Here is a 70858-nt window from a genome sequence, read left to right as displayed (position 1 = left end):
CCTGGAGCCACTTGACTCCTCACCCCCCTTCCTTAGCCACTCCAGGAAGACGTAGCTGTCACTGCTACGGGTCCGTAATGTTTACAGCTTGCAGATTAAAACGTCCCCAAGTCAAGGGCCGCCTCCCTGCGGTGCTGCCAGCGTGGCCGCCCGCTCAGACTGAGGAGCATGTTTGGGCTCCTGGCACCCCATGGGGCCACGTGCCCCGGCTCCACTTTGCTCACTGCAGCTGCTGTCATGTAGAAGTGCAACGTTGCAAAACCAGCTGCAAGGAGCCTGTTGCATGAGCAGGTCTTACCAAAAAAGCCACCAGCAGCGAGAGAAATGAAAGCGGCAAATTCGTTTGCTGTCTTGGATCCCTCTGCAGTGATAATAGAGAGAAACGTGGTCCAGTTGTCCAAGGAGATGTTATTTTGGGCTTGGGGTGATGCCACAGCATTGCACCAGTTATGGGCAAAAGTGGGATGAGAACTCACCCATGGACAAGCAGCCAAATGGAATCGCTGTGCTCCCCTCCTGCCTCCTTTGGTGTTGGGGAATACAGTCTGTGCAGCATGACTGTTAAAGTGAGCTCTCACACAACTGTGTGTTTTTTCTCCAAACCTTTCCATGGCCCTTTTAAAACTTTGCTCCTGTGAGTTTTCCTTCATTGCAAAAGTTTTGTATTATAACCACTCGACTAAAAGTGTGCAATTCTCTTTTCTGAAGATAATTAGCATATAGCTGGCTCCGACATGATGGCTAGGGCATTGATTGATGTTGATAGTGTTGTTTTTGCTTTGGAAAAGGTGAATAAAGGGAATACCGGTCTGTAATTTTATCTAGCAGCCTGAACAGAGGTTATAACCTGGATGCATGAGTTAATTCTCTTCTGCTGCCTCTTCAGCAGGTCTTTGGCAAAGCTTTAACCATAAAAGACCTTTTTTTTTTTTTTTTTTTTTTGGGGGGGGGGGGTTTATATAAGGCCATTTCCTACTAATTAGCACTTTTCACTGCCCAGGTGAAGCTGGGAGCTCTCATGCTGCTCTTAGCTGTGCAACAACGGTTGCTCTCCCCTACGTTGCACTTGTTCACCAAACTTAACATTTTCTGCTTTGGGCGGAGGCATCTGAACAGTGGACATACAGATTTAGGACAACTGATTTTTTTTCCCAATTCAAGACCTTTGGAAAGTTTTTTTTTTTTTCCCTCCTCTTTTATACGACTGCAAAAGTGTAAAGTTCCCAACTGTGTTATAGAAATGAATTATGGAAGTTGGCAGATTTTCAACTGTTCCATTCATAAAATGCTGGAAAGAAGTAATTGAGCCTTGGATCTGTTTTGTTTACAGGAGACTGGGTTTAGGTTTATTTTAGGGGGGTTGTTTATTCTGGGGTCTGGGAGTAGTGGAGCCATTCTTCAAATGAGCTGGTAAGTCTTTTTTTTCTTTTTTTTTTTTTTTTTTTTTTGCTTAGTTTCACAAATCTACTCCTATTTTGTAACCTGGAAGCTGTCTTTGCTTAGCAGCTTATTCAAATCTACCCACAGTTGGTGGCAAATGCGTGAGGTCAGTAGGAATTCAGGCCTTCATGGAAATATTTGCTGCAAGCATGCAGGTTTGCACAGCCGCATAAAGCTCTGCGAATGTTTTAGAGGGAGAAAAGCCTGGGATTTGACCTCTAGCTTGTTTGCATCTTCTCTTAGCCCTGGCAAAAAGAGTATCCATTGTTGGGAAACGCAGGTGCTCTGGAAAATCCATGCACTTCCTTCCCATCCCATAGCAGCATGAGCATCCTCTGGCAGCAGGACGGGCTCTGCTCCCAAGGAAGGCAGAGGGTTTGCAATGCGGCTCTGAAAGATAGTGAGAACTGCAGGGATTGCGCTGCTTTCCAGGTTTGCATTCCCTAAATTCAAAAGCACATAAATGGTTTTATGTATTTATCCAAGTAGATGGTTTGTGTACGTATTGGGATTGCGATGCTCCAGCATCCAGGCACTAGAACTGTTTTATGCCAGCAGCTTTCTTCCCTTTTTTTAAAATTTTATTTTATTCATTTTTTTTGCTTGGATACCATGCCTGGGGTTATTCCTCTAAAAGGCCTCTCTATATTTCTAAAGATTTTTTGTTGTCTCAGACTAGTCCTGAAGTGAATGAAAGTTGCTTTATATTTTTTTATTTTTTGTTAGAACTTCATCTACACATTGCACCTTCCTGTTCAAACCTAAGGTGTGTATCAGTCTCTAGGCTTTTGTGTGTGTGTGTGTGTGTGTGTGGCAAAGCAACTACTGTTATATTTTCTGCACTGTTGCCAACAGCCATGTCGTGCTCCTGTTGCAAAACCTGCTCTGTCCAGAAAGTCATGGTTCTCACAGCAATTCCATCGATTCTCGCAAGTGTAATCCATGGATGGGTTCCTTGTGCTAGAAATCTTCTTGTATACTTGGGACGATAGCCCTGCGACACATAGGAGGAGGTCAGCAATGCTTCATGAGCAATTCCATCTCTTCAGAAGCTTTTCTCCTTGTTTTGGACCCGATATCCCTGAAGTTGAGCAGGGGTCACACTGTTTTCTCAAACTAACCGTTTTAGGGATTTTTTTGGTGGATCAGCAGACGTTCAGGTGGTATCAATCAGGATGGTTCAGCTGGAGTTTCTGAAGAAGCTTCTGAGCAAGGCTGCAATTTCTTTAGTACCCTGCCCAGGAACAGCCCAGGAGGATGCAGGACAGCCTGAACATGGCAGCTGGCACCTCCTAAGCATCTCGGAGCCCTGTCCCTGTGTGGGACACTGTGAGTATGGTCTGTAGGTGACCATGTGTCTCTCCCAAGCCCTCCTGGCCTTCTACAGTGCCACCCAAGTCAACCACGGGTGAAGGTCACCCTCACTTTGAGCCTCCTTCTATAGGAAGGAAGAAGTCATAGAATCATAGAATGCTTAGGGTTGGAAGGGACCTCTAGAGATCATCTAGTCCAACCCCCCTGCACACACAGGGTCACCTAGAGCACGTGGCACAGGATTGCGTCCAAGCAGGGTTTGAAGATCTCCAGAGAAGGAGGCTCCACAACCTCTCTGGGCAGCCTGTTCCAGGGCTCTGTCACCCTCACTGTTAAAAAATTTTTCCTTAAGTTCCTGTGGAACTTTTGGTGCTTCAGTTTGTGGCCATTACCTCTAGTTCTGTCAGTGGCCACCACTGAAAAGAGACCAGCACCATCCTCCTCACTCCCTCCCTTGGGGTACTTGTAGACACTGATTAGATCCCCTCTCAGCCTTCTCTTCTCCAGGCTGAACAGGCCCAGCTCCCTCAGCCTTTCCTCGTAGGGCAGATGTTCCAGGCCTCTGATCATCCTCGTAGCCCTGCGCCGGACTCTCTCCAGCAGCTCCACATCCCTCTTATACTGTGGGGCCCAGAACTGGACACAATACTCCAGATGCGGCCTCACCAGGGCTGAGTAGAGGGGCAGGATCACCTCTCTCGACCTGCTGGAGACGCTCTTCTTAATGCACCCCAGGATCCCATTGGCCTTCTTGGCCCCGAGGGCACACTGCTGCCCCATGGTCAACTTCTCGTCCACCATGACGCCCAGGTCCCTCTCTGCAGAGCTGCTCTCCAGAAGGTCGGTCCCCAGCCTGTACTGGTGTCTGGGGTTATTCCTCCCCAGGTGCAGGACCTTGCACTTGGCCTTGTTGAATTTCATGAGGTTTTTCACTGCCCAGTTGTCCAGTCTGTCCAGGTCCCTCTGGATGACAGCGCAGCCCTCTGGGGTATCAGCTACTCCTCCCAGTTTGGTATCATCAGCAAACTTGCTGAGGGAGCACTCTGTGCCTTCATCCAGGTCATTGAGGAATAAATTGAACAGGACTGGACCAAGGACTGACCCCTGGGGGACACCGCTACCCACAGGCCTCCAACTAGACTCTGCACCACTGATCACCACCCTCTGAGCTCTGCCATCCAGCCAGTTCCTAATCCACCTCACTGTCCACTCATCTATCCCATACTTCCCGAGCTTGCCCAGGAGGATGTTGTGAGGGACGGTGTCAAAAGCCTTGGTGACGTCGAGATAGACGACATCCACCGCTCTCCCCTCATCTACCCAGCCGGTCATTCCATCATAGAAGGCTATCCGGTTAGTCAAGCAAGATTTCCCCTTGGTGAATCCATGCTGACTACTCTTGAGCACCTTCTTGTCCTCCATGTGCCTGGAAACAATGGCCAGTATGAGCCGTTCCATCACTTTTCTGGGGACGGAGGTGAGGCTCACTGGCCTGTAGTTGCCCGGGTCCTCCTTCTTGCCTTTTCTGAAGACTGGCGTGACATTGGCCTTCTTCCAGTCTTCCGGCACCTCCCCCGTTCTCCAGGATCTTTCAAAGATGATGGAGAGCGGCTTAGCTATGGCATCTGCCAGCTCCCGCAGCACTCTGGGGTGCATCCCATCAGGCCCCATGGATTTGTGGGTATCGAGGTTCCTTAGGTGCTCTCTGACCCAATCTTCCTCTACCCAGGGCAAGTCTTCCTCTCTCCAGGCTTCTTCTCTTGTCCCTAGGACCTGGGGCTCTAAAGGGCTGCCCTTGGTAAACGCCGAAGCAAAGAAGGCATTCAGCAACTCTGCTTTTTCTGTGTTATTCGTAACCAGGGTACCCACCCCATTCACCAGCGGACCCACGTTTTCCCTGATCTTCCTTTTGCTGTTCATATATTTGAAGAAGTTTTTCTTGTTATTTTTAACATCCCTTGCCAGATTGCCTTCCAGACGTGCCTTAGCTTTCCTTGTCACATCTCTGCATTCCCTGACAACGTTCCTGTATTTCTCCCAGGGGGCCTGTCCTTTTTTCCACATTCTGTATACCGCCGCCTTCTGCTTGAGCATTGCCACAAGCTCCTTGCTCATCCACGCAGGTCTCCTGCCCCCTCTGCCTGACTTCTTACACACAGGGATGCACTGTTGCTGGGCGTGGAGGAAGTGCCACTTGAAAACTAACCAGCTCTCTTGGGCCCCCCTACCTTCTAGAGCTCTATCCCATGGGATTCTTCTGAGGAGGTCTCTGAAGAGGCCAAATTTGGCCCTCCTGAAGTCCATCGTTGCAAGGCTACTTACAGCCCTGCCTCCTCCTCATTGGATCCTGAACTCCACCAACTCATGGTCACTGCACCTGAGGCTACCCCCCACCTTCACGTCACCAACGAGTCCCTCTCTATTTGTTAGTACAAAGTTTTCATTCTTTTCCATACCAACCATCCCATTTCTTTGATTAGGTAAAATATCTAGATCACTGAAAAGCGAAAACACAGATGACCTCAGAAATGTCTCTCTAAGCTGCTCCATCCCCATTGCTTATGTGTTATCATGGACTGGAGACCATCCATTGACATGACATTGCAGCCTCACAGCAGCTCTAATGTTTAATTTGTGATGGAAGGGTTCATGTTTTTCTCAATGTACAGATAAAGCAGTTGAGCTTTAATGCCACCGGACTGCCTGGAGTTGTGCCAGGTGCTGCTGGCTGGTCGTGATGCAATCTCCCTAATCATTAACTGAAACAAGAAGAAAAAAACGATGTTGTTGAACTCTTGTGGTGGTAGTTATTGCAGTTCAGCTCTACATCTGTTCATCAGACTTCCTGTGGTTTTTCATTGAACCATATGATTGACAGTTCAGTCTGCAAAGGTTTTGGTCTGTCTAGTTTTCTACCTCTGTCCAAACCACTAAATCTGAATCTTTGTCTGGCAGAAGAAAACAAGGTAGGTTGTTGTGGTAGGGGATTCACCGGAGCTGATAAGCGTCATCTATTTAAAGTCTGCCGTTCAATCCTAGCGCTACGTTGGGCTCTGAAGCATCAAGCAAGCATAGGTCTTGGGGAGATTTGTTGGAAACTAGCTGGAGGTAGCTCTGCTCAGGCCATGGCTGGGTCCAAATGCAAAGAATGGCTCCACTGGAGCCCTTTACTGCTGCTTTGACTTGCAATTTGGGGAATTTTGTTAGCTGTGGTATTTAGTGGGGAAAAAAAAGGAAAGGAAAAAAGAAAACCCAAACCAAAAGCATGAACATGTCCCTGGTGCTGTCCCCTGTGTTTTCCAGGAGTGCTCTGAGGGTCCTGTGACCTGGTTGTTTCACAGCTCTGCTGAAACATTGATGCAGTGTAACTTCCTGCACATCTGCAGCACAGGCAAGCACTTCAGTTTGCTCGTTTGGAAGCAGCACATGCCAAAGGGAAATGGCACAGAGCTGTGTTTCAACTTGCCTTGACCTACCATATGTCAAAAATATTAAAGCTTCATGTCATTGGTGAAACTTTTCGCATGGTGCTTAATGCTTGCTGGTCTAAAGTGTTTTAAAGTCAGTCCAGTAAGTCAGAAACATTTTGAGGTGGTTTGAATGTGACAATTTTAAGATTATTCTTTGTCATTCATCTTCCTCTTATCTCTCTCCTTAAAATCTTGTTATCCTTTGTATGTTCCCAACCTGCAACACAATCAAGACAAACACTGACTGGGATTAAGTCTAAGGTGATTGCAGTGATTGACTATCGTTAATTGGACATTGATTATTAAATCACTACAGTGTGATTACGAGAGATGGCAACATTGATCAGTCTGAAGAAAAGCATAATAATAAAATCAATACATGACAATTATTGCCTGAACATACTGAAGCTATCATCTAGCTTATTTTATGCAACCCTTCAGGCAGAGAGACGATGGCATGGTAAGAGCTGAGCACCTCTGATGTAGCTACTGGAATTTCTAATAAAACAATTTTACTTACTGCTTTAAAGCTAAAGATGATATTTATTAAGCTGCATAAAAGTCCAAAGTGGTCTCGGACTGGAGGCACGAGTGTTTGCAAAACCAGTAGTAATAAGCTATGGCTGTGAAGGTAAAAAAAAAAAGTTATCAGTGCCTAATTCCTCTGCAATTAGCATCTTTAATCACTTTTTTTCCCTTCAATCTCTGAAGAGAGCAGCTCCATGCTGCAGTACTGGCGTGCAGCCGCCTTTAGGGTGAAGAATGACAGCTGTGTAAGGGCTTTTCTCTGCTAGGAAATGTTACAGTGGTTTAATTGTGAGGTTTAACCATTCATTCTGCTGATGCAAGGCTGAACTGAACACGTTTCTGTCTACGCTGACCACAAGTCAGGAAGCATTTAGGAGGGAAGTGGGGAGAATTACATTACGGATAAGCGAGGTAGGATATCAGTTTAAAGAAAAATAATACATATATGTATTTATATATATATATATATTTATAGAATATCTATATATAACACACAAGGTCTGGATTGGGGTGAGGCTGAACTTGCCAAAGTAATCCCAGTGCCCTGAGAGGAGGGCTGGAGTGGCAGGGGGCTAAGGCAGAATGGCTTGGAAATTGGAAAGCCAAAAGGGAAAGGAACAGAGAATATCAGTAAAGAGGAGGATCTCACAAGTCAGAAAAGTCCTAGCAGGAGCCTCGGGATGGGATGATGAGGAGAGCTGAAGTAAGTGGCAAAATACTTTTAGGGATCTTCAAGGTGCTTTCCCCAGGAGGATCACCCGAGAAGAAACCCAGCAAGGGCAATGAGGTTGGGGATGTGATGGGTAAAAGAGAGGGTGCTTAATGAAAAGAAAGGTGAAATGGGAGGGGAAGAATTTTGCATGTAGGAGTGAGGAAAAAGAAAATGTGGGTGAGTGCAAAATAGAAGATGTGATAAAGAGAGACCATGGAGCTGGGGAAGGGAGTAGACTAGGAGAGGGGAAATTGGAATTGAGGGTGTTTGGTGGGGAACTAAGACTGAGGAAGCAAATGGTGTGGAAGATTGAACAGGATGGTCAGAACAGACAGCGGGAGAGAGGTCATAGAGGAGAATGGCTTGGGGACACACAAGAGTCATGGGAGAACTTCTGTGCCACAGACTCAGTGTGTCACACTGAGGAAGCGAAACTCAGTGATGCACCCACGAATACAAATAGGCTGGGTGTGCAAAAGTTAAAGGAGTTACCCATAAAGCCAAGTGGCCCCAAAATGCCCCTTAGAAGGGTTTTGTACCCCGGCCCAGGGAAAAGGAGCACAGTGAATGCGGGAAGGTGATAGGGTTTCCCTCCATTATTAATGGGCAGAGAGGCTTCTCAGCCAGTGCCGCGCTTGTTCTGATCATGTCACACCGGCAAGTTTATTCTTAGTCTTAGCCACAGCCTTATAAATAATAAAATGGGCCATGTTTTATCTTACCCTGGTGATCATTGTAATGCAGCTTTTCTCTGAGGCTCTGCCAAGCTCTTGACACAGGCAACATTTAGAAGCAGGCGATATGATTGAATAGCTCGATGTAAAAATAGGTTCAGCTCTGCCCCAAAACACGGACCCAAGCTGCGGAGGAACCTGTAAGCAAAGCTGCAAATAGCATCTCCCAGAACCCACCCACAAGTCTGGCCACGCTTCCATCTTGCTTCCTGAGAAAAGAGCCCTTCTGTCCTGGAAACGTCTATATTGAGAAAGTCAAGGAGAAATAAGAGAAAAAAAAAGAAAAAAAAAAGAGTTTGCTGTTACATTGTGCTTTCTTGAAAACACGTTGCAAACTGTGTATGTGTTCAGGACCTTTCCAAAGGAGTCTCCTCCTGGGGAGCTGAGTGCAATTCACCGCAGAATCCTTTTTAAAGAGGACTGAAATAAGCAGGTCTGTATGTGCACAAGCAAGAAAGCTGTAGCAGGGCTGCTGTAAATAAGTTTTCCTTAAGACCTTTGTAAAGGATTCATGTTTTCAGTCTGCACTGACAGACAAATCGAGGGCGAATCCAGGGGTAAGAAGTGTGACCAACAGCCAAAGGGCAAAACGCAATGTGCTAGTGTAGCATCCGGCTCAAAGGTGGAATTATAAATAATCCCTTTATCCTTCATGGTCAATGTTTTCTTGCAAGTCTAATAGTTCAGTTCCTTGCATTATTTTTTTTTCTCCAGCATCTGTGTGGGCTGCGTGTTTGCAAACCTCCCCTCAATGGGCTCTTGTTTCTCGTTGCAGAAATTTCCTGAGCTGAAGTTCAAGTACGTGGAAGAGGAGCAGCCGGAGGAGTTCTTCGTCCCCTACGTCTGGTCCTTGGTTTACAACTCGGCCGTGGCCCTGTACTGGAACCCCCGCGACATCCAGCTCTTCACCGTGGACTCAGGCTGAAGGGGCGGCCACTGCGGCCTGGCCAGCTCAGCTCCATCCAGCTAGAGAAATCCCAGCCCAGTCCCACATAATACCTGGTCCCTCCAGCCCCAGAGCTTACGGGGAGCCAAGCTCACTGCTCGCGGACAGTGCAGCTCCGGCGCCTCGGCCACCAGGACCTGGCCTTGTAGGCCACATTTGTATTTATAGTCCCCTAACCTCGAGTTTGTTTGATGAAGATGAGGCCTTATACATGGGGTGTGATGTTACTACCCGCCACAGTGCCGACTGTTCCTTCAGCTTCGCCCAGGTGGATGAGGAAGGAGACGGGGGGAGCTGTGATTTGGAAGTAGCGTTTGTCTTTTCCTTTCTTTAAAGCGAGGCAGCTTCTTTGGGTCAAGCTCTGCTGGCTCCTGTGGTGGGTGGCTCCTGCCCCAGGACCACTCTTGCTTTGGGTGGCACCGTCCTGGCTGCGGTCTCCAAATTGGTGTCCCCCTTGTCATGCCAGCAAGCTAGCAAACAGTTTATTAACCAAATTAGTTCTGCAGACACATGCAAAACACCCCATTTTGATGCCATGAAGTTGGCAGGAGAGTTTTCAATAGCGAGTCTTTCTCGGTTTGGCAAATACTCTTTAGAGAACTAGAAACCCTCATGCTCAGAGCGAAGCCCCTTGCTTTGCTCCACCTTGGGAAGTTGAGCACATGCACGAATGTCCAAAGAAAATAGTTATCAGATTGTAAAATAGGCCAACGTCCTCTAAAAACATGTGTCATGGTGGCAGTGTGTGGTGGGGATCCCCAGGCAAAATGCCGTGTTGCAAGTTCCCTGTTTGCTCTTGCAGGGTTTACGGCAGAAGTGTAAATTTCTCTGAATGTAGAAAACTGTTGTTTTTTTTGGAAGTGTCCTTTTCTGACATACCTGGCTTAAAGCAAATAATCCCCAAACAGTCTCTGCAGTTGGAAAAGCAAAAGAAATGGACTGACCTGATTTTGAGAGAACATCTCATTTTTCAAAATAGCATTTTTAAATTTATTTTTAGTCCCTGGAGAGGCTCCTGGCCATACTCACTTGCATGGGGATGCAGGCACTGTTGTCATCCCAGTGCTGCTGAGTGCAGGCCTGTCACCAGCATGTTGCATGCTAAAGCATAGAGATTGGGAAGACCGTTCCTAAACATATATGATGAATCCCTATATTCATTGCCTGCCCTAGCATGTCCTGCTTACAGAGCTGAAGCTCAGGGTGCACTTGCTTTCAGACAGTCCTGAGTGGTTTTAAATAGAATTATATGCACTCTTTTTTCCTGAAGGTTATGCTAGACTTGTACTGTTATCTGCTAATTTAAAGGTGGAAATCCATGGAAATGCTAGCTTAGAAGAAGTAAAAAAAAAAAAGCTTTTCCATATTTATTTAAATATGACTGCAAAGAGGCATGCACAGCACCAGAGCATTTAGGACTTGGAAATGGCACAAGCTTTGGAGATGGGGTAATAGCAAGAGTGGAGCTGCTGGTTTTTCTTAGTAAAACACAAGAAATGATTGAACCGTGCCCGAGCTGCACATATGTTTGTTCTATCTTTAGCATTTTTTTTTCCTTTTTTTTTGGCTCCAAACAAACGTCAAAGGGGAACAACTTGTCTTGGTAACTGCGGTGATCTGTAATTTTCTCTCTTCCTGAAAGCCAAGGAGCTTAGGAGTCAGCAGAGCTGTGTAGTCTCTGGAAAGATCAGTCTAAAGATGCACTTTTGCACCCCATAATGCCACCCACCGCCTTCAGGAGAAGCTTCCCAAAAAAGGACTCAGATGGAGCGGGTGTTTAGCCCCAGGGTGCCAAACCGGAGCGAACCCAACTTTCCTTGAAAGGGCTTTTTCTATAGAAAAGGGTTACACAAAGCAGCAATCTGATAAGATAGGTCAAACTGGCTGCTGGATCCATGCAGGAAACACATTGCAAATTATTTCTCACCATCCCCTCGTTCCTGTGATATTGAAGAGCAAAAGGAACAGGTTTGTTGTGCTAGCCTAAAACAGAAGAGCATGTGAGACAAACTACAGGAATGACACACACTGTTGTCAACGGGTCTGCTATATTGTTGATCTACAAATTAAACAGGAAAGGAAGAAGCAAACATCCCCCCACTCTGCCTGACTATCTGGAAGCTCTGATGTTTTGGGTACAAGCTCTTCTGCTGAGAGGTTGAGGTTATTCTTGCCCATGTTGTATGATTTGGCTGTCTAAGGGATTAGGCTTGGTCATGCTGGAGTCAACCCTGTGATCAACTGTCTCCTGATCAACTGGTCTCCACTGGCAAAAACCCTGCCAATATGCTTGAAGACCAGGCATTTTTCATGATTTCACTTCGTTAGTTGCCTGGCCACTGTAAATCCTTTCCAGTCCTAATCCAATAGGTCCTCAGTTGCTTTAGCCAGCTAGCTTTAACAATTTGTACCACTGGTACCCAAGTATCTCAAGTGATCTTGCATAAATGCCTAATGCTGTAAATAGTGGGGGGTCAAAGCCCCATTATTTTGTGTGCTTGACTTGCTGTTCTGTTGGACTAGGGTGTGTTGATTTTTCAGTAGACTCTACAAACGTTTCCATCTTGGTCCATAAGATAACAGCTGTGCAACTGATAACTACATGCAACTGCCTTGGTTGAATTATCAGATTCAGAGAATAGAAATGTTGACTCAGTACGTTACTTTTTACAGTTGTGGTCTCTTCCCCTCCTCTCTAAATCCATATCATGCTAAAGTCTAGATTGGGGTGCGAATCTTCCTAGAACTGTTCCGTTGGGGGAGCTTTCAGCAGCACTAGGGGTTGCATCAAGGCTCTTTATTTCGGAGGGTTCTCAGGCTAACGTTGTGGTAGATGCTCTATCAAATGTACCCACGCCCTCAGACTCTAAGAGCACTCTTTCCCCTTTGACCATAAAACAGATAATCCATAAAATTGTCTTCAGCAGCATGATAAGGGAACCAATTCATTTTTAACATTTCTGTCAGTAAACCGTCATTTGACATTTGAAGGGGAGGAATATGTTTATCTCCTCCTTGTGCAAGTTGCAGTCAAGTGGTTAGACAGGGCTGTAGGTTCTGCTCATCTCTGCCAGACATCCCTGTGGATCCGAGTGTTTTGAGCTAATTGTCGTTGTGCTTCATGTGAGCAAGGAAGTAGGTGGAAGGAGAGTCTCTGTTCACTGTTCAGTCTTGACCATGAAGAGTTGACTAAAGGGCAGCCAGTAGGGCTTATTGTCAAAGAATTCTTAATAGTTTGCTCCGGCTGTGGCTCCTACCAGATGTCCTGGCCATCTTCTAGCAGCACCCATGTGGCCCTGGCCTCTCAGCACCTTGCAGACATCCCTTGGGACTAAACTCTGTGGGGAAGAGCATCCTAGCTCCACAAGGTTGATTGAGTGGGTTATTCTGGATGAGGCTGGCAATTAATTTGAGCTTAGCTCGGAGAGGCTTTGCAACCTTCACTTAGGCTGTGGGCATGTATCTGCAGAGCTGTACTTCCATCTTTGCTTTCAGGTGCAACAGTCCTCCAGGAGCGTGCGGTAACAGGACAACGTGGTGCTATGGGATGCGAAGGCAATGCTGAAATAACCCTCTGCTGACCCACTCCTAAGTGGTGAGAACATAAACTGGAGCATCAGGAGCAGCCACATGCCCACTATGTGTGTCATTATCTGCAGGACTTGGCATCCCTTGTCTGTGCTCCCTTGGTGAGCTCCTACGACTGGAAAGACTTGCAACTGCTCAGGAGTGACACTGTTATAAGTATGTTGCTCTTTGAGAGCAGTTACCCTGAATTTCAAGGCTCCAGCTGAGCTTACAGCATGAGAAGCCTGTAAGCATTTACTCATAGATGCTATGTTTTTGCTGGATGGATGCTTTTCATATGTTAGGTCTATATAGCCTCACTGCAAATGAATTATTTCAAGTAGCCATGTTTTAATATCGCAGGCTCTTCTACCACCCACAGATTGTGCCAGCACTTCCATGTACTTAGATAAATGAAAATGTCACTATCGGTGAATCCCTCCAAATTGCAAATCAACTACACCCCTGAGCTGCCAAACTGGGACAATCTGAATGAGAGATTTAAAAAAGAGTGATTTTTTTTAATGCTGCTGAAGCACACCGCATAATCCTTCATTATCACTTTAAAAACTGTCTTAAAATTAATCTAAAATGAATATGTCTTGGCAGACATGATGAAACGCTCAGCTGTACATCACTTTCGCCACCTGTCTTGGCAAAGTAAATGGCAGACTTCAGTCTTCCTTGTATCCGTTTTGTGCTGCTGAATGCACAAAATCTGATGGCGCTGCAGAAAAAGCAGGTCTTCGAGTATCCAGAGAGCAACTAAGGTGGGAACGGAGATTCCCCAAGACTGCTTGCAAACTGGAGTTGTCCCGGTGCTAGTGGTACTTCCCAACCGGCCCTGGAAAAAACCACCACTAGCTGCAAGTGGTGGTGCCAGCTCAGAAACTTTTCAACTTCTGCATTACATGGTGCAACAATTGCACGAGTTGAGGATGACTATGGAGTGGGCTGGTTTGGGGAAGACTCTGCTCATTTTATGCCCCACCAAACACGAGCAGGTAGTCAAAGGCTAAGAGGGTCATGGAGTGATGATCTCTCTCGTCTGTGGGGTTTTCCCAAGAGACCAGCACAGGGAAGGAGTGGAGAGAACAGGGAGCCTCCGTGTGCCTCCTTTTTAGCTGGTTTTCCTTATGGGGAAAGAAAATGGGAATTGCCAGGGCATAACACATGCCTGGGTGGGTAAAAACCCAGGGAGAAAACCCTCCTCCCTGCTTAGAGAAGAGGAAAAAAGCATCTTTGGCATCTGCAATTTTGCAACTTTCTCCCAGCCAAAATAGGAAGTGAAAATTAAATTGAAATTATTCCCTTTTTCCTAAATCAAATCTTGCAGGTGCCAATTGCCCTTTAAAAGGTCAACCTTTTAGCCCACAAAATATGGAATCGATACCTAAACAACAGCCATTAACTCTGCTCTGCCTTTACCCCCTATCTTCACTTCATCTCCCTAAAAAACCTTGGCTATTGAGGTAAAGAACAGCTGTTTTCATGCAATATTTTACTGCTGGCTGCCTCTGTATAGCCAAATCAAAGTCTGATTTCCAGGGCAGCAGTGTTGGACTGTTCAGTTAAAAAATCAGAGATCACTGGAGCAATCCAAGGCGCTTGGGACAACATCATGAAAGGGCCAAGACCAGACAGGTACCTTATATGCTTTACTCTAAATATTGACATATGTGTGTGTATATATGCATAAATATATATTTATATTTATGCCAAAAACAAACATAGAATTATTTATTCTTTTAACTGATCTATAAAATGATGATGCTTTGTGCTATGTTTGTGCAGCTGCCCAGGGCGCTGCGTCCATTTGCCGTGCTGCTGTGTGCCCTTTGCAGGGCACTGTGTGCACTTGTGCTGCAGAATTGCACTTGCCTTTTTGCTACATGACCTTGGAGGGCTGACCGTGGTCTTCTGGTCAGAAAAAATGAGGAACCAGGCCCGGAAAGCTGATATTTCCCCTCCCTCATATACCTGCCATCAGCTGCCACGGCAACTCCCAGCCCGCCGTCTCTCTCAGGACAAGGGCCACCAGCCTGGGGACCTTCTCCAGAACCTCCCACTGGCACCTGCCCTGGACTCATCAATGTCCACTGAAGACCTAGGACTTGCAAAATCAGGAAAAGCAGACAGCGAGTCCTTGTCCCCCTTTCCAGGCAATGTCCCACCATCCCATGGATCAATTTGGGCCATAACAACTAGAATTTGCCCAGCAAATGCTTGCGATGTGGGCGTCAGAGGTTTTCATGCCCTGAGCTCCCAATATAAGGCTAGAGGAATATCAGCTTTTTACTTCCAAGTTTCAGAAGTTTCCTCGCTTATTAGCACTCTCCTACCTCAAGAATAACCTTTAGGGGTGAGTGTGGGAGATGATGAAAGATGGGCCCATGAAGAAACTCATACCAGACATACTGTTGGTTCCTGGCCTGAGAAGCTGGGCCAGGATCATTTTCGCTGAGAGGATCCATGGATGATGACAGCCAGGTATTTTTTTGATGCAATATGGTGTATTAAGCAGGAAAGTCCAATCTTGCTGCACTGGTTTGGGGTCTGCACCTTTGAGCACCACTACGACCTCATGGATTAGATGCTCTGCAAGGGGCATCCTTCCTTTGGGGCCTTTCCCGCAGTCCTATGCTGTCTCATCCAGTTGGCCAACAGGATGTCTACCCACAATCCCTCAGAGACTGCAACTCTGGCCCAGGGTAGAAAGGAAGCACCAACAAAAAGCTAAATATGGAGCCTCTGTCCTGCTGAGAGCTTCTGTACCCTGGCCCCATCTCATTATATATGCTGTATATACATGTGTTTTGGGGGCAAGTTGCTCCCCTCCAGATCATCCGTTGTTCAAAGTGAAAGCTTGCTGCACAACATCGGAAAAACAGAGAGGGAAGGAGAAAGCCTCTTACTATGTCTTGGAAACTTTACCAACCAAGTAGGAAACTTGCCTACTTTACGGGAAGCGCATTTTCTCTTGGCAGCACTCTGAGCAGGAGCTACTCTATTCAACACACGCTCCCCTGCCCCGAGCAGTACTGGCTCCAAGGGGACCAGCATCCTGCAGCACCGGGATGCACCACGTGGCTCCAAACCGCATCCGCCAGAGCTGGAAGGGAACAAGGTGGCTCTGGATGCTGGTGGCTTTATGGCAGGAAGAGGCGGAGGAAGGACGAGGCTGCGGTTAAGCGGCAGGATGGAGCACCCTGATCTTCTGAGTCAGTTCCCGGTGTTGCCCCCAGACTTCCCGTGTCATACCAGGTGTGTTGCTCAAGCTGTGGCGTGGCCAGCCTGCGAAGCCAGTCTGCGGTTGGCCTTGCAGCAACACAAAGTTGCACTATTATTTAGGGAAACTGCTCGTGCTCTTCTTTGTCTTTTCCTTTTTTTTGCCAAAAAACACACAGAGCCTAAAAGTTCAAGTCCTTAAACCACAGGTCACCGAAGGAGGAGGCTGCTTTGCAAGGCTGCAGAGCCCCTTCCCAGAGATGCTGGTAGGTGAAAACATTTTGGGGAGGAACATCCCATTTTTCCTGGCAACTATTGAAATGTACCAAATGAAGGCTATTAACAGGGTTGCAGTGAGCGATCTGCTGGCTATAGGGGCCTGGATGGGGGAACGGGCTCTCAGACCTTGAGGTGGATCCTATAACCTGAAACTAGACGATTCCTATGAACAAAAAGCATCCATGAGATCCCGGGAGAGGTTCTTCCACCAAGTGCTGTTTGGGAGTGGATCTGCTCCAGTGGCATCTGAGCTTTTTATATCACTCCTGTGTAGTGTGGAAGGGTTTTTATCTACATTTTCTGCAGATGGGGAGCTGTGATTTCAAGGATTTATGGGAATTTTCAGGGTGAACTTCCTCTGGCAGAGTCTACCATGATGCTGAACCAGTTATCCTGCTTGGAAACTGTTTAAATATGCAATGTGAATGCCTACTGACCCCTTCCTGACAGGGACATGGGCCTCAACAGGATTTTCAGATGTGAGGAGGTGGGAAAGGGCTGCATCTACTTCTGCTCTGTGTATTCTCATAAACCTGGTGTGAAATGCTCGTTATAGTTCATAACTGCAATGGAGAACACGCAAACCATGCTACCAGCCCTTTTAAATTCATTAAAAATCCTTTAATGTTCTTAATTGATTCAGTCCCACCTAATAGCTGCAGGGGAGATGATAGAGCAAAATATGATGTTTAATGCCTCGTTAATGCCTGAAAGGCATCTTGAAAATAGAAACTGCCACAGAAACGCTGAATAATCTTATTTTTGTCGTCAACACTTCCCTTGAGCAATGCCCTTAAGCGTGACTAATGCTCACTGCAAGTGAAGCGAGTGTCTGATTCTATTCAAACGGTCAGATCTTACACTTCAGTGTATAAAAAGCCCACGGTGTTGCTGTCTGCTTAGCCGGAGGCAGCATTTTCAGTGACTGGACCCAAGACGCAAGGAAGACTTCAAGTTGCCAAAAATTTCTCAGAGCAAAGCTCAAATTTCTGTTTGCTCTTAAATCATGGTCTGCAAGCAGACACTGCAGTGAGAGACTTGTGCAAAGAGGATTTTATCTCCAACGCTTGGGTTTTGCCTCCAACCTTTGGCAGAAAGACGAATGATGGGTTTACAGTTGGATTTGATGATCTTGAAGGTCTTTTCCAACCATAATGATTCTACAACAGGGTCTTCCACCAAGGTCTTGGGTGGTGATTCCCAGGACTGGTCTCCACGTGGTGGCTGGAGCAGAGCTACTTCCTTTTGCTGTGTCTCAACCTTGAACCCTGAGAAATGGTCAGCAAACAACATTCTGAATTCAAAGACTTGATGAAATGCCACCCCTGTGTTGGGGCCTTAGTAAGAATATATAAGAAAGTGGAGTTTGTGGGGAACTGGACCGACGCCTAGCAACCGAACACCTGGAGGAGAACCAATCAGTTGGGAGCCTGTAGCCAATGAGTGCTGCTCCTCAGCGCATGCCCACCTGCATGGGTATAAAGCCCTGCTACAGACAACAGCAGGGGGGAGTTGACCTCACTTTGTGTGGAGGTGTTGTTTGCTCTGGCTTGTGGGGAGGGCTCTGGCACTTGGTGCGAGAGTGACCCTCGACATCTGGTGACCCCGACGTGATCGTGCGAGAACGCAAGGGATCTTACTGGAAGCGGATTGTGATCACGACCTGGTGAGTCAGAATGGGAATTGGCGCATCTAGAGTGAAAGTTGCTGCAACAGCAATGGAACATGATACTGTTGAACGCTTCGTAAGGCTTGCTCAAAAAACTAAGATTGAGGTCTCGAAAACCGAGCTAACTGATTTATTACTATTTTGTAAGAAGAGAAAAATCATAGAAGAAGCTTCCCAAGCATATAAATTTGAATCATGGGAGCGAGTAGGAAGAGAACTATGGGCTGGTGTACAATTAGGCTCGGAGGAAGCGTGGCGCCTCACAAAGACATTTCGTCTAATATGGCCTATGTTTGAGCGGTTAGTTGCTATTGCGTTTTGGGAAGTGCTCCATGGAGAAGAAAAGGAAAATGGGTCTGAAAGTTCTGAATGTACCAACAATACTGAGCCAATTCAGTGTAAGAAAATAGATAATAAGAGAAAGGTAACCTCACCTAAACAGGCATGTCCGGTAACTTTGGCCGAACAAGAAGTATGGGGGGGAGTGGATGAGTATCTCCCCCCGTGGGAGGGGGAGGAGCGACCACCCCCCACAGCACCCGAATGGGAGAAGCGACCACCTCCCACAGCGCCCGAATGGGAGGGGGAAAAGCGACCAACCCCCACAGCGCCCGAAATGGAAGTGGACCCAGTTAAAGTACCGATCCCAGATGGATCGGACGATGATAATGCCGTGGTTCAAAAAATGCGACAAGAACTTCGGGGACAGGCAGAGAGAATGACAGAATTATTAGAACAAATGCGGCGACTAGACAGTGGGTCCAAGGCCAGAGATGTGAAGGCAGCCTATAAGGCTGCCCATAGGGCTATAGTCGAAGGGTTGGAAAATGTAGACAAACAATTAGAGCAGTGGGAGGCACGAAAAGATGCTCCTAAGATTCAAAAGAAAGCAGCTGGAAGAAGTGATCCAGCTGAAGAAGGATTGTTGCCGGAGCTCCCAGCCACTTCTACTGCAGGTGGAAGTAATGATGAGGAAATGCCACCTGTTAATCCAACATTTAATGCGGGAGCACGGTATAAAGGGCTCATAGAGAATGCTCAGTTACAAGGAGAATTTGTATTAACACCACTAGCAGCTCCTGTAGTAACGGGGGCCCAGGGCCCCAGGTGGGAACCTCTCGATTGGAAATTTGTTCAAGGCATACAAAAAACAGTAATGCAGTATGGGCACGACAATAAGTTGGTGAGAAATCAGGTCTCCGCCCTGTTTAAATATTCCCATATGGTACCTGCGGATAGCAGAGCGATAATGGAGCTCCTGCTTTCCTCTACCGCTTACATGCTTTGGTTAGCAAAATGGCAGGAAAGATTAGAGGAAAAACAATTGGAGAATCTAAATCGCAGTATGGACGATCCATTAAGGGTTGCCACCCTTGATCAACTGATGGGCAATGGGCGTTACCGGGCAACCGAGGCCCAGGCAGCGCTCCACCCCAGGATACTACAGCAATCGAAAAATGCAGCGCTAGCCACTTTTCTTGCACTACCACAAATAGGAACGCCACAGTTGCCATACACCAAAATAACGCAAAAGCCGAATGAGTCTTTTTTCAACTTTGTTGATCGACTGAAGGAAGCCTTGGATATGGCACCTAATGTGCCTGCGGAAATGAAAGCAATATTGGCAAAGGATCTTGCAGTTCAAAACGCAAACCAAACTTGCAAGCAACTGTTAGCTACTTTGCCACCAGGAGCTTCAATTGTCCAAATGATAGAGACCTGTGCCCGAGCGCCATTGATGGAGGAAGAACAAAAAGCAAAAATACATGGTGCGGCTTTGGCCGCAGCAATTAAAGGAGAAAGAATGTCTAGAAAGGAAGACAAGAGATTCCATGGGACATGTTTCCTATGTGGTCGATTAGGACACATGAGGAGGAAGTGTCCTAACAGATTCAGGATGGAGGATATGGGCCCGAGAGGATTCAATGGGACCTGTGCCAGATGCCAGAGGTTCGGGCATAAGGCAGCGGAGTGCCGATCACGGTTCCGCAAGAATGGCATGCCGATACAGGGAAACGGGAGTCGCCGCGTTGTGAGGGACGCGGCGAACAAGTATCCCCAGACAATGGCTGCCTCCACGAACTCTCCGCCGCAACCCGAGGAAGTGCAGGAGTCGACCTCTATGTGGCAAAATTCACAGTGATTAGAGACTGACGTGCACATATTAGAATTGATGTGCACTGGTCCCCTGGGGAGGAAATGAGAGCCAGCGACCCCCCCCCCCCCCCCCCCCAACCGCCTGTCCCAGCCCCTGTCTCTCGGCGCCCCCTCGATGCTCTTAACTGAGTGTCCCGCGGGGCCCGAAGTGTTTACTTTGAAAAAATTAGAGTGTTCAAAGCAGGCTGGTCGCCGGAATACTCCAGCTAGGAATAATGGAATAGGACTCCGGCCCTGTAATTGGAATGAGTACACTTTAAATCCTTTAACGAGGATCCATTGGAGGGCAAGTCTGGTGCCAGCAGCCGCGGTAATTCCAGCTCCAATAGCGTATATTAAAGTTGCTGCAGTTAAAAAGCTCATAGTTGGATCTTGGGATCGAGCTGGCGGTCCGCCGCGAGGCAAGCTTATAATCTGGGACAGCTATGTCTCCTCCTAGCTGGTTATGATGACTTCAATTGCAATGTCTGGGATGCACTGAAAGCCGATAGAGCAGGTGTCCTTGCCGGTCATGATAACCGTGTCAGTTGCTTAGGTGTGACTGATGATGGAATGGCAGTGACAACAGGATCGTGGGACAGCTTCCTCAAGGTCTGGAACTGAAAAGAGCGGCAGACTCCGTGACTGGAAGAACTTTCCAGTGGTTGAAAACTAAAAATGATAGCATATCCAGTCTGGCCATACTAACTTGGACCCCCATCCTCCCCAGCTCCAAAGGGCAAGATTTTTTCCTTCCCCTGTTGCTGAAATGAAGAGCACAATTACCTTTCCAAGAAGAATTTCTGTGGTTGTAAGCAAAATGAAATTGTGTATTCCTTTGGGACCATTTTCTTTTGTCTTGGGAATTTAAAAATGAAACATTATCATAAAAGTGTGACCAGAATGATCATGCTTGTGTTTGCAACTATGTTTTTATTTGTAATATTTGATGCATGATATTGCCAATTTTTGTTTTTTGTAAAAAGAGGGGAAAATGCTGAGGTTTACAGCTATGTTACTTTGTTTTTTGTAAATGCTGTAATGTTTATTGCTAATTTTTGTTTTTTGGAAAAAAGAGGGGGAGATGTTGGGGCCTTAGTAAGAATATATAAGAAAGTGGAGTTTGTGGGGAACTGGACCGACGCCTAGCAACCGAACACCTGGAGGAGAACCAATCAGTTGGGAGCCTGTAGCCAATGAGTGCTGCTCCTCAGCGCATGCCCACCTGCATGGGTATAAAGCCCTGCTACAGACAACAGCAGGGGGGAGTTGACCTCACTTTGTGTGGAGGTGTTGTTTGCTCTGGCTTGTGGGGAGGGCCCTGGCACTTGGTGCGAGAGTGACCCTCGACACCCCTGGAACAGCAAATATTTCTTAAAGTACTTTTTCCTGCATTATTTTGCTCATTAAGGAGGGACAACCCCTGTTCTCTCCCCTCAGAAGACATCCCATTTGCATTTCATTTGCATTTGATGCTGCAGCTGCATCCCTGCTTGCCTCCTCAGATGGCCCCACGTGCGCTTGCAGGAGCCGAGGACGAGCAGAGCCGCGGGGCTGCCCTCCCGTGCACCCCCCACTACATCAATCGGGCCGCAATCCCTCAGGCTGCGTCAGGCACCCTGCGCATTAATCTTCTCCCGTTAGCTGTAATTCGATAACATCCGTGCTTGGAGCCCGGCTTGATGGAGCTCATGGACGGCTTCCCACTTGTGCTCACATCCTGCTCCTTCTCATGGCACCATGACGCAGGGCAGGACTCCCTAATGCATGTGGTTTGGGGGAAGCCTCTTAAGAGGAGTTATGCACTCAGGAAGCTGCCTGCGGAAAAAAAGCTTGGAGGCAACAACACGGGAAGGTCTCTCTGTTTTCCTTTGGCATGGCCGGGTCAGAGTGACTACTGCCCATCACGGCCACTTCCAGCATCTGGGGTCCTGGTTAACCGAGGCAAGTCGTGGAGCTGAGAGGGACGATAATAATCCGGATGAGCCCAAATGCTGAGGGCCTCCAAGTGGGCACTGCTTGCTGCCTCTGGGAATGCTGCTCAGGGTTGACCACTTCTGAATTAGGTGCAGACACGTAGGCACATTGCAGAAAGGAGAAGAAGCCCCCATGATGATCACATTCCTTCCCAACTCCTGCCCTCCAGGTTATTCAGAAACTTGGACACAATAAGCTCAGAGTTGCTCTGATGCTGTGATTGCCACCTCAGGGAACGGCAGTGTCTCCAATGTGTGTGCTTGGCTCTTTCAGGGTTGCTGCGCTGCTTGACTGTAGAGAAAGTGTGGGCTACTATTTGAGTCTGGTTGTTTAATGTTCGGACAGCTAAAATTAGGTGAGCTGAATCCCAACTGAAGTGCCCAACTTTTGGCCCTGTACATTAAAGAGTAGCACATCACTGTTGGATGCCACCACAGCATCCTGAGAGACCTGTCCATGGTGGCTGTTGAAGTGTCCACCTTTGCTGGGCATAGCCCCCTTCATCACTTTCAGTGACCACAGGGGAGAGCAAGTCAGTGTGGTCAGCAGAGTCTGGACTTCTTCTGATCCTATAGCAGATGCCTATGTTTGGTCAGATGATCCATCCATCTGTCCGTCCATCCATCCATCCCTTCAGATGACCTGGGTGATCTTTAATGTATTGCCAAGGTCCGGAGTGATGGAGGACTGGGAGAAGGGCTAGGGCTCTTCATTGATGCTGCAGCAGGAACCAAACACAATATTGTGACTATAGTGATGATTCTCCTAAACCAGTGGGTCATACTAAAGAAGATTTCTGGCTGTAATCCCAACTACACTATGCCCGGAGAGAAGACTGAAGAAGTAATACAGAAGGAAGCTCAATAGTTCATGTCTGTTTTATGTGTTTGATGAAAATCTGAATGAAAGGAAAAAGTAGTTCTTTTCCATAATACAGAAATGTTATCCTAGTAAATAATATCTCTTTCTGAAATAAATCTTGGGAAAAGACATTACATTTCAGCCTGGCTGTCAGCTGCAGGATTTGCCAGACAAATGTAAGCAGAGGCAAAAATAAAATAGAAAGATTTAAAATTATTCTAGGTTCCAGCTCTCTATCAGACATCATTTAAAATGATCTACATTTCCCTGACTGCAGACAAAACAAGGTGTAACATATATCCCTTCAGAAGCACTTGGGATGATTAAGAGAAACAGCTGTTTGCACTTGGCTTGCAAGGAAATATTTTGCTGCTAGTGATGTCCCTTGGCCTGGAAATTCCTGCTGGTGCCGAGCATCCTACTTGTGTCACGCTTTCCTAGGGATGCAAGTTTAGGTTTTAACCAAAGCACCCTAATGGAAATTAAACAAGTCCACCAGCAGCTGCTGGTGGGGACTAGGTAAAGTTATCAACTCAGATTGAACTGGGGAAGTTTGACTAATGCACTTGAACAACAGAGGTGCACAGATGGCACCCAAAATGATTAGGGAACTTCTTAAGAGAAATCCAGCTGAGCCTTAGAAACAAATGTCCTCTGTAAAACCAGTATCTAAGGAGAGAGTGAGGGAGAATCTGAACTACTTTAATTAATTTTTTTATTTTGCCATCCAGGACCTGCCTGAAGCCTGAGCTGTTTAAATTGTTGGTGCTGTTGCACTAGCCGCATGGCTGCATGGAGGGGAAGGGCAAACCAGGCTCTGCACATAGCCCATCAGTGCTTGATAAGGAAATGGCAAGTCTGTTATTTTTCTAGAAGAGAGGGAGAGAAAAAACAGCTTTGTTCAATTCTTGCCCAGTCATTTGTGTGGGGCGGGGATGTTTCTGGACGCAGCACCTTGCATCCTTTCACGAGTGCCTCTGAAGCTGCTTGAGCGCACCCTGACTTCAGGATGAAAACCTAAAGAGAAGGTTGCCTTGCCCAACATATTTTGCTGGCCTTGTCTACCTGCCAACTTCCTCTTGCACAGCCATTTATATATAAGCAACAATAGGGAGAGTGGGGATTGAGTGATCCCATGCTTAAAGGGTCTGTAAGTCTGCTTCAGCGCTGGAGAAGCCATTCCTCTGCAGGAGGTCATTAGCAGATGACAGGCTCCTTGTATTTTGTTGGAGAATCAAGCAGGCTCTATCATGGCTTGCATGTGATGTACATGGTCTCATGGGACGCTGAGTGCATGAACCATGAGTAAAATGCTGTAGCTGGGGTAGATGCCTGCATGGACAGCTCCCACTGACTGCAACAGCCTGTCCAGGTGGCTTCTGAATATCTCCAAGGGTGGAGACCCCATCTGGCAGCATCTGCAAATGCATCTCAGTGGTTTTCCAAATATTTCCGGATCCTGTTTAGCAAATTTTGCGCTTGATCTGTGTGGGAAGATGAGTTCATCCTACATGCCTAAAATGCAGCACTTCAGTATAGCTGTGGCCCTGATCTGCAAATATATTTGATGTATTTTGCACTTCCACAGGTCCTATTAGGTAGGTCTAAATCCTCTTATGACCTGGGCATGAGATATTCATTTTTTGGCACTTGATGGACGGATGGGAATGGGAGAGGTATATTCTACCTACAGCCACAAGGAGAGGTTGCTGGTTCCATATATAACTGGACTCAACATTTCCAACATGGGGTTGTTTTTTTGGTTGTGTATGGCCGCCATTAGATTTGTTCTGCTCCTTTATCTACTGAGCTGATCAAGAAGGTTGAACTAACTCATGTGGTACATTGAGCCACACTGACAACAGCAGCCTGTTGTCTTTTGGGACATCCAATATGAATTGAGCATTGAGCTCTGCTCTTCATCTTAAATCACAACTGTGTAACTTGGAAAAGGTGGTGAGATTGACTTTATCTTCTTACTCATCATACTTGTGTCCTTAGAAAAAGTTGTCCTTAGAAAAGAATAAATTGGATATAATTTATTGGTGTCTAATTATAACATCCATTTTAGTACTGTCTGCTGTTCTTGTGTGCTAATGACCACTTTTTAATCGATGTTAAAAAATGTCTAGCCTTTACCATTTAATATTTGGTAAAGCAGAGGGGTGTACTGATTTAGACGCTTTGAATGGCCAAGAAGTCCTTAAGTAGCACCCTCAGGGCATTGGTTTCTATTTTCTCCTCATTTCTGGTCCAGGTCCACAGAGCAGTGGACATACTGCATGTTGCTCTTTCCTGAAATCCTCAGAAAACATTCAGCTTTTCTCTCTGAAAGAGGATTGTAAGCATATCAGTATCTTGAAACTTTATTTTTGCAGGATCTTTATGTCCCAAGTGTTGGTGGCTGTTGTTCTGCCAGGGTTATCTCAGGGTAGGGTTTCCACCTTTGGATAAAGTGCTTGGGTGACGGCAGGGGTCCTTGCCCTTTTGGGCTACATGACCACGCAATTCCCAGCTCTTGGCTGCTCTCAGCCTGTGATCATCAAAAGATATTCAAGAGACTTGAGGCACCTAGGATAGGTTTTAAAGAAGACGGCTGAGCCCTGGAGATGCAAAGCTGGAAATAATTATCTAGTTTGGGATTTGGCTAGTTGACAAGTGCTTATGCCCGGAAATAGGGTTGAGTCATCACGGGCTGAGAGCCGCCCAGTAGAGAGCCGCGACTGCCGTTTTTCTGAGAGATTGGGATTTGTTTGTTCCGGTTGCTTTCCACAGTCATTCCAAGTCCTCAGAGATCAAGGAAACACTTGAGATCCTCAGTCGATCCTATCCAAATCTTTTTTAAGGCATGCCTCGATGAAATGACTTGCAGTTTCATGCAGGAAGGCAGTTAAAATTGCTGGCACTAGAACAACGCTGGGCAGACAGCGCTGGGGCCACCGGGCACCTGGAGCAGTCAAGGAACAAAAGTGATTTCCTGACATCCTCGAACTGGTCCTCAAAGGAAAAGGATGGAAAGTCTTGGAGGTGCAACATGAGCTGATTAAATAATAATAAAAAAAGGAAAGAAACAACCCACTAATTAACTGTGCTATTAGAGGTCCATCCACTTTACTGTAAAAAAAAAAAAAAAAAAAGAGCAACAACTTCTAGGATGGATGCTTACTGATAAATCAGGAGGGCTTTGTTCGTGTGCCAGCTCCTCCACAGGCTAGCTGGGTGATCTTGCTGCTAGTCAAAGCTCTCTAACCTCAGTTTCTCTATCTGCAAGACGGGGAAGAAAACTATGTATTCCCTCTCCTCTTTTATGAAGATTGAGATCCAAATTAGAAAAGTTCTATAGACATCTGATGTGTCACTGCTACTTGTTATATAGAAAAAGACAAAGATCCTGGGGGAAGAGGACTTTTTTTTCCCCTTGTTATCACTGAAACGTTTGAAATAGAAGGGGCCCAAGACAGGAGATATGTCAGCTGTTTCACTAAGCAGGGAGACATGTGAAAATGCAGAATTCTGCATGGGACCCCTTCCAACTTGGAAGCAATTGGGCAAAGGCTTCTATGAGCAGACTAATCATCCGCTTTGCTGTCAAGCATGTTCGCTGGCAGAAACTGCCCCAAAATCATCTGATAGCACCTTGGATCTGGCTTCACACAGGCATGTCACAACCCCCTTCCCCAAAAAAATGGGCATCTGACAGTCTGTGACGTTCACCATGTCAAAGAGCCCCCACTCAAAGACGAAGGCATCCAGGGTGAACTGGATGAGTTTTCAAGGTAGCCGGTCTAGTTACATCTATCTTTATTCTTCTGCTCTCTTCTTACAGTCCTTTGGGGAAAAGTGGGAGATTGCATTTCATTATTTTCTATCATCGGTTCCATGATTTTCTAAAGCAAACTGCAAGGTGTTAGCAAACAGTGGTAACAGTAAAAATAATACTCACTTAACTGCTGTTGTGAAAGCGTAGGCATAACACTATTTACTGAATTACAGAAAATTGCTTTCCTCCTAAAGAGGAGTGTTGGCAAAATTGGTCACTTAATTCTGAAAGATGGAGAGAAAGGTAACGACAATTACCTCAACGTCATGGCAATACATGCCAGAACGGTGAGGAGCTCCATGTCTCCTCGATCAGAAAAATCACATTTTCTGCAGCAGCTCAGCATGGAGATTTGATAGGAAAACTGCTCTGGAGAGCCACCTCCATCTGGATCCCAGCAGCCCCTTCCCGTGCTTCCTGGAGCAGGTGGCTCATCCTCTTCCTCCTTCCATTCAGCCATGGGTGTTGTCTCCAGGAGCTTTGCTCAGGCCATCTCAAACTTACATTGGCACCTCCTTGAGCACCATTAGAGCCTTCTCTATGACTTGCCCAAGGCTTTCTGGCAAGGCAACAGGACTTTGTGCCATCTTGTCCCATCCTTTCAGCCAGAGCCCGATGTGCCATCTGGGTGGATTTTGGGTGGATTCCTGATGACCTCATGGAAGAATTTTGCTTACACTGCGAATTCCTGGGTCTTATCCAGAGCTAATTTCACTCTCTGTTTATTCTTATCAGGACCTCTATGGCCAACAACTAATTAGCCATCCTACGTTAGCGCTAAGGGTCCTACACTAGTTCATGGCAAGGCACATACATAGAGCTAAGCAGATCTAAACAGCTTAAACACTTTTTAAAAAAAAAAAGAATTATTGCTAACCACTATTATGACTAAAATGTCAGCTAGTTACAGCAATGAAAATAAACACCTAAGTGGGCAATGTTTTGCTGTATAAAGGAAGCAGTGGCAGCCACTAGGAAGAAGCTGGTTCAATAAAAATGCTTTTGTGCAATTGCTTGCTGAGTTGTTCTACTGAACTCCACCACGTCTGGCACTGTTCTCACCCGAGACAACAGGCCAGGCTAGATAGCCTCTTGCTGCATTGCCACGAGCCTGGATTTTTGCTTTCGTGTTTATTTTATTTTATTTTATTTTATTTTATTTTATTTTATTTTATTTTATTTTATTTTATTTTTAATAAGGATAAAATGCATCTTAAACACAGCAATACTCTATCATGAAGCATTAATTCGGTTACTTGGAGTTAGACACACAGAGGGTTATTTGCTTCCTCTCTCAGCTAAAATAAATAAATCGCGTGTAGATTAATTAAGTGCGGTGCAATGAGCACAGCATTGCACGCAATATTCCCCCACAGAGGCTTGCATTTCCTAGATAAGATATGTGGCGGTGAAGGCTGATGAACTACAGACTTTTGCATGAAACTGTTAGTAACTACTATCACTACTAAAAATACCACCTAGCTATACTTGTTAAAATAAACATGTATATGCACAGATAATCCCCAAACTTGAATGTATAAACCATATAAACCCAACTGGGGATAACAGTCAACTGACCCAGTAAGTAATGCTGTTGCTGTCTGCCTGTTACATGCTCTTTTCTTGCCTCATGTCCAAACTATCGACAGTAGTTGGGACACGTAGGCAAATGGAAGCAAATCCAAACAAGATGTCCCCAAATTTAAAAAAATGAAAAAAAAAAGGAGAGTCCAGAGATGTCATTTCTTTTTTTTTTTCCTTCATTTTAATGAGCAGAAAATCATTAGCAAATATTTTCATGTCATAATTTTCATGCCGATGATAGCATCAAACAAAATAACGAGAGTCTCATTTCCTCTTAGGAAACAAAATGAAAAATGAGGCTTGGAAAGAAGCTCATGAGGCCACCTAAGCTGTCCCACTGCTCCAGGAGAGCAAAAGGGGCTTCAGGAGCCTCACAGTATGTGCACAGGAGCTCTCCAAATACTCCACTTCTAGGGTATAAGCCCCCATCCCAGCATCTTTTCATCTCCTAGTGTTTCTCCTCCAGAAAAAGTCCTTAATCAATGTGTGCTAAGGATACATTCTTGTCCAGAAACAAGTATGAGACCTCTAGGAGGCATTTATTTGTTCTTCTGCTGGTGGGAAGGCGCATCTTTCAGTAGTCGTTTGCCAGATGCAATCAGCTCCAGGATGGGAAAGATCCTACAATGGGAGCCCCAAAGCCAAGCCACAAACTCAGTCAATTGTTTGACAAATTCATTCAATTGAGGTTTCTGATGGGTGAGGATCCAACTATGGCTTAAGCTGGATATTTTGTAAGTGTGTACAGGAAAAAAAAAAAAGGATGTTACGTTACTAGAGCTACCTTCACCACACTGATCTTGCTGTATTTATTTTTTGGGGGGTAGGGGGAATGGGATGGATTGAATTTAGCCATTACTGTAATCACAAATTCTAGGATCAGGAAAGATGATCTGAAACACCTTGGAGGTATCAGTTAAGTGTCAAACTAAATACTTTGCTGTTGATACTCAAAGACGCAAGCATTTTGTGCAAGAGGGAGCCAGATATGTTGCTATATTTGCTCTTTTGGAACAACCGTATCAACAGCAACCTGTTATTTTGGGCAAATCAGATCAAATGCAGCTATCAGTTCACTTAAACTACTTTTGACCCTGTACTTCTGCCTATTTTTGCATGCCTGCATGTTAGGGAGCACCATGGCCTTGAAATAAAACAGCGAAGATCAACAAGCACAAAAGAAATAGCTATCAATCAGTCTTACACAGTAATAGTTGGTCAGGTAACTTTGAGCCCAAAAAATAGAGGTAGATACATGCCAACATAATGCACTGTAGCTGGGTACATACTAACTCAGAATAAGATAAGGCAGCCTAACCATTTGGATGCATGTGTCATACAACAATCTGTGCAATTTGGGTTTTTTGCTCCTAAATCTTCCCATCCTAAAAAATAAAAATAAATTAACTTTAAACATTTTTTGCAACCATCTAAATTGGATGCTCCAAAAAGGGAAGGGAAGGGAAGGGGAAAATCAGACAACTAAATTCCACCACAGAAGTCAATGCAGACAGGCCTGTTCCCCTTCTCAATGCTAGCTGCTTGTTTTAATCTATTTCAGTAGGTGTGTGGAAGAAAATAGCTCTAATTTTGCTTTTGACAATGTGACTTCTAAGAAGCAGTTTTGCTGAGCCAAGAAAGATCAGTCAAATCACTACTGGCAGTACCTAGCACTCCCACAACCTGTTAATTTCTTTACCTGCAGAGAGTGGCTCTTGAATAGATTAAAGAAACACCCTATTTCCTGCCTTTTGAAGATATGAGCGGGAACCAAAGTGGTTATGAAGCCATTATAGCTGATAACCTTCAGACAGTGGCTTTACCAAAAGGTGAGGATAAATGGCAAAATTCATCCACCATCTGACTGTTTAAAGTCAATGAGTTCAGCCTGGAGATGATTTGCCTTCAGCAAAGCCAGGGTCTCCAAGGCTCACAATGAGTGCAGTGGAAGAAAACTGGATATTGTGATGGACAGCAGTGATATATATATATGTAGATGCATATATGCATGCATATATAAAAGTCTGGAAATAGCATGCAGCATTTCAGAGAAATGAAACCACAGAACTAGGGTCAGATTAAGGAAGGTGCCAGCATGATTTAGGAGGCTACTACTCCCAATTTGGTGCCCAGATCGGGAGTCTAGAGTCAAGAAACACTTGCAGTCATCCTGGCTAGGGAAGGAGACCCAGTGAGAGTGGTCAGGAAGGGTCTGATGTCAGGAGCAGCTGAGGATGGTTTTTCCCTCCTGGGAATGAGCCTCATCTCCACAAACATGAAGAGGTTGTGTTGGCCCCTCATCTGAAATAACCCCATTATTTCAAGCTTAAGTTTCATTAAGCTTGACTATCAATACAGATAGGTCCTCACGCTCTTCTTGCTTGTGCCATTTGGGACACCCAAAAGCCACTAAGAGTGATTAAAGGCAGAGCCTTCATGAGTCCCATCACCCCATGGATAATCTACAGCTGAGAAAGGACAACTTGTGCATGGGAATTACAAACCAGCACTGACACATGCAGATTCCCAAGGAAAATTCGAGAGAAATCCACCAATTAGTTTAACTTTCAGGCAGTGATTATTTTGTCCACTTGAATACCATTTTTAAATTTAGTAAGGTGTTTCTCCCAGCTTCATTTAAAGAGAGAGGATTGGTTAGAAAAGAAAAAAAAACTCTTTATTTCTTGTTTTCTTTGTTTTGTTTTGTTTTGTTTTGTTTTGTTTTGTTTTGTTTTTTTGGCAGTGGGGGAATACTACTCAAGTTCTATTCTGCCCTTAAAGTGACCATTATTGCGAATGTTTGGATAAAAAGACAGAAATAATTTGGGGCTTCACCTTGGACTTTGATAACATTTTGCTCTAGGCAATGATATTTCATAGCTTTTTGGAGGGGTCTTTCAAAGAATGCAAATAGAAATATATTTTAAATAGAAGCTATGGGATTACAAAAACTATCAAAGTTGAAATAGAGCCTCAGAGACAGACATATCACCTGAAAAGACAAATGAACTCACTCAAGTTCATTTGAAGCTAACAGCTTCCTTTGAACTCCTCCAATTATTCTATAGCATAGACTGCACTTGCTTTATGGACATCTTCTCATGAGCCAACCCTACCCGAATTACTGGATTTAATATTAAATCCCGAAATGACAGGAGGAGCTGGTGATATGTGTCCCCTCTACATATCATTTCCCACAAGGCCTAAAAAGGATCATCATACTTTATTTTATGATCAACGGGTCATTCATCTATATCTGCTTTGAAGCCACAGTAGACTTTTTGCCAATCACTAATAGAAACTAAACAAACACAGCCAGTGTCATCTGTCTGTGTGGTGAGTAATTATGAGGGATTCCTCTTTAAATAGATGCTTAAGTAAATATAGAAATATTGTTTTACAAACGCTGGCTCAAGAAGAGATGCTGGGGAATTACAAAGATGGGACACTTCAATAAGTATGTATCTTAATACAAATATGATCCCTACACGGTTACCAAGTACATAGTAAAAAAAATTGCTATTAGGCTTTTTATAGACAAATCTATGCTTCCTTCCATGCACCATCTTGGGTGTGAAACATATTGTCCTATTTCCAGAGCATAATTCATGAAAAGGACCTTTTCTTTGGATGTTCTTGCCCTCATGAGCAGCAGTATTTATCTCCCAGGAACCTGGGGGCCTAGTTTATGAAAGGCATTAGGAGTCCATGCAATATGACATAGGGTGGTAATGCAGCTGTGTGTTCTCTCCATGAGCCATTGGGTTGTGTCTCAGCCCTGACTGAGACCTTGGTGGGCAGCTCTCGATTAAGTGGAGGTGGAGGGAAGATGAACTTGGAAAGAGGAAGCCATTGGGAAGCCACTGCAGATGTCTACGGACCAGGCATGTGGTTGGTGGCACTACTGCTCTCAGCTGAGCTCAGGAGGTTGACAATGGAAGATTTATCTCCCGGGCAAATAATGAGGAGGATGGTACTGGAGGCCTGAAGAGCTGGGTCAGAAGCCGCAGCCCCGGCCAAGTAGAGGTGGCAACAGCCCTGGCTCCCACTTTGCCCTTGGGCTTCAATCACCCAAAAGCCTGGTGTGTCACCAAGGTCTCTATTTACTTTGTGGGAGAGAGACTGGTAGCTCCAGTGTGACTCATCCCGCACTGAGATAGGTGTCTCAGATAAGGACAGGAATTGCCCTCTAAAGCTATCTGTCTCCTTGCATAGGCACCAGAAACAAACAAAAAAACAACAACAAACAAACAAAAAAAAACAACAAACAAACAAACAAAAAGACCAGGTGAGACTAGAAATCTTGCTTTCTGATGGCCGGCATTAGGTAAAGCAAACATCACCTCTGTGCTGCATCTTATAGATGGCTTGGGCCAGGTGAGTGACACGGTGGCACGTTGGGAAGTCCAGGAGTTAATTGCATTTTTCCTCTCTAGTCTGAAGAAAAGAGATGGAGCACCTGGGAAGATACAGGAACAAAAATCCACGCTGCCCACAGGCAGACAGCACAGTGGCTCTTAGGTTCTCATGGAATATGTTATTTTCCTTTTAAATAGGAGAACAAGTCTGGACCTTCTTTGGATTAAGCATTTGTATCAGACGGCGTGCCTTCCCTCCAGAGAAAATAAACGTGCAGGTTTGGGTAACGCGCTTTTGAAAATCCAGTCTTCAAATTACACTTTACTATTAATGCTTTTTTTGCTCAGTTTATGCAATTTGGATTGGGAAATCAGGATAGCCAGTTCCCATCTCATCCTATATTTCTGGTTAACTTGAAACTCCTATTTCAGATTCACAGGAAAATTTTCACTGGACGTAGGTGGTGTGAGACAGCATGCTGATTTCATGTTGGTATCACCCTTTAGTTCTCAAACACTTGCCACTACTTGGGAGTTTTGAAGAAAATCCAATTCCAAACAAGTTGCTTTTGCTGGAACTAAGCCACGCAAAAGATTTTCATGCAAGCATTTCTGTGGGGTTTGACATCTGCAAGAAGTTATTAAAAATCCCAACCCTACATTTAGACCACAGAGGATTTTTCAATTATCTGTTTTAATACACCGGTGCTACTAATTTCTAAATTATCAGGTGTGAAGGGCTATTGCTACGGTCTAGACACCCCACCTGAGCACAGCAGGTCTGCAAGACTTCCCTGGCTCCATACAAGTTGAAACTGGCTTCTGAACACTACCAAAACCTCATTTCAAACCTGTTGCTGCAAGACACTCCACCACAACCACTGGTAATTACTCTAACTAGATCCTTACCAGCAGAAAATGATGCTCACTTGGACATGCATGTCTCGCTTGGACATCCTCAGAAGAAATCCCAGATGTTGGCACAGCCTCTATCTTGGACAATGGAGAGTGTCCAGATTCTTGTTGTTTAAAATGAGGATTATATTTGATATGAGTACAGGACATCTAAGACCTATTCTCTGGAAACACAACTATTGCACAGTATAACTGCAACCTTCTACACTTAAAACGTCAGGGCTTATGAAGTACTTGGCTCTCCCGGATCTGCTTTGTTGACCTTCCTTTGTTCTGTTATGTCAAGCTATAGGCCAATATGAGCAACGCTGAGCCCAAACAACCCTAAACAAACATGCATTTTTTCTTATTAGACCAGACTGACTCCAGTGTTTGATGGGACAAAATGCTCATCAGCATTAGTGAGATTTTTTCCCTAAGAAAAGATCATGAAAAAATGGACTGGTATCTCACCACCAGTGGAGAATTCTGGCTGATGTTTGAGGAAAAGAAACTAGTGCATCTGGCCAGGCCACTGCAATAAATACAGAAAGACATATAAATGATGTTAAGGTTATGACCTACAGTGCTAGAAAGGAAGGAACTCCAAAATTATATCCATACCTGCTAGCAATAGGAAACGCAGAAGCTGGAGATTTTCCTCTCCCTTTGACACTCTCCCTTCCTCTTTCCAACTGCTTCTCCCTGCCAAAACAGTTTGGGGTAGTTTGCTTGTTTCCAATGAGGGGATTGTGACTTGCGAGCTGATGGATGCAGTGGTGGCTTTTGACCATCTTACTCCTGAAGAGGGTCCTGTAGAGTAGCAGGACCCTGCATTGCTGCTGCTGTCTAAGGAGCTGAACTTCAGCCTGTGATAAATCCCCTTAAAGCGTGATACTTCATGCCAAAAATCAGGAGATTTTGATAGAGTAGTGACTGAATGACACACCATTACCTGGTCCAAAGCTTGTCACATACTATAGCTACAAAGCTTGGCAGATACTATAGCTAACTAAAAGGAAAATGCTGTAGATCCTGCTCTTGGCAGATACAATTATTTGAAATACGAGAGGATTTTGATTTGCAAATAAAACCCTTCAAGCTGTACACAGCTATGCTGTCCAGGTGGGCTTAACCTTTAAAATACTCCAGCAAACCTGCTTCACCTTCTGTTTCCATAAAGGGGAATAAAAGTCCCTTTCTGAGAATCTACACACTGAGGCAAGTCTGAAAATATATATTCACTAATGCAGAGGTCTGACACACAGAAAAGCAGGAATTGTGCAGGGAAGAGCTACAGGCGAGATGGTGCACTAAGAACAGAGGTTGGACATTGCTATTGAACCTCCTGCTCTGCAAGATCCTGAGGAGCCCCATGGAGCACACGTAGATCCTAAAGGCATGTGCTCTAAGTTCACCTCTGGGTTGGACTATTGGAGAAGGACACCAGACTCTTCCTCATCAGGGTGTGTTGTAAAAGGGATTTGCTGGCTGTCCTTTCTCTGTAAAGCCCTGCCTGCCTCCGATCCTCTTCTCCGCACGTGCCCTTTTAGCTCGCCGTGGGCTCCCACACAACACCAGCAGCGTCGCACCGCTCTTCCCTGGGATCCTGCTTCCGCTGAAATCCCCAGCCGCCCTGTCAGACAAGCTGACCTAAATCCCTCTCCTCTGACCTCCCTAAACCCTGCTGCCATAAATTCCCCCGGTGACACTCGGGAGGAGAACGGCTTGATGTCCTGGGCCTGAGCGACGGTGCCGCCGGCTCTGCGGCGCTGCTGCCACGGGTTATTTGGGGTCCGGACGGGTGGCCGCACGTGTCAAGACGTAATGCGGATTAGCCAGCAAAGGTTGTCCCGGTAGGGCTGTGACAGAGTGACATCCAGGGACACAATGACGAGGAGGAGATCCTCCTGCTACCCCCATGCTTCGTGGGGTAGCTTTCCAAGAGCAAACGGGCGATTCACTGTCCATCATTGGCATACTTGTGCTTTCCCTAATATTTTCACAGTGTTTTAGAGCACAGGGGACAAAGCAAAGGTCAGAGTAGCAGCAAACACCCACTGGTGTCACTCCTCCCTTGGTGCTTAAGGTAGGACCAAGACCTGCAGAAGGAAGGACTTCTTTCTGCAAGGTGATGGCTTACCAGGCCTTTTTTTCCCTTCATTTTTGGTAACCACACGCAGTGAATTTCTTTCCAAGGGACGCAGCTTTGGAAGACATCAGCACTGAGATGATTGCATTAGGTGGGAGGAGAAGCCAGGGCGGGTGAGGACCAGACCTGCCTTTATTACCCTACTCTGCGGGAGCCAGGGAGGGGGTGGTGGCTTGGAGAAAATAGGAGGGTCTAGCATGCAAAGCTGCTATGTAAAATGTGAATTGCTGGAGCAGAAGGCGTACAGAAAGATGGCAGATCCCAAATCTCCATGCTCCTTCTCCGGGTGTTCCACAGAGAGCCGGTTTCCCCCCAAAAAGAGCACAGAGTGCTGGCTATTGATCCGATCCTAGCCTAGAGGGATCAGCTCTGTTTGCGCCTCGTCTTGATGCCAGGAAAAGGCTTTTTATTTTTTTTCCTTTTCTTTTTCCTCCCAGCCTGGCTTTATCCCTTTGTGCTGGGGGCCCTCGGTGCGTCTCACACCCGGGTGCCGTTAGCAGGACCATTAGCTTAACAGCGCCCTGGCTCCAGCTGTCTGTCAAAGCCTTATCGGCCATCTGTAGCTCTTCAAAGACAGCCCGGGTGACAGCAAGGTCCCCAAGGAATCTCCAGGAGAGGAGTCTGGAAGCGTGGGGCTTGGCCTCCCGGAGGCTTAGCTGGCACTGCCTAAAGAAGGGGGCTGCTTTTGGGTGAAGAGCGTACGATTTTTTTTTGTTGCACACAAGTGGGCTGCATCCCTTCACAGCTAGCTGGCAGCCAGGCTTGGCATCCCTTGGGGTGTAAAATCAGTTATTTCATATTTAGTGCTCTCTTCGATGTTTTTCACCTGCCAAAATCAAGGGGCGTTGCAATGTGTGGTTAGTCAAAAAAAAAAAAAAGCAATTTGTAACATTAAATAGTTTGGGAAATGTCTAAAATTAATGTCTTGCACATATTAATGGCTAGGTCCAGTGTCACTGTCTTGCAACAGCAGATAGAGGAGTCACAATTAACTCTTTTTAATTTTTTTTATATCAAATTACCATAGGCATCGTAGTGGAAAAGGGGTTTCAAGGCTGGTACATCCTATATAGGAATGAGAAAATCGGCCTCGGTGAGCTGGGTTATGGTGGAGGCTTGCAAACAATATGCCAAATTAAGGATGGATTCTCCATTTTTCAAGCCTTTAAGGCTTTATTCCTTTACAGGAGAGTAAATCATACCCCAAACATCCCCAAACTTGGATGCTATCCAGCCTGTTGACCCCTCGAGGTCAGGGCACTGCTGGGTTGGGTACTAGGTGCCCCACAGCCACATCCTCCGCCACTGCAGACTATCACAGACCCATTAGCAGCCCAGATTGTGCCTCTTAATTCACTTGCTGGCCAATTTGGGGGTGAAATTAGGAACCCATTGCCTTCCTCGGGCTCCCATTTCATAATTGACCTTGCTAAATTCTTCTCTGAAGTGCCAGCAAGTAACGCTCCTTCCCTTCGGTGACTTGGTTCTTACTTTGAAAGGCAGACAAACAGATTTTATGACTGGTCTGGTCATTAAACTTTACCCCAAATTGATGCCCTTCTAACTATTTTAGTCCCAGATGGTGCAAATAGAGCTTCCAGGCCGGGGCTGTGTGCGTGGAAGGGAGGCTGCTGGACACGGCAATGCCAGGCAGCCACCCGTATAGCTCTCAACGCACCCGAGGGATGCGCTTTACATCCCCTCTGGCCACAGACACTGTCCAGTGCAATGCACAAATGAGTGTGTTTTGTTTTGATTTATATTCTCTTTTACTTCATTTTTTCAGGCCGCCTCGGGTTTACTCCTTTACTCCCATACCCACCACGTACCTGGGGCACAGGCAGGTTTGGGGGCACTCCCTGTCCCCCTTTACACCCCTCCCCTCCCGGAGGTGCCAGTGGGGGCGCTCTGCACCCGCGCACCTCGTGGCAACCCGAGCCCGCCGCTTGCGCAAGGCACTTTATATATATATATATATATATATATATATATATATATATCTTCTTTCTTTTTTTTCCTCCTCTCCCGGAGCGACACGGTGTCTAGACGCCCACGTGACGCCGGGGCCGCTGCGCACTGCGAGCAGCCGTCGGGGGGGCGGGCGCGGCGGAGCGCGCAGGCCCCGCGCCCGGCTCCGCCGCCGCCGAACACGGAGACGCTGCTGCGCGGAGCGCCCGTGGGTGGCGAGCGGAGGGAAGGCCCCCGTGGGGGGGGAAAAGGGAGAAGTGGGGAAAAAAAGAAGAAGGTGGAGGAGGAGGCGGCGGTGGCGGAGCAGCAGGAGGAGGGGAAGGAAGGAAGGAAGAGAAGGAGAAGGAGAAGGAGAAGGAGAAGGAGAAGGAGAAGAAGAAGAAGAAGAAGAAGAAGAAGAAGAAGAAGAAGAAGAAGAAGAAGAGAGAAGGAAAGGGAGGGAAAAAAGCCAGAAAACGCCAGACGCCCCAGCAGCACGGAGAGGGTCGCCGGCGGAGCCCCCGCGCCCATGTAAGCGGGAGGAGGAGGGTGACAGCGGCGCCGTGCCCACGGAGTAGCGCGGAGGGGAGTCGCGGGCTCTCTTTATTCTTATTTTATTTTTCCCTTTTATGCCCTGTTCCCCCTCCCGCAGCAGCCGCACCGCGCCGTGCATGCGCGGGGCGCGTGGACTAAAACCTTCGCGGAGCAGCAGGACGCCGCCGGCAGCCGCACGGCAGGACGACGGGCGCTTTAACACGGGATACAACACTTTGGATGCCCTTCCCCGGCTCTCCTCGCCTTTTCCATTCTCGCTATGCTTAGATTGACTCCGGCGTCCAAACCGTAGGGTTGGTGATTTTTTTTTTAACATCTTTGGCTTTTTTTTTTTTTTTGATAATTTTCCGCACCTCCCCGGCGTCGGGCGGCTGCATGGGAGCCGCGGCCCGGCGGGGCTGTAGCCGCGCTGCGCGGCCGCGGAGGCAGCGCGCGATGAGCCACGGCGGCGCGCTGTAGAGCGGGGCAGGGGGCTTCCCTTAACAACATATTTTTTAAAAAACAGAAGAAAAAAAAAGGGATTTCTTTTTAAACGCGGAGCATCGGCTCCCCACCTCGACTAGTTGAAATTTTTTTTTTTTTTTTAAGGGGAGGTTAACCCGCAGCCGGCAGACCACCCCCCCCACACACACACACATCCTCCCCCGCGCTGCCCCAGCCCCGCGGCGCGGAGAACGGCGCATGCCACAGCGCGCCTCGGCGCCGCCGCCGCCCGCCCGCCGCTCGCCGCCCGCCGCTGCCCGCCGCCGCGCCCCGGCGCCCGGCTCCTTCATGAGTGGCGGCCGGCATGCCCGCTCGGTAGCCGCGGGCCCTTCCTCGCGTGCCGCATGTTCAGGACCAAACGCTCGGCGCTCGTGCGGCGGCTCTGGCGGAGCCGCGCGCCCGGCGGCGACGAGGAGGCGGCGGGAGGCGAGCCCAGCGCGGCGGCGGCGCCCGGCCGCGGCTGCTGCCCGGGCAAGGGGAGCCGCGGGCGGGCGCCGCCGGGCGCGGAGGCGGAACTCAAGGCGCTGACCCACGCCGTGCTCAAGCGGCTCAAGGAGCGGCAGCTCGAGGTGCTGCTACGCGCCGTGGAGTCGCGCGGCGCGGCGCGCACGCCCTGCCTGCTGCTGCCCGCCAAGGCGGCCGGCGCGCGCCTCGGCGCCCACTGGTACCCGCTGCCGCTGCTGCTCTGCAAGGTGTTCCGCTGGCCCGACCTGCGGCCCGGCGCCGAGCTCAAGCGCCTCTGCGCCTGCGACTCCTATGGCAAGGCGCAGCCGGAGCTGCTCTGCTGCAACCCGCACCACCTCAGCCGGCTCTGCGAGCTAGGTAGGCACCTCACCATATGTTCCTTTCCCCCGTACATGCACCCCCCGTATGTATATGTTCCCCATAGGTATAGCCCCCTATGCATATATCCCCCTATATGCAAATATTCCCCATAGATACTTATATCCCCCTATGCGTGCACTCCTCTATATGTATATATTTCCCATAGATACATATATCCCCCATACATATACCCCCTATATTATTTCCCATATATATGTATGTTTCCCATATACATATATTTCCCTTATTTCCCCAATATATGTATTTCCCCATATATATGAATTTCCCATGTGTATATATATGTATTTCCAACATATAGATATAATGTGCATTTCCCCTATATATATTTCTCCTATATACGTGAATTTCCCTATATGCCTGTATTTCCCCTATATGTATGCACTTCCCCCATGTCTATTTCCCCTATGTTATTTCCCCTATATTACCCCCCCCATTTATATATTTGGGGGGGGCAGAGGGGGCGCTGGCGGCGGCGCGGGGCCGGGGATTAGGGCCGGGCGGCCCCGGGAGCCGCGGAGGCTCCGGCGCAGACGGCCCGCGCGGCAGATAGATAGCAGCGAGCCTGGCGCCAGACGGCCCCTTTTGTTTATCTGACAGCTAAATATCAAGGCAATCACCGCCTCGCTGCCCTGCCTCCAACCCCCAGAGCTAAGACAAACAGTTTGGCTAAAAGAATGCCACTGTTATCATAAGTTCCTATCTCTTCTTTTTTTTTTCCTTCCTTTTTTTTTTTCCCTTCTTCTTCTCATGGCTCGGCCTTTATTTTCTCTGTACTTTTCTCATTCCAGAGTCTCCCCCTCCACCCTACTCCAGATATCCAATGGATTTTCTCAAACCAACGGGTGAGTAGAGCTTTTTTTTTTCTTTTCCTTTTTTTTCCTTTTTCCCCTTAAAATGCACACTGCTGTCCCCTCTCTCCGAGGAAACGTCTCCATCTCCTGCCTTTGTTATTCCCATGCATTTTTGCTTTGGGGCTGCCTGTGTGTGTGTCTGATCCCCCCACCACTACCCCCCCCCCCGGAAGAATTAATGCATGATTTGTTTAAGAAATCCTCTGCACAGACTCGGAAAAAAAAAAAGAGAGAGAGAGAGAGAGAGAGCAGGAAACTCCAGGCGGGATTGCAGTTGCAGCCTAGGCCTCGGCTGCTCACTTCAGAAGCCAGGATGGCCGCGGAGGGAAAAGGCAAGCTGGGGGCTGGAGCGCTTGGAGCGTGCAGGGCATGGAGCCAGGCTCTGAGGCTGCGCAATGTGATTACTGCTCGCTCCCGAGCTCACCCGCGATAGGGATTTTTTTTTAAAGAATTCAGCTCAGCACGACCGGGTCACTTGGGAAAGTCGCTTGGTGCTGGCAGAGAAGCCAAGTGAGACTTGGTACATGTGGCTCACGGGGACCTTTCTGTGCTTTACAGCCACCTCCGGGCAGGTGGCAAAAAGTGAGGAAAGAGGATAGAAAAGTGTAATCTTTTTTTCCACCCTTTATTTTATATATATTTTTAAACCAGCTCTGCTTGTTGCAAAGCCCGTTTGGGACCGGCGGCCGCCTGCACAAAGCCGTGGCAGGCAACGGGATATAAGTAGGGCTGGTGGGGCTGAAAGAGCTGCCGAAAATCAGAAAGGGGGATGAAGGGTGGGGAAGGGCAGCCCCGCCTCCTTTCTCTCCATCCCCCGCCTCCTGGGGCTTCATGGATGAGGAGTAGCTGGGGCAGCTCCATCGGAAGGGAGTCGGAAATAGGCCCATTCCAAAAGATTGGCTCCTGCTTGGCTAAAAGAGCAGTTTCGGGTGCCAGGCTCCATCGAGCGGGAACCTGGGCTCCCCCAGGGATGGGACTTCACCGGGCCCTGTTGCCACCCGTGGCTCTTCCCTGGGAAGTGCCCAATGGGAGCTGGCAGAGCTGTTTAGCGAGCAGTTGGGTTGCAAAACGTGTGATATTTTGCAAAAACAGGAGATAAGTGGGCCTTAATTAACAAGGGGATATCAGTGTTATGGGCAACATGACTCGTGAGTGCTGCTTGTACTTGGGAGCTGGCTGGCTCAGAAAGGCCCCTTGCCAAGTGTAGAGTGAGGGTTGTTCTGGGGACAAGACTCATCATTTTGGCCCTTTCCTGGCTGGACAAGGGATTGCTCCCTGGAAAACTTCAGCTGTGGAGATTTCCTCCTCTTTTTCCTTTATTTTTACCTGCTGACAATGCCGGCGCGGGATGGAAACTCTTCTGCAAAGGGTTTTTCAGGGGGGCTCTGTGCCTTCGTGAAGCTCCAGGAGAGAAGGGTTAATGCTTGCCTTGGGTTTCCTGCAAAGACATTGGGATAAATCTATTAGCAGGGTTTCAAACATCCAATCTGCCTTTGCCAGGACCTCATTTTCAGTTAGCTGAGTGATATATTTATTAATTAGCGAGCCTTGACATAAGGTAGCAAAACGTGTGTAAACAGAAAAGCCGCAGCACATGAATGCCATTTTGAAAGGAAAAATTGCTCCTATCAGCCAATAGGAAGTGATTAACACTGCCAATCGGAAGCACAGAAACAACCAGGTTACTCACCAAAAAGTTCCAGTTCCAGTTCCTTTTTTTTTTTCCTCTCTCTCTTTTTTCCCCCCTCTCTTTTTGAAAGAACAGCCCAGTTGGTGGTTGAACTGGGAGGCACAGGGCACGCGGAGTGGTGACAGGCGCGAGCGGGGCCCATCAGTCTGTCATTGCAGGTGGCTTTGGCAACCTTCGCTGCTGTTTTTTTTTCCTCTCTGCACGCATGCGCGGTGCCTCTTCCATTTGGGCTATTGTAGCGAGAACAAGAGCGAATTTAACGTCTGAGCACCGTGGCAGTGACGTGCGGCTGGCAGAGCCACGCTGGGGTATCCGCTGTTTCTATTCCCAAGCTTTCGCTGGATGATGGTTGGAGCTGAGGCTGGTTGAATGAGAGTGGAGCAGTGACTTGGGCTGCAGCCCATTATGTGGACAATTAAAACGAGCTGTCTCGGGCTGTGGGAGGTTGGTTAGGGCTGGTCTCTCCATTTATAGTTGGGCAATGTTGGAGAACTTGCTGCAAAAGTGGCGGGGAATGGTGCATTTCAGGGGAAAGTCAACACCATGCTCTTCTATGAAGTGTGGTAGCAGTAATAAAAATACTTAGGCACCTATAGCACCTTAGGTGCTATGTCTCATAAGGGTTTCGTACAGATTGACACGTATGCATTGCTGCATGTACCCCTCTTGGGTGGGTTGTGCCATTTGCTTAAGTAAAGGTGGATCAGATAGGGAGGCAGAGGGGCTGCCGTAGTCACAGAAACATCATGTGTGCCTTGTTGATGGATTTGCTACATATCAGCTTTCCATAGAGCAGAAGGATCTGCCCTCTGACAGCCGTGTTACTGGTGGGAGGCTGTGGGTCTGGGCCAGCTTGCTCAGTTGAGTCTCTCGGGGAGGAGTTGTAGCAGTGACTCTCTCCATTACTTATCTGGAGGAGTGTACGTGGGCAGGATGTCTCTCTAGGAGCTGCCCGGTATGACTGTGTTAGAGACAGAGAGGACAGAGGTGCCCTCAGACAGCAGGGTTCAAGTAGATAATTTATCCTTCTGGTATGGATGTGCTTGTAGCCTCTGCTGGAGCCCTTGTCCCATGCTCTATCTAGATGCTTCTCCTGAAGGCATCTCCAGCATTGCTGACCAGAGGAGATCCCCTCAGTGAAAGGGGTGGTTCTCTCATCATTACAGGGTGGTCCTGGCTGGGATGTCCACGAGCCTGTGGTGCCCACACTCTCCTGGGAAGCCTGGCTGGAGGTGGTGCCTGAACACAGCAGTGCAGGAAACCTGCTGAGAGTTACCTGCAGTGGCGTGTGCCCTCATGTGGTGTTGGTTTTCATGGGAGTTGAAGATTTGGCAGCTTCCAAGGAATATTCAGCACCTTGCAAGGTTGGGCCAGTAGCCACCGGGAATAATTGCATGTCTTTGCGATGGTTTTATATTGCAGTAGGAGAATTTTGGGAAGGGACTCGCATGCAGTAGGCTTGCATAAACCTTTGCGACCATGACTGCTGCAGTGCCAAATGTAAAGTGAGACAGAGTAGCCCATACTAGCAAGAGTCCTTGGCTAATCTGTGGGTGATATGAATTGCACAAGGATAAAATTAGCCACGTTTAGTGCTACAAGCTCAGGAGGTCCATGTTTTCCTGCCTGTGCCATATGGGATCGTCACCCTTGTTCTAGGGTGAAGGCTATGTCAGCACTGTGTCCTATAAGGAGACCTCTGGCACTCTGCTTTAGAAGGATGTTTGTGATTGATAAAGCAAACTGGCTGTTAGATAGAGAGACATGGGAAAGGAACTGGTAGCTATCAAGAGAAGTAAACAATAATGAAATACTTTGGTTCTTCTTGGACTGTTGCTGCTGATCAGGGAACAGCCCAGGTATTTCAGAAGCTTCTGAATCTATCCTTGCTTTTAGCCCCAGTGGAGAAACTCCAAATGGCCCTAGTCTTCGGAGTCAAACTGGAGCAGGACTGCTATAAATCTCATCATTAGGGTTATGTATTTTAAGTCCTGAGTGGACATACTAATTGGATTCTCTCCTGCCATCTTGTGAATTAGATCCTGTTCTCCTGTAAGGTGTCCAGTGTGCTAAGAGAGGACCTGGCTATGTATGACCTCCAGAGTAAGATGATGTGGAAGGGGCAAACCATGTCCTTTACCCCCCAGGGCTTGCAGGGACTCATGAAGGAGCTTGCCACATGTGAGAGGTACAGGTTGAAGACCACCACAGGGCACCACCGCATGTAGAATAGCCCAGCTTGTGTTCAGACAGCATCCGTAGCCAAAGTGGTTGGAATCATCTCAGGGAAGGGTGTAGGGGAATTGTCCAGGCTAGAAAGTGGAAAGGGTTAAAAAAAAGGGCAGCAGTGTATTTCTCTGGAACCCAGAAAACACAATCAGGCATTTAGCGCTTGTAAAATATACAGTATTTCACAAGTAAGTCCATTTCCTGTCTCTCCCATTGTTTTCGATTTGATTAAGTATATCCTGTTAAACTGTATATTCCTGTTAGGGCTTGTACTTTACTGTAAAATGAGGTTATGCGCACATACAGGGTTTTCTTTGCTAGGATTTTGGGGATGAATTCTGGAAAGATGACTTATCAGGTCTTGGCCCTTGCTCTTTGAGATGCTGCAGTGAGCCAAGTGATGTCAATAGGGAACCCAAATTTGATGAAACCAAAACTCACCAAGAGTCTGTCAGGACCCTGAAGGTTGCATGAGCTTTGTGGATCTCTTTCCCTTGACGTCAGTCCTGTTGAGCTGTGGTGTTTCCTTGAGCTTGGGTCTTCTGGATTAGTGACCCAAACCATCCAATCTTACCTTTTCCTATACTTTGTCATGTGTGGAGGAATAGATGTTGGCTGGTCAGGCCTCTGTAGGGTACGGCAGTCGGAAGATCTCGCGTTGAGCGGAAAGAATAGCGGAAAGAATAGGGGAGATGGGCACGTGCCCGTATAATATTTCAGAAAAACTAAAGGAAGCAACAGAATAGAGGAGATTCTCTTATTAGAGAACAAAAAAGGGAATATGTAGGAAGAAAGGTTGGTGTGGCCAGGGATGAAAACAGTGGTCTGATTGCTTGATGCATAAAGGATTTTTCTGAGGCCAACCAATATGGGAGGCGATGTTAACGCTATAGGCTACGGGGCGTGCCTCCACACACAGGTGCCCTATATAAGTTTGGATGTCACAGGTGCCCTACATAAGTTTGGATGCATCTGTAATAAGTGCCAAGTGCTGCATCCACCATAGTGGTGTGTGTGCTCATTTGGTCCGGGTTCCCGAGTGGTGGAACCCGTGCCCGCTCGATGCGCTGAGGCAATTGAAGCTGAAAGGCAGCAGGCCTTGTAGGTGCATGCTGTGCTCACAGGAGGTGCTCGGTGGCATTTGAGATCTGCAGGGAACCAGTGATGGCAAAGTTGATGAGGGGAGCACTCTTAACATTAGACCTTTTGCAGCAAAAGGACCCTTAACATTAGACCCTTTGTAGCAATTAGCCATTTCCATTTCAGTTTGCACTTTAGTGAGTGCCAGTGTTGGCTAAACTCAATGGAGAAGGCAGTGATTTAGGCTTCTGGGGAGCTTAGTGAGTTATGTCATAAGGATGACGGGCTGCATTTCATGAGCCTTTGACTTGGATGGAAAGATGGCAGCCAGTCTGTAATCTTTGCCAGTCTATAATCATCGTTGGCTGGTGATGAAATGCAGTGCAGAGCCTTGGTGGAGGCGATGAGTTAGAGTGGATGCATCTTGATGAACTACCATGTCTATGCAGACAATTAGTAATTGCTTCCTGTTCAGCTCTTTGGAATGCGTGTTCTGCTCTCAGCGTTGTTTACAGCATGCTACGGAACGAATATATGTACTTAATTCTTGTTCTTTCCCTCTGCCCCAGCAGATTGTCCAGACTCTGTGCCTTCCTCCACTGAAACAGGGGGAACTAATTGTCTAGCCCCTGGGGGGCTTTCAGGTAAGGCCTCTCTTGTTGACCTTACCGTTGGGCACGTTTCTTGGGACAGTTTGTCTCCATCTGTGTCCCTGCTGTTCCCATTGACCAAGAGGGCCCAAGTGAACAAGAAAAGCCACACGGGAGAGTTTGGAGGATGCGAGTTGTTGAGAAAGGTGTGCTCGAAGGGAGAGTTGGGTTTCTTTTTGGTAGCAGCTGAGCACCTTGCTTGGAGGGGATGTTGCCAATCCTGGGCACAGATCTCTATCCTCTCAACTCCACATTTCTCTTGGATTCCAGCCTTATGCTTTTGGAGTGAGGCTGGAAGAGGTGTGCTGGAGAAGGCTAAGTGATACCCACAAATTATTCACTAGAGGGTACAGGCTGTTGGAGCACATACAGTGGTACCCTTGCGGGAGGATTGAGTGACTGTGTCTTGTTCCACCTCTGCCATGTTGCCAGGATTGTTAGCACGGTGTTTGGGAGCTTGTCATGGGCTGTGTTTTTGTTGGGGTAACCTGCGTGTGCCATCTTGCGGGCATGAGTTGTGAGGTTTGCTTGCTCCCAGTTGTTGCGTTGCACTGTGGTTTGAAAGGAGCTGTACTGGTGGGTGGGCAGCACTAGATGGGCTCGTGGCTGAGGTGCCTGTACCTTGTGCCATGTCTTCTTGCCCGTGGAAGGCAGGTACAAACTCCCCTGTGGGTTGTATGTTGGGGGGAATGGTGCACATGAACCCTCCATTCGTGTTTGTGCAACCTGCCTTGGTGGATGTGGACCACACGTGGGCATCTGCTCCATCAGTCCTGTTTGTGAGGTTGGAGATAGCTGGGGAGAAACCATGACTGCAACCTTGGAGAACTCATTGTGTATCTCTCGTTTTCCCATTCGTCACCCCAACCTGCACGTGACATTGCGGGTTTTTGGAGAATAGTTTCCCCACTTCTCTCTGGGCTTCAGTGGAGCAGCAGATGTGGCTTTCCCAGGGTGCCCCATCCCTGGTAATTCTCTTTTCCATGGAGATGGGCTCTCAGCACCATTCCTGCTCCCAAAGCATTGGCATATGATGGCCAAGCACCTGAAACCCCTTCCTCATGTGTCTGCGCCGGCTTCCCATCAGTGGGACATTGTGCTGGCCTTGTGAGTGTGCCTGGGCCTCGGGAGGGCCCTTGGCTCTCTCCAGGAATTGCGCTTAGTGTGGATGTCCTTAAGTGCGCCGTGTTTGTTTTTCTTGCCGTGTAACGTATACCCTGGCCGTTATTCGAGAGGGGACCATATTATTTGCTCAAGGGCCCTAATGAGAATTAATCAAATGGAGGGGGAAAGGGAGCAGAGCAACTTGTTGCCAGGTTTCTTTTTTCTTTCTTTTTTTTTTTAAGGGTGTTTTGGGGCAGAGTTGGATTTTTTCTTTGCTTTGGAGCCTATAGCTTTTGGGAACATATAGAAAAAAAAAAGACATGGAGCAAAACGACACAATCAGGATGTTAGTTTTTTTTTCCCACTTTTTTTTCTTCCTCGTGCGGCAGAGGGAGCCGAGATCCGCAGGATTGCCGCTTGCAATAAGCAGAGGAAGCACTCGCATTTAAAAGGGGGCTTTCTGCCTGGTGCCGGGCTATCGATAACATCTCATCTGTCTGGGCCGCTCCTGGGGGGATTCTGGAAATCACAGCACGCCTGCCTGGGAACACTGGGCCCCGGGGCCACCGCGGGGTCGCCTAATCTCCCAGCACATGGACACCGAGCCGGACCGCTCCATGGGGGAAGGCTGCATTCATAATGCCTCTTCTCTGGCCCCCCCAGTAATTTTTTAAATTCAATTTAATCTTTTTTTTTTTTTTTTGAGGCCGGGGGGGGGGGGTGGGTCTTAGTTATCAAAGCTTCCTCACTGCCCGCCCCCCAAAAAAGAAAAAAGAAAAACCCTGGAAACAGAGACTTTTAGGATCATTAGCACTCTTTTTTTTTTTTTTTTTTCTCTTCCCCCCTCCACAAATGTAATTGTAGCCATTTAGTTTAATGAGGAGCTGATAGGAGAGTTGACTCATGGAGGGATATGATTAGTTCCACAGGCTGTGAAACAAAGCTGAATGCCTCCACATGAAAGAGCATTTGTTTTCAATTTGCTCTGATTTACTGGCAGCTCTGCTTCCACACACACAGGAGTGCAGCACTGAAAATTCCCAACTGGAGAGACCCAGGCCAGAAAGGAAAATAAACACAGTTTGCAGCAATGTTCCAAAGTGATCATCTTTTTTTAATATTTCTTTTTTTTTTTGGTGTATTTTAGTTAGATGAAGAGCATGTTTGAATGGGGTTTTGAGGAGTTGGGAGCATTTTGTTTGGATCACAGGTGCTCCATGGGAAGAGGAAGACCCTCCTTCAGTCTTCCTCTGCCGCCGGGGGCCGGTGTGGACCCCATCTTCATGCCCCAGTGTTGCAAACTGCTTGCAAAAACAGCGCAACCCCCAATTTGGGTAGATGTGGAAGCAGACGAGATGTGTTAGCCAAGGAGCACGTTGAGGGTTGCATGGAGAGCAGCTCTGCCAGGACACCGAATGCCTTCTGCGAGCCCAGGAGATCGCATTGGCCACCGGTGAAGGGCAGCTCATGCCCACTTGGTTGTAGCCTTCAGCTGGACTTGGCGCTGCTGTTGCAGGGCCAGGGAAGAGAGGTCCCGGCCCCTTCTCCAAGCCCAAAGGGTAGGATTTAGCAAGGCAGATCACTATTGGTACGAGAGGGAATTTGGGAAGTGAGCCAGGTGGGGGTTGACAGCTCTGCGGTCAGCCAAGCTCGCATGGGGGCTTTGGAAAGATGCTGAACATTGTAAAAGAGTGCAGTAAAAAATCCACATCCCAGGTGAAGATCCTTCCTTGGAAGAGAACATTTGGGTCCAACGACCAGCAGGACTTGCTCACTCTTGCTGGAGGCCGAGTCCTGGTGGATGTTGGGAGGGTTGAGTGGTTTCCCCTCACTGTAACCTGTTCCAGCCTCCTTCTCCCTTCCCTGGGCTCCGCTGGCTGTTTTCCTTGCTGGCCCACCCCCTGGCGAGCTGGCCTAATGAATGGGGCTCAGTTCAGGGCAGGAGAAAGGTCAGGAACCTGCAGCCTGACGCTTGATGCTTTTGGCAAGGGAAGAGGAAAAAAAAAAAGTGTGTTTTTTTTTTTTTTTTTTTTTTTTTTAAGAAAAGCAGAAAAGCAAATGTATGAGAAAATGTCATCCCCCAGGCCGGGGGCATCCCTCACCAAGCAGCGAGTTCCTCCCCAAATGCTGAGGTTGACCTGGTCTCCGCTGGGGCTCTCCTTAGAATCATAGAATGCTTAAGGTTGGAAGGGACCTCTAGAGATCATCTAGTCCAACCCCCTGCACACGCAGGGTCACCTAAAGCACGTGGCACAGGACTGCGTCCAAGCGGGTTTTGAAGATCTCCAGAGAAGGAGACTCCACAACCTCTCTGGGCAGCCTGTTCCAGTGCTCTGTCACCCTCACTGTTAAAAAAATTTTTCCTTAAGTTCCTGTGGAACTTTTGGTGCTTCAGTTTGTGGCCATTACCTCTAGTTCTGTCAGTGGCCACCACTGAAAAGAGGCCAGCACCATCCTCCTCACTGCCTCCCTTGAGGTACTTGTAGACACTGATCAGGTCCCCTCTCAGCCTTCTCTTCTCCAGGCTGAACAGGCCCAGCTCCCTCAGCCTCTCCTCATAGGGCAGATGTTCCAGGGCCCCTGATCATCCTTGTAGCCCTGCGCTGGACTCTCTCCAGCAGCTCCACATCCCTCTTGTACTGTGGAGCCCAGAACTGGACACAATACTCCAGATGCGGCCTCACCAGGGCTGAGTAGAGGGGCAGGATCACCTCCCTCGACCTGCTGGAGACGCTCTTCTTAATGCACCCCAGGATCCCATTGGCCTTCTTGGTCACGAGGGCACACTGCTGCCTCATGGTCAACTTATCATCCACCATGATACCCAGATCTTTCTCCGCAGAGCTGCTCTCCAGAAGGTCAGTCCCCAGCCTGTACTGGTGTCTGGGGTTATTCCTCCCCAGGTGCAGGACCTTGCACTTGGCCTTGTTGAATTGAATGAGGTTTTTCACCGCCCAGTTGTCCAGTCTGTCCAGGTCCCTCTGGATGGCAGCGCAGCCCTCTGGGGTATCGGCTGCTCCTCCCAGTTTGGTATCATCAGCAAACTTGCTGAGGGAGCGCTCTGTGCCTTCATCCAGGTCATTGATGAATAAATTGAACAGGACTGGACCGAGGACTGACCCCTGGGGGACACCGCTACCCACAGGCCTCCAACTGGACTCTGCACCGCCGATCACCACTCTCTGGGCCCTGCCATCCAGCCAGTTCCTAATCCACCTCACTGTCCACTCATCTATCCCACACTGCCGGAGCTTGCCCAGGAGGATGTTGTGAGGACGGTGTCAAAAGCCTTGGTGAAGTCGAGATAGACGACATCCACCGCTCTCCCCCTCATCTATCCAGCTGGTCATTCCATCATAGAAGGCTATCAGGTTAGTCAAGCAAGATTTCCCCTTGGTGAATCCATGCTGACTACTCTTGAGCACCTTCTTGTCCTTCACGTGCCTGGAGACAACGGCCAGTATGAGCCGTTCCATCACTTTTCCGGGGACGGAGGTGAGACTCACTGGCCTGTAGTTGCCTGGGTCCTCCTCCTTGCCTTTTTTGAAGACTGGCGTGAATTTGGCTTTCTTCCAGTCCTCTGGCACCTCCCCTGTTCTCCAGGATCTTTCAAAGATGATGGAGAGCGGCTTAGCTATGACCTCTGCCAGCTCCCGCAGCACTCTGGGGTGCATCCCATCAGGGCCCATGGATTTGTGGGTATCGAGGTTCCTTAGGTGCTCTCTGACCCAATCTTCCTCTACCCAGGGCAAGTCTTCCTCTCTCCAGGCTTCTTCTCTTGTCCCTAGGGCCTGGGGCTCTAATGGGCTGCCCTTGGTAAACACCGAAGCAAAGAAGGCATTCAGCAACTCTGCTTTTTCTGTGTTATTTGTAACCAGGGTGCCCATCCCGTCCGCCAGCGGACCCACGTTTTCCCTGATCTTCCTTTTGCTGTTAATGTATTTAAAGAAATTTTTCTTGTTATTTTTAACGTCCCTTGCCAGATTGCGTTCCACCCGCGCCTTAGCTTTTCCAAGAGCCCTAGAGCCTGTGTCCAGAGACGAGGACATGAGCCACCTTTCCTTTTTCTTTGGAAGGGGCTATTAATAAAATACCAGACCGAGTGTTTCCCCTCAGAATTCCCCCACCTTGAGCTTAGGAGCTCCTGATGATCCTACCTTGGTGGTGGTGGCCTTGGTGGCACCAGGTCCAATGTGGTGCCAGAGGCCCCTCGGGAGTCAGCGTGCCTCCCGACTCTGATGCCAGTGGGATCAGCGGGCGGGCAGCTGGCATTTTGTCACGTGGGCTAGGAATGTTTCACTATCTTTGATCCCCACTGGTATCCCGGCTGGCCCGGCCCAAGCACCTTCCCTAAATCTGGAGCTCTTCCCAGGAAGAGCCAGCGTGGTCCTGCTGTCCAGCCCCTTGTTCCAGCCCCAGCAGGATCCCACTGGGCCGCTCCTGCTTGTGCTTCCCCATCCCCCAGCGTTGGGTTTATAACCTCCTGGGAAATGTCTTTATTTACAAACACGGCATCCTATTATAATACGAAATTGAGGTGTCTTCCTGTGTCGCTGCCATTGTGTGTTTGCTCGGGGAATTGCTTGGGAATATAGAGATGCATTTTTCCCCTCTTGCTTATTTTTGAGTATTACTTCCTTTAAAAAAAGTATTTATGTGTGTGTGTGTGTGTGTATATATATATATATATATATATATATATTTAAAATGCTTTTGCTTTCCTGCACTGTGGTGGCAGTGGGCAAAAAAGCCAAAAAAAAAGAAAAAGGCAAAGCTCCCATGGCCTCCCGTGGGCCGGGAGGTTATCAGGGGTTAAGGTGGGAGTTGCGGGAGCAGAGCCAGCTGCCCGCCAGACTGGGAGCTTCGCACATCATCTGACCATGGCGGCCGGCGGCTGGGGCGGCCTCGAGAGCGTGCGCCCGCACTTGGCTACCGCCCCGCGTCCCGCTTAAGGGAGAGCCTCGTGGATGGGCTAAAAAAGGGGAAAAAAAGAGGAAAAAAAAAACCCATTAAACTCGTTACATTTGGGTATTTTTTTTCCCTTTTGTCATAACCCGGCACTGCTCAGTTTTTGGCAAAAGGGGAAGAACTGAAGTGTGTGCGATTTCTGCAGAGTTATCTTAGGTACTTTCGTTGCCGCTGGGCCCTGGGTCGCTCTCCTGTGCTTTGGCAGGCTGGCAAGGCTTTTTTTTTTAGGGAGGAAGGTGAGCAAGAGGCAAAGGCTGGAGATGGGTGCCAGGGAGGTGCGTGCCTGGGTGCCCGCTGGCGGCCGCCTTGAAACGGCGTCTGCTTGCAAAATAAAATGTCCCAATGAGCGGCGGAAACTCGATCCATTGGGACATTTAAAACGAGACGGGACAAAAACACACTCGTAAGGGAGCCATCCCGAGCTGGCAGGGACAGGGTGCTGAATCTTTTCCATCTATGATGGCTGCGATCAGGTATCAGTTACACTATGAGAACAAGTAACATTAACCCCATGTGTCTGCCAGCGGTGCGGACAGGAGGACGGGGTGTGATGTTGCTTCTAAATGTGGAGGTTGAGGGTGCAGCCACCCTTGGCTGTGCTCGGCAGCATGGGGAGATGGGCGCCCACCATGTCGAGTTCCAAGAGTGGGATCATGTCTCATCCCCGGTCTCCAGGCAGCCAAAGGAATCTGCTTTTTTTGGGCCAGGCGTCCAAAACATGATGCTTTTCCCCCAAGAGATTTGGCTTGCACCAAGCCATGGGAGATGCAACCTCCAGCTTGGGTCCCACCAGGACCCCAATGGCAAGGCGAGCTGCTGCAGGAGGAGCATCTCGACGGGCAGGAGGACAGCCTTGCATGGGGACTGCGCAGTTTCCCAGCGTGACGGGTGGCCGCAGATGTGGCTGCCAGCCCCTCCACGTCCTCCCGCGCCCAGCAGGAATGACCCGCGCGGCCACCTGGCCACCTGCCCACTGTCACAAAGGAGCTTCCTTCCCAGTTTATTTTCGGTGCCGGGATATTATTAATGGGCAGTGTGTGACCGCCAGCAGGGATGTGGCGAGCCCACAGCGTGCCCCGCACTATTCGACCCAATTTTGCTGCGTTTCACCCCCTGCTCGGGGGGCAAAACAGGGTGCCCAGGAGCCGGCCCCAGCTCCTGCCATGCTGATCTCAGTGGGAATGGAGGGTGCCGAGTGTCCCATCCTGTCTTGTCCTGTCCCATCCCGTCCCACAGAATTTCTGGCCTCCGGCGATTAGCTTTTCATTTATTTATTTATTTATTAAAATAAAAGTGGTGGCTTTGGGTGTATTCTGCAAGTGTTGAGCTGGAGGGGATGGCGGGGTGACCTCATTGCTGCAGCCAGGCTGTCGGTCTGTCTGTCTCTCGCTTGGCATTTTTAACATTTTTTTTTCAAGAAAAAAAAAAAGCACTTTGCCTGGATAGCGTTGCAGGGATTTTCCATCCTGGTCCTGGGAAAGCTGAGGGTTCTCCTGCGCTCGCATCCTTATGAGGGGACCCATGCTGGGCTCCCCAGTGCCCGGGCTGCTCATGTCCCACAGCTCCGGCTGGGACACCCTCTGCTCTCCCCCAGGAAAAGCTGGAGCAAGGACGTCTGTATAATATATAAAATCTAAAATATATATATATATATATATATTTTGGGATAGCCATTTAAATACGTGATGATAACTTTCACCCTGTTAATTAACAGGAAACATTGGGACAAGACAGGAAATTACATCAGTCTTTTATGAGCAAAGAGCTAAGAGGGAGGGGAAAAAAAAGGCAAGAAAGAAATACAAGAAAATAGAGTTACTGGCAAAAGGGAAGAAAGTGATGGAGGAGGAGGAAGAAAAGTTGAGCTTCTCTCCCACCCCATCGGAAAGATCTCATGGTGTTCAGAGAGAGGCTAGTTGAGCGCTTTTATTTTATTTGTATGATGTTGGAAAATATTTTAATAGCAGGGTTGCTGTTGCTCGAAACCTGCCCTCGCATCTCGCGTTGCTGCAAACTCGTTTCATGACTTTGCTCGGCTTCCTTCCCCAAGCTGTGAGGCCTAGGAAGCTCTTGGCTTGCAGACTAATTTTGCTTTGGCTGCTCAGCCCTCAAAATTGGTCCCCACCCAGCGTCATTATCTTGGTTTTAACTTGGAAAAAAAAAAAAAAGGGAGAGAGAGGAGAGAGAGCAGCTCTGTAAGAGCTGGCTCAGCCCTTCTCTACCCTTTTAACCTCACTGCATGAAAAGTGTCGCCACTCCAACTCCCCGTCACTGTCCCCTTGACTCCTGATAGTCCCTGTCCCTTTGGCTTGGTGGGCTGGGCCACTGCTGGAACTTACTGTGATGTGCCCCGTTGGCAAGTCGGGCTGGGAAGGAGGTTGCCTTGATGGGGCTGATCCCGGACCATGGCACTGTGAGGAGCTCCATACTCCCGGCTCTGATGCAGATCAGGTTCATGGTGGTGATCCATCAAGCCAGTGGGGTTGCTCCTGGCTTTATGCTGCTTGGTTGATGGCAGGAGGACACCTGAACATGGCGTAACGTTAGTGTTACCGGCCAGTATCACTGATCCCTGTGGTATTCTTTAGCCAACTTGAGTTGGCAGAGCAAGTTCATGTTGGATTGGGGCTTTGCTCTTGCTGCTCAGCACTGGGGTCTCTTCCTGGAAGCTCTGCAGCCCGATGTTGTATCATCAAGCCACAACCTTATTTACTGGGCCTTTCTTGGAAAACTATTAGTGGGCCACTGAGGCTCAGTATTCTCGCTTGGGTCCTTGGGCTCTTCAGGAACCATCCACCAGGCCAACCAATGGATGGACATAGGGCCAGGAGGTGAGAAGCTCTGTTCAGGTGGTGATGGACCCTCCTCCACATCTCCTACCTAGCTTAACTTTGCTAAGCTGCTCCTGGGGTCAGTCCCCCCAGTTTTGGGGACATCAGTGGGACCGTGCTGCTGCCCCAGCACACTCACGTGGATTTTTTCCAAGCCTTTTGCTGGATATCTGGGCAGGTGGAAAGGTAGATTTTTTTTTTTTTTTTTTTTTTTTTTTTGCATTAAGTGAATAGCTCGAGAGCTGCCAGGACTGTTAAGCCTTGGGAGTATTGTTGCAAGTATGTACATATACATGTACATAATGAGCGAGCATGAGGCTGTGAATGGTCATTTTCTTTCTTGAATAGATTTTGTTTGTAGAGCTGCCAGAGTTGATTAAAATAAGAGCTTGCTTTGTGAGGGGGTGCATTAGAGCAGCATTCAGAGGCAGAAAATAGCCCGGCGCGCTATGTCCACATCACGCTTTGCTGCAGCAGGTTCCCCGTCGCCGGCTCGCCCGCCGGCCGCGCTCCTTCCAGACCCATGCACAGCCCTGCTGCCCCGCTCAGGTGTTCATTAACTTCTGCAAAAGAGCAGCTTTGGGTCCGGCCGGCTGGTGAAAGTTCAAACATCCTGTGCTTTTATAACTAGGGAAGTTGACTCATTGATAGATACTAAAAAGTCCTGGGAATTAGTGCCCGGGCAGTGGAGAGGCTGGGGGTAATATCAGTATAAAGGTTGGTCTTTCAGGTGAAAGGTGGGAAGGGCTGGTTTTCTGATGGTTCTTTGATGTGCACCAGGAGGTTTGCCGGGCAGGTAGGTGGTTGCAGGTCTTTGCAAAGTGCTGAGTTTGCACAGCTGAGCAGAAAAGTGTGTGGGGGGAAAGCCACAAAGAGCAAAAATCGCGGGGGGAAAAAAGAAAAAAGAGCCCTCCTTGGGCTGGAGCAGCGAAACCCCCCTGCCCAAAACACCTTGCTCGAAGCAGCGGCGCGGGAATTGAAGTAACTCAGGTTTTATTTGGAAAACGTGTCAGGAGCCCGGAGTTACATCACTGAGCTTGAGCTGATGAATGCATTTTCTTTGGAAAGCAGGTGGAGACTTTTTAAGCTCATTAGAAGGAACGCACTCATAAATCTTGATGCAGAAAGGCCTGTAGCTTTTTCTGCTCTTTATCGTGGGTGGGCTGAGCAGAGCATGGAAAAAGCACCCCGGTGTGGCGTTACTGGAGCCGGGCTGCACCTGGGACACAGCACAAAGGTGCTTCTCTCCTCTCTCTCCTCTCTCTCTCCTCTCTCTCTCCTCTCTCTCTCCTCTCTCTCTCCTCTCTCTCCTCTTGTAATGAGTTTGAGGTAGTTAAGTTTGAGGTAATGGCCACAAACTGAAGCACCAAAAGTTCTGCATGAACTTTTCCGCATGAAAAATTTCTTCACAGTGGGGGTCACAGAGCACTGGAACAGGTTGCCCAGAGAGGTTGTGGAGTCTCCTTCTCTGGAGATCTTCCAAACCCGCTTGGACGCAGCCCTGTGCCACGTGCTCTAGGTGACCCTGCGTGTGCAGGGGGGTTGGACTAGATGACCTCTAGAGGTCCCTTCCAACCTTAAGCATTCTATGATTTGATTTGATTTGATTTGATTTTACATTTTTCCAGCACAGCACCAGGTTTGGGTGGCCCCGCTGCCTGCTGTCCGCCCAAGGGAGGGTGTCATGACATGGTTAGGTCTCAACTGGAGCCGCTGGCCCTCGCCAGCGCTGTGGGGGTTAATTACTTAATGAACGTCATATTCCCCATAATTGCTAAGTATTATTAACTCCCAGCAAAGCAAAGGGAGGGAATGATGTGCGAGTGCGGTCCAGGTACTGGCCAAGGGATGCAGGGGAGCTGGTTTTGCCACGGCTGGCCAGCCCTGCGCACGACCTCTGCCACGATTAGATTAGGCAGGCAGACAGAAGTAATGATTAACTTCTGCAGTCTGCAGGCTGTCTCCAGTCTGGCACTGGATGTTTTTTTTTTTTTTCCCCTAAGTTGGCCCTGGCCTAGAGTCGACAGGGTATTAGGTTGTAAAGAAAGACAGAAGGAATGAAAGCCAGGGGAGGGGGAAAAGGGGAAAGTGGGGGGGGGGGGGGGGGGCTTTTTTTCCCATCAGATCCAGGAATGGAATTTATTGGCTGGAATGCAGTAAATGTTCCAAATGCCATCCTGGCTAAACAGTTTTCATAATTGTTACGGAGCAGGGTCGGGGCGCGAGTGAAAAGCACTTTTGTTCCCAAAAAGCCCTGCATTTTTTCCTCATTTTCCCCTCCCCGTGCGAGGAGCGTTTCTTCCTGAACCCTCCGGAAAGCCTGCGTGGCCAAGGGTGGGTACCACTTCTTTTTCTTTTATCTATCTATTTTTTTTTTTTTGGCTAAATGTCTGCTTTTGCTCCTGGAATAACTTTGGGGAGAATTGTAGGTCAGTGGGCTGCAGGGAAGGAGGATAAATTTTGCTCACTGCTTGCTTGGCGCACGCCTGTGTGGGGCAGGAATGCACTCAGGAGCGAATCGTAGTGCACATCTGGGTGTTGGGTAGCGCTTTGGAAACCCTAGACGACCGTGCATTGTTTTTTATTGAGGCCTTTACAAGCCTTTTAGCATGTAAGCCGCCTGGCTACACGCTGCCAGCGGGAAGGAGGAAGCGCGAGGAACTGCGGCTCTCCTGGGTATGCAGATCCGCTTTCCCCCCATGCAAGGGTTGCGGTGGGAGAGAGATTTTTCCGGATTTTGTTGCATTTTAAGCCTTAATTGCAACTGTTTTGGGGGCTCTGTCGCACTGGGATGTGGCTTGGGTGCTGCATTCGGCTCCTTGGTGGCCGCTGTTGGCTTCAGGCTGGTGGCCATTGAAGGGGTGAGACTTTGCAGGCCTCCTCGGGTGCATGGTCCCACATGTGCAATGGGTCTCCGTCTCCTTGGGAAGCCTTGCTGATGGTCACACAAGCGGGGTGATGCCACGTGGTCCTAAGCACCAGGCCACTCTTAAGCCAGGGGGACAAGGAGACCTCAGTGGGAATGTGGGCAAGATCTAGGGAAGATGCAGGTGAGAAGGTGCCTTGGATGGCATCTCACGAGGCTTCCGAGGTCCTGCAGCTGGTCCAGCACAAGTCACCTCAATGCCACACATCAGCTTTGAGCAGCTTCCGCAGTGCCACTTACTTTGTTTTCCCAAAAAACACCCAATGGGACCTTTTTTTCTGTATGGCAGCACAACCAGCTTTATCCTTCCTGCTTCTCCAGAACATGGGACTGTGAAGGAATTCCCTATTATTTTGCTCAAAAAGCCAGTGGGATTTTCCTGCTGCTCCTGTGGAAGGGTTCCCCCCCCTTTCTTTTTTTCTACCTACTTCCTACCCTTTGGTCCCCTCTTTGAAGTGTTTCTTCTCCCTCTCCAACTCCGGGGCTCCTCCTCAGAGAGGCCGGGACTGAGGGAGGGATTCCCAGTGCGCAGGAGAAGAAAGAGCAAAGTTTCCCACACCTCAGAGCCAAGGGGGGAATGGTGAGGGGAGAGGCAGATAAAGGAGGCGCTTGAAAATTAAAACTTCAAAAATAATTAGCCTGGCTGTATACTAAACAACAGCAAAGAGGCCCATTTACTGTAAATATTATGAATGGATTTGGCTGCTTGCTGCCATCCCCACCCTTCCTCTAAGGCTTTTTCTCCACGCTAAGTTAAAATTTGGCCTTCAGACGGCACGGTGCTCTATAATTTGCATGGCTGATGAGGCCCAAAAGCTGGTATGGAGGAAACTGGAGTCGACTGCCTCCTCACTAACCACTCCAGACAGTTTTGGGGCGTGCGTGGTTTGCCTCCTCTCCCCTCGCGGCGCAGCGGCCGATGCAGGCTGGTGGCTGCCACCTTGTAGGGCCAGTGAGGTGGGCACTGAGGAGCTGCTCCTCTTCTCAGGGGTGTTTTTTTATCCATGCGCATTGATTGATGGCCGTAATTAGGCGGCCGTGGTGTCTCAGGGGGTGTCAGTGAATTGTGTGGCTTATTGGATGCACAGGAGTTTTGCTTGGGCTCTTTCTGTTCACTTCGCCCCTCAATTTGCACCTGGGCAAGGTACATCTGGGCGTTTTGATCTAGGACCTCACTGTGCTCCACATGTGTATTCATCATCCCACATTCCCCAAGCTTTGAATTCCCTTCTGGGCCCAGCTGTTGGCAAAGGCTGTGTGAGGTGTGCTGGGTACAGCAGGGTCCCCTTGCCCAGGACCCCGTCCAGGCAGCTTTTGGACATCTCCAAGGATGGAGATTCCAGAACCTCAGTGGGCAACCAGAGGGTTTGCTCATTTTCATGTCCCCTCTCTGAATTACCTCTCAACGTTCGAGGCTGGTTGCCACATAGAGCACCTCGGAAGAAGCCTTGGCCCAAGGCCTTGCCTCAGGTGGAGTGGTGGAAACCTTTGGGGATGTCCTCAGGACCAGATGTCTTCTCTTTCCCACATAACCTGACCTCATTTTTGTTCCAAAGCTTGGTGGAGATTTCATGAGAGGTTTTTCCAGCCATGATGCTGGTGATGGAAACTCTTGCTTGACTCCCCAGGGTGTTATAATGTAGGAGTGGACCTGGTAGAATAGCTGGGCCAAATTGAGGAAGAGTGTTTGGGAGAGCTACAGGGAACTGGTCACCCCTAAGAAGAGTCTGGATCGAAACCCTAGCTACAAATGTTGGGAAATTCCTGACTCCTTCGCTTAATGGTCAATACCAGATTTTATCTGTTGCATTCCCATTGGACTCAAGGAATTCAGCTCTGTTGGGAACATCTTGTCTTCCAGATAGCCACCCTTATAAAACATGGACAAATGGAGTGCCAAAGCTTCTTCTTCCCCAGGCACTTCACTGAGGTCAAAATGGCTTTTGACAGAAGAGTATTTTCAGGCACAGGGTTTCCCCCAGAGAAAGAGGTTCTCCTTTTCCAGACAGGAAGATTTGCTGCTATTGGTGTTGAGAAAACAAAAGTTTCAGGGGGGACACTGAGGCCAGACATGAATTTTCATGTAAATTTAAATTGCATTGTTGGGAGCCTTTAAGCAATGGACCTGCTTGTGCAGGGCGGTTGGACAAGATGATCTCCAAAGGTCCTTTCCAACCTCAATCATCCTGTGATTGGGTGGGCAACCGGTTAATAAATTAAGGAAATCATCTTAAGGCCCTTCAGCTCACATGGACTGCTGTGTTCCTTGAGTAAGAAGAGCCACCTAATTAGACATCATAGACACAATTTTACAGTCTAGCCTGTCAATCTGCGTATTAAGGCCTCTCTAAGTACCTGCTGGCATGATGGCTCCTAAAGAGATGTTATAGTCTCCCGTGTCAATAATCCACAGATTAAGGGCTTCCTAAGTATGTGTTGACATGCCAGGCTGGACCAGCTCCTCGGGGGCTGCTGTTGCACCGAGGCCGGATAGACCCAAGGAGTGAGTGGTGCTGATTAGGGTGCATCACATCCTCCGTGAGCAACCAGAGCCTAACGCATGCCTATACTCCATATTGGCCTTTGATCAATGATCGGAGCCTCCGGAGCAGGGGTTAGAGTTGCCTGGCCCATATTTTTGTAGTGGGCTGTGAAGGGCCTGGGGCAAGAGATCATTGGGGTGGCATACACGGATGGCTCACAAATGCCATGGAAGGCCCAGAGACCCTTTCCTGTATCCTGCAATTTAGTTTTTCTGTGCTTTTTTCCAATGTTCTGAAAGCATAGCTGAAAAATTTGACTCGGAAGGATGTTTTGGACTTGTTGTTTGCTTCCCCCCATCCCCGTCAGTACGCTGCAAATTGCAAGAGAGATTATACAGGAGGTAAAATTCCTCTTTTTCTGTGCCAGTTTCTCTTGACTTATCACAAGCGGTGGGGTTGCAGGTCACACACTGTGTCCTCATTGCAGCCATCCATTTCTCGAATAGGAGTTGGCACGTAGGTTCTTCCGAGGGTTCCTGCAAAGAGGTCCTTACTGGTGATACTGGGGCCAGACTGGAGCTGGCCCCTGAAGAGATGGCACACTGTTTGCACTGCTTTTCTTAACCACATTTTGCCCATAATGTTTCCTTGTTGCTACAAGGGTCTATGTCTGGCATGGGAAAAGGATCTCCTTGGTGCTCTTGACCTTGCAGCACTTGGTGGCTGCCTCAGTTCTTCTGCTGGCTTTTCCCTGCTAATGTGGAGTTAATGGTCACGTCTGCAGTGTCACAGCCTCCAGTGACCCCGTGGGGGCACCATGAAACGGGCCACCCTTGGCTCACCATGCAGGGTGGGACGTGCCAAAGCTAATGTTGCATCAGAGTTGGTCTCCTGGACAGAGTCCCGCCATGGAGGTAGCAGAGGAGCAGGACAGGAGGGGATGCGGGAGGAGCTCAGAAGAAACTTGAGAAGATCCTTTGGGTCAACAGCACTGAGATTAAAAAAAATAATCAAAGCACATGGGTCTTGCAGTAGCTTTGGGTGCTCTTGAGGTTGGGCGATGCCATGTGCACGTAGTCCTCTTGTCACTGAGAAATGCTCCAGTAAAAACGCGTGTGAAAAGCTAATCAGGAGCAGAGCTGGATTCCTGTTTTCAGCTAAGAGCTGATGCATGGAGATGGCTATGGACAGCAGTGGAGCCAGGGACCAGCCAGGAGCGGGACCAGCCAGGAGGGGGATCAGCTGGGAGCACTGCTCTCACATAAGACGGCTGTTCCAAACTTGCAGGAAAACCTTTGGTGGTGTCCAAACAAAACCAGGCGGAACAAAAGCTCCCCTTCCTGACTCCCATTCTCAGCTAGCTGCCTGTGTGCCTTGGAGAACTTGGCAGAGTGACAAGGTTGGGATGGGAAAACCTGTAAGGAACTGCAGTGCTGCAAGGGAGCCTTGCTGCTGCTTGGCCACACTTCAGCATGGAGAGAGAGAAGTGACCTCCCCTGCCTCCATTTCCCCCCAAAATAAGTGTGAACAAAACTAAACTAATCCGGTTAGCCCCGATTTCTCCCACTGTTGAGCGGAGCAGCCGATGGGGCTGTGATGGAGGAAGGTTGGCTGCGCTTCCTGGCTGGAAAATGCAGGGAATAAGGAGACTTGTCCCAAAATTGCAAGAGAAACTGGTGCTGAAACCAGCAGGGACATTCAGATCTTGCAAATCCCAGCTCTGGGACTTCTCTTCCTCACAGGCACCAGTGCCCTCGCTGGGAGCAACGAGGGGGCTACGTTTCGCCATGTATAGGAGGGATGGAAATGACTTGGTGCTCATTATTAGGTTAAGATTTATGGCAGGCATGTTTCTTTCAAGCCAAAAGGGCTTTTTTTTCCCTTCGTTCAAACAGAAACCCTGTCTGAAATTTGCTGAAACGTTTTGCTTCTTCCTGAATGTAAAAAGATCCTTTCCTCCCTCACCCTTTAACCGCCTGAGCTCGGAAAGAAAAAGCGCACATGTGGGTGATGCCATTCCATAACCCCCCAATTCACCCCAAAATCAGGGAAATTATTCCAGTGTCGAGTAGGAAGGTGGCTTCCCTGCTGCTGCCAGAAACTGGTGAAATGCCCTGTGTAAGCTTTCCTGGTGCAACTTGTGATTAAATATCATCCCAGCTTGCTGTCCCACTGCAGCCCTGGCGCCTCACTGGGCCTTTTCCAGGTGTTAGTCTGGGAATGGACTGTGCCGGGGCTGGAGCTCTTGCCCATGGAGCCATGCAGCTCCTGCACCAGACATCCCGTCAGCAGCCGGAGCCCGCGAGCAGAAGGTGCTTTGGCATGTTTGTGCTGTATGCTGGCACTGGCACAGAGACAGGGAAAAAAAAAATCCCTGATTACCTAAGACTTGTCCTTGAGGTCTGGTCACCCCATGTCATTGAAAACCTAGTGGGATTCATTCATGAACTTCCAGACCTCCATAAAGGTCTGTTCATTCATCACCAAGGCAGTTTGCTTTATTCTTATTATTATTTATTTATTTATTTATTTATTTTCCGTTAATGCGCTGACAATTAAATAACTCTTTGTAAGCAGCAATGAGCTATTTGTTAAGTGGTCTTCTCTACGGCAGGTGCAAATGGGAGGTGAAAAAGTCTGTTTCCCTGCTCACGCCACCCCAAAAAGGGATACTTTTATGCTAAAGAAAATAAATGAGAAGCTCATAGGAATTTCAGCATGGGATTTCAGCCTGTTCAGTGACCGCTGCTGCAAAGATTCCCTTAACTGCTGTAAAACACCAAAAAAAAAAAATGACAAGCTCTAGGCACTGATTGCAGGCTCTGATTAGGTGGGTTGGTTGCTTAGATATATTTTTTTTCCTATTTTTTTACAACATGGCTTTTCTTTCCGCTTTAAACAAGCAGCTAGTTAAAATATCTTTCCAAAAAAAAAAAAAAAAAAAAAAAAGAAGTGCTGTGTGCTTATATATAAATAGCGAATTTTGGAACCGCCAGGCCCCGAGCACAGCCCTGCTGCTGCTGCAGTGGGTAGGATGGGGGCCACGATTTCATGCTGCTCTTTTACATGATTCCCTTTTCCATGCTGAGCAGAGCTCGTTCCTTTATTTGGGCAATATTCCCACTGCCGGGGAGGGAGCCAGCCTGGCCTTGGAGCAAGGTGGCTTTGGAGCGGAGCAAGGTCCAGGGTGCACCCAGGGAAGAGTCACCATACGCATGGACCATGGCCGAGAGGAGGGTGCCGGGCGTGCCGCCCATGACTCCGACGGGCCAGGCAATTTGTATAATCTGAGGAAAAAAAAAAAAAAACTCTGCTTTGCTGATGTCAGCTTGAAAAATCAGGATGTGCAAAGCCGCGGCATTCCCGCGGGGAGAGGGTGCTGCTGCATCTGCCACTGTGACCTTCTCGTGCTCCCGCCTTGTTCTAGCCCCCGAATTGGGGGAAAAGAACTGGAAAAAAAGAGCGGCCTCCCCTTGGCCTCTGCCAGCACCCCGGTTTCAGGGCAGGGTAACTGGAGCGCCGGCACTTCCCGGCCCTGCGTCACCCCCTTCCCTCCTCCTGCTCGGCCTTTTTTATCTACCCCCTGGCTCGCTCATGGCGGATTTGGTGCCAGGCTTCAGCAGGAGAGAGTTGCATGGACCAAAGTGGTGGGAGGCACTGGAAAGGGGAGGCTGAGTGAGCCAGAGCACGCGGGGAGGCTTTCCCAGGCCCGGCAAGCAGAGGCTGAGAGCCAGCCCCCTTTTCCAGTGTCACTATGCGACTGGGCCCATTTTTAGTAGCTGCCTCCAGCGAGCAGAGAAATATTTTCCTTGCTGGCATGGAAATGAGGAAATTAAAAGTGTGCGGCGGGTTCCCCCCCCCCCTTTTTTTTTTCTTTTTAAATAGGCACTTTAAAACAGAACGCCGAGCCTTCAGGAAAATGTCCATGTCAGGGAAATGGGCTTATTCATAGCAGAAAAGAGACAGAAATGGTACAAGCAGGCAAGCTGCCTTAGGCGGTCCCCCCTGCTTGCTTTGGGCTCACTTCGGGGACGTTAGTGTTAGCACCCAGCATCCATTTGCTCCTGCAGCTTTCCGGGTGGGCACAGTTGGGTCCACAACCTACTCCTGCCATCTGGGTGCCCCTGGGATTATTTTAGGAGTTCTTGCTCCCTTGCTGTCCTGGCTTGTTTTTTGCCTTTTTTTATATGTACAATTAGGTTAAAGGGGTTCCCAGGTCTTAACATGCCCATGAAGGCTGGAGTTGCTGGCTCGGCAGTGTGGAGCTGTTGCCTGTTCTGCATCAGCAGAGGGTTTTTCCTGTTTCTTGTTTTTTTTCTTTCACCTCCCCCTTGGTTTCATGCCCGGCCCTCACTGCTTAGGTGCAGCTGGAAGAGCGGAGATGGCAAAAAGGGCCGAGAGAGCAAACTTCTGCTTTTTGCTTTTTTTTGCAATTTTTGTTAACAAATTCAAGATTTCCGATATCTGCCCCGCCACTGTCAACCACAACCTTGCTGCAATAAATACATAGTGCAAGCACGGGTGTACATGGACATATAGCAAATTAAATGTGGCTTTCTTGGGAGTGCGGAGTGCACAGACCACATGGGACTTGCCATTGTCCCGGACAACTCATGTTCCTTGCAGAAAAAGGCCTGGCAGCTCCGCTCTTGAGTTGCTTGCATGGATTTACTCCTTGGTGGGAGCTGGAAGGCTTGGGAGGCATCACCAGCTGCGTCCGGCAGCTCTCCCAGGGCCACGGCAGCCTCAGAAAGGGGCCAGTGGGTCTGAAGGCACTTTGGAAAGCAGATGGTGGGATTTTGGACTGGAGATGATAGGCCTTAAAGTTGGGTGGACCCCAAGACCAGGGTTGGTTGAAATGGTCTTGAGATGGGACCTTAATAAATCTTCTTCTGAAAACCTTGGCTAGGATGAAGGCATTTGTGTGTGCATTGGAAGGGTTGTGAAGACCGTGGCCAAATGTTAGTGTGCAGTCTCATCATTGCTTCCAAGGTCTTCAATTCCTCTTTTTTTTTTCCCCCTTTTAGATTCCCATGTTCTTCAGGAGCCAGGAGATCGGTCACACTGGTGTGTGGTGGCATACTGGGAAGAGAAGACACGCGTGGGTCGGCTGTATTCTGTCCAAGAGCCTTCCCTGGATATCTTCTATGATCTACCTCAGGGGAACGGTTTCTGCCTCGGCCAGCTCAGTTCAGACAACAAGAGCCAGCTGGTGCAGAAGGTGCGCAGCAAAATCGGATACGGTATCCAGCTCACCAAGGAAGTGGACGGCGTGTGGGTCTACAACCGCAGCAGTTACCCCATCTTCATCAAGTCAGCCACACTGGACAACCCCGACTCCAGGACGTTGCTGGTTCACAAAGTGTTTCCAGGGTTTTCCATCAAGGCGTTCGACTACGAGAAGGCGTACAGCCTGCAGCGGCCGAACGACCATGAGTTCATGCAGCAACCATGGACCGGATTTACTGTTCAGATCAGCTTTGTGAAAGGCTGGGGCCAGTGCTACACGAGACAGTTCATCAGCAGTTGCCCGTGCTGGTTGGAGGTTATTTTTAATAACCAATGACTTGAGACAGTGGACTCATGACATTTATACTACTTTGCTGCTATCATTTCCTTCTGAGTGCTTGCTTTTCATGCAAACTTTGTTGTTGATGTTGTTTTGTTTTGTTTTGTTCGTTTTTTTCTTTTCCTGTTTTGAGAAATAGCTTATGGAAAGTTTTTTGCCTTGGTGTTTTGATAAATCTTGTCTACTTTTTAAAAGCGCAAATGACCAATAACTCAGAAGGGCAAGAGAGAAGGCGCAGGAAGGGCCAGGGCGGGTTGTGTACGGTTGTTATCTCCTTGCTCTGGTGACCGGATGTGCTCCGTGCGCTTGGGAGTCGCTTGCTGCTTGCTAAGGGCAGCGCGTCTCACCTGAAGCCAAGACCCTCTCCCAGTGGATGCCGGTCATGCGAAACCTTGCAAATCAGTTTTTTTTGCTCCTCCCTTTTATTTTTTTCTTGATTTAATGTTTTTTTGAAGCTCGTGGCGTTCACACCTTGCCATGGTGCTGAGCTGCCCTTGCAACACGGGAGCGCTGGGAGAGGCAACGCTCGTCCTTTCCCAGCTTTTTTTTTTTTTTGTCACGGATCGATAGGAGGGGAGGAAAAATAAAAAAGACAGTGGAGAAGACCATGCCCAGCCCGTGATTTGCAATTTGAGCTGAGATGCAAAGTGACAGAAAAGAAAAACAAATGAAAAAAACAACAAAACAAAACAAAGGAAAACAAATGGGGGGGTAAAGTTGAAAAAAAAAAAGTTCATGATAGTTGGTCTGTTGGAACCTGCTTAGATCAGGTTGTCCTGGTACCATTGTATCTGGAAATGTAGTTGTGCTTTCATTTCTTCTTGAATTCATACACAAGTATGATACTTTTACACTGTTCTTAGCTCAATGAGCATGTTTAGACCTTAACATAAGCTATTTTTCTAAACATAAAGTTTTAAATGAACAAGAGCACATTCTCATTGGCCTTTAGCATCATAGTGCTTTGGAAATAAAACACACAAAAAAAGGACTCCTTAAAAAAACTCTGAGATTTATTAAAGAAAAAAAATGTATTTTATGTTATATATAAATATATTATTACTTGTAAATATAAAGACATTTTATAAGCATCATTATTTATGTATTGTGCAATGTGTATAAATGAGAAAAATAAGAAAGATGCACTTTGCTTTAATATAAATGCAAATAACAAATGCCAAATTAAAAAAAAAACAACATGAGATAGATTGGTGTTTTTTTCTATGGGTGTTATCATCCAGATGAATGTTTTTTTCTAAAGGAGTTTATGTTCCATTAAAAAATAAAAATGTACACTTGATCCAAGGCTGTGCAGAGTGGCTTTTCCAGTGGTTGAAGCAGGTAAGAGATGCTTGAGGTTGTTGTAAAGGGGAATCTAGCAGAGATGAAGTATAGCAGAGACAGGGTCTAGCAGATATGAGATCTGTGGATGTGGTCTAGCAAAGACAGGGTCTAGTAGAGACGAGGTCTGGTGTGGATGGAGTCTAGCAGGGATGGGGTATAGAAGAGATGAGGTCTAGCAGAGATTGGGTCTAGCAGAGCAGGCTGCAGTTGGGAGTGAGATACCTCTAGATGTGTTGTACAGTCCCTTTTCAGTGTTGGCACCAAATATGCCAGTTTTTTTGCTTGTTATTGGCCATCTTTGACCTCCTTTGCTACTAAGTGGTGTCTCCTATTGCAATGGGATGAAGCTGCAGATGACAAGATGTGCTTAAAGTCACAAGGCTGAAGAGTGTCTCCCTCAACAGGAGGGAAACCTCAGCATTTTTTTTTTCCAGCTGTTTCCTTTTTTTTCCCTATGATCTCCCACACCATTAATGAGCCTCTGGAAATGAAGGTCTTGCTTTCTTCTAATACCCTTCTCACCCTGCCTTTAGGCTTTGGCTGATCCAGTCTGTGCCACATCCCACTCTCACTCTGTCTTCTGCTGGCAAGAAGACAATCAATCAGAACTGGTGCAACCCTTGCCCTTCATGGATGAGGATGTTTCTTAAGAGGAAACTACTACAATCCTGGAGGCTTCAGACAGGCATGACATCCAGATGAGCTTGTAGACTTCCTCCCTGCAAAGTGCCTCAACCCTGGGAATTCAACTTCTTCACTTCTGTCCATCATGTTTGATGACCGTAATGGTAGTTGAGGCTTTGCAAACATCTGGACCAGGTTTGCTCCATGTTGTGACCTTCGGTTCAGTGGAGAAGCATTGGATGGGATCAGCTGAAATACTAAGAATATTTGGTTTGTTCGCAACAGTCCGGGCCTTCAGTTGGATTCATGTCATTCAGCTCATGAGGCAGATCCAGAATGGCTTTTGGTCACGTGTGGAGCTAGAACGAGAGGTTTGGCGATGAGCTTTTGTCTCATTTTTGAAGTGGGGATCAACATCAAAAGCTGAGCACCTCATGTCTGTACCCATCCTGTCTTCCTTGCAGAGTGCTAAAATGATGCCTGAGAAGACAGATGTCAGAGCAATTTCATCTACACTACAGTTTGGCTCTCATTTACTTTTCACTCAGTGCCAACAGACTTGAAATATTCGATAAGCGCAGCACATCTTTTCTATGGTCCAGTGGCCAAACTAGTGCTGATGGTTTGCATTAAAGGCTCAAAAACCAGCACTCCTGCCCAGGTCTCAGTCACCCACCCAGGGATCATGACATGAAAGGCCCTGCAGATGAAGGCTAAAACCTACAATTTTATTGCAAAACCAACCGCTTACTCCACTGAGCTTTTGCAGTGTTTATCACCTGGAATGGGGCAGCATCTTAGATAGATTGGAAAGATCCCTCCAAGCCTAGGAGTTGCTGGACTTGATGCCCACATTAGGGTTGCAGTTGGTCACGAGCTGGATTTTCCTCTGGAGTCACTGGAGGATAACACATATCAGGCTCTCCCACGTTTTTCCCTCCTGAGGCACCCTGCTGTACTAACAACTAGACAAGAGCTGTCTGCACAGAGGAGATGAGCTGGTGGTTTTCTCCCTGATTTGTGATGCCAAAGCATCACAGAGCCACATGGGCACACCAGTGAGCTGGCAAAGACTGGGTGTTTGACAGATGTTTTATGGATGTTTTCGCTCTGTTAAGCAAGGTAAAGCATGTTCTGGAGGTTAAAACCTTGAAGCCTGGAGATTTTGCTCCTTGTCTCTGCTCATCTATCCATGAGATACAACCAAATCATTTAACCTTTCCATTTCTCAGGGTTTCTTCTTGTGCTTATGAAGCTCTCCTGGGAGCTTTCTGTTTTTCCTTGGAAAGAAAATGGTGCAAAGGAGAATTAAAGTATTGTACTCCTAAAGTAATACCTACATGGCTGGGATAGGAAGTAGATAGAAGGTGAAAGCAGAGTTTGGAGGTTAAAGTGAGGGGAAGAAATTCTCTATGGTTGAGCTTGGGCAATGCTGTCAACCCATGGCTTGGGCTCAGAAAAGCTGCAGCGAGGCACTGACCTGGTGTCAACCTGCCCTGCTCCTTCCAGCCCGCTCCCTTTAGCTCTGTGCTCCCTCCTGGAAGCTGAGAGTCGTTTGCAGCGCTTGATCCATGCATGTCCCCACACCGCTGGTGGAAAGCCAGCCTAAAACACATGCGTTTACATAAACTCCTCTCCAAGTGCTGGAGGCAATTTGTCAGAAATGCTGTTATGTGGCTGCTCTTGATCTGATCGAATTTGGATGCTCCAGTAATGCGCAGATTAATGAGGCAGAACCACATCTCCAGACTGTTCCGGAAGAGAGGAGCAGTGGGGAAGGATAGAGCCGGTATCTTCCTGGATGAAAACACCTGTTTCCAGACTCCAGAGTGTTCCTGGCCAGCAAAATCATGTCTTTTTTGCTCCGTGCCTGCTCCTTCCCAAGGTTGGCTCCTTGGCTGGCAGTGGCAAGAGGCCACTGCTCAATGAGAATAAACCAGTCCCATGCCACAACTTCCAGTGATGCCCATCTCACACTGTTGATGGAGGGACCCACAGGCACCTGGTCTTCAGTGTAAGGAGCTTTGTGGGCCCCGTTGCAGAAGGACCATTCATGGGCATTTTTCAATAAAACCATTGTGGCCCAGGGAGCTCATGCATTGCCATGCTGTTTTCTCTGGAAACTGCTGGGTTCCCTGCTATTTCCTCCTTGGAAATCACCTTAAAACTCATTCCCTTAAGAAGCTCGGGCTCAAGCTGGCAGAGACAGTTTCAAATCCTGATTTCCCAGGGAATGGCTGTATGTGTCTCCCTGCTCCCCGCCTTCCACAAGCATTCCTCTGGAAAGCTGGGGTGTCTGAAATCAGCGTTCTACAGTTCACTGCAATCTTGCTTTGTACCAAGGCTCCAGAGTAATCAGTACTAAATCTTCTAAGGATATACTGCAAGCCAGTAAATTACAGCACGGTTGGGTCTTTTCTTTCCAATGTGGCTCTGCTGAGCAGCAATTGGATAGTACAGTAGAGTCAAACCATGCAACTTTTTGGTGATAAATCATATGTGAAATATGCTCAAACTGTCAACTGCCGATAAAAGACTGTCTGCAATGGCTAGGGACAGAGGTAAAACTTCTCAAGAATATCAGAATAAGAAGGGGCTTACCATGGTGCAGAGATGTGATCCTGGTCTTATGTAGGTAACCCTGGTTCCCCATTCATCTCAACCTGTGTGTGTGTGTGTGTGTGGGGGGGGTCTCTTGATTTGCAAGTTCATTGCAAGGTTCATTAGGTTGTTTTGCCCATGCAACCATCAGGGTAAAGGGGTGACTCTTGGCTGGTCATTCAACAGAGTCTCAATTCAAAGAGAGAGTCCTTGGAAAAGTATTTGTTTTACACTAGTTGTACTTTGAGTGATTAACCAGCAGAATGTTGCAGCTGTAGAGCTTAACTCAGTCTAAAAACTGTAGCTCAAGGCAGGTCTGTACACCTATGCATGTCCTGCTTTGCAAGGACTTTTGGCAATACCATGAGAAGACATGATATCCTTGGGGATACCATATAAAAGGCCTTT

The 70858-nt window shown here is 48.0% G+C and overlaps 1 protein-coding gene across 2 annotated transcripts; it reads left to right on the top strand.

The window, feature by feature from the left end:
• The first annotated feature begins 38918 nt into the window (after nucleotides 1-38918).
• LOC104566553 (SMAD family member 7) lies at nucleotides 38919-65920 on the top strand. Of its 2 annotated transcripts, none has more exons than XM_088537661.1 (4): nucleotides 38919-39476; nucleotides 40289-40342; nucleotides 45923-45994; nucleotides 65340-65920. In XM_088537661.1, the coding sequence occupies exons 1-4, from the start codon at nucleotides 38999-39001 to the stop codon at nucleotides 65876-65878; spliced, it is 1143 nt and encodes a 380-aa protein (XP_088393787.1). In that variant the 5' UTR covers nucleotides 38919-38998; the 3' UTR covers nucleotides 65879-65920. The 2 variants fall into 2 exon arrangements, with proteins under 2 accessions (XP_088393787.1, XP_088393788.1); XM_088537662.1 differs by having other exon boundaries at nucleotides 45920-45994.
• Nucleotides 65921-70858: the final 4938 nt, after the last annotated feature.

This window comes from Tinamus guttatus, unplaced genomic scaffold (genome assembly GCF_059628265.1).
Source record: "Tinamus guttatus ecotype Peru unplaced genomic scaffold, ASM5962826v1 Tinamus_guttatus_pri_ptg000837l, whole genome shotgun sequence".
NCBI classification, from domain to species: Eukaryota; Metazoa; Chordata; class Aves; order Tinamiformes; family Tinamidae; genus Tinamus; species Tinamus guttatus.
Note: the sequence above shows the minus strand (reverse complement) of the source record. Positions and strands in the feature narration are given on the sequence as shown.

Coding starts and splice junctions, on each gene's coding strand:
- LOC104566553 (XM_088537662.1), top strand. CDS start 38,999: ATGTTCAGGACCAAACGCTCGGCGCTCGTGCGGCGGCTCTGGCGGAGC. Junction 39,477..40,288: donor CAGCCGGCTCTGCGAGCTAG/GTAGGCACCTCA, acceptor TTCTCATTCCAG/AGTCTCCCCCTCCACCCTAC. Junction 45,995..65,339: donor AGCCCCTGGGGGGCTTTCAG/GTAAGGCCTCTC, acceptor TCCCCCTTTTAG/ATTCCCATGTTCTTCAGGAG.